This window comes from Schistocerca cancellata, chromosome 3, assembly GCF_023864275.1.
Source record: "Schistocerca cancellata isolate TAMUIC-IGC-003103 chromosome 3, iqSchCanc2.1, whole genome shotgun sequence".
Lineage (NCBI taxonomy): Eukaryota > Metazoa > Arthropoda > Insecta > Orthoptera > Acrididae > Schistocerca > Schistocerca cancellata.
The window spans coordinates 121,031,087-121,103,175 of NC_064628.1; the positions used below are offsets into that span (position 1 = coordinate 121,031,087).

Genomic DNA, 72,089 nt, shown 5'->3' on the forward strand with positions numbered 1-72,089 from the left:
TTAGGTAAAATAGTCATATCCGGTTATTTTTTACACGCTCTCTAGATAGATTGATAGTTGAAGAGTTGTTTCGATAGATGCAAAGAATAGTGAAAGAGTAGGCAGCAGTGCAGAAAACTAAAAGAGAAATAGCACCACTACAGCTCGAGGCCCTGTGCACGCTACGGCACATATTCACTTAGCGTAGTGAATCCCCTGAGGACTTTAATAGCTGCACTTAATTTCCAGTTTGTGACTTAGTGGCAAATTTGGCGGAAGTGCGTACGCAAATTGATCTAACCATGCACATGGATGAATGTAATTCTTAGAATTGCGGAAGATCTTAAATTTCCGAACAGTCAAAAAGTGTTTATAGTCAAAGTTTTCGCCTCGTGGCGACAAAGACCTACCGCGTCTGTCCCAGTCCGAATGTCGATTATTGTCAAGTTCGCGCGCCTGGCGCTCTCTTGTTGCTTCTCGTAAATGAAATAAATTACTATCTTCAAAACCCGCTGCTATCGGTGATTCCAAATTTCTTCTACCGTCCTTTCCTACGATTTTGCTTTCAATTTGTTTGACTTGCTTTCCTAGTGCCTCAGACTCCCCTTTAACGCGTTCATTAAATTTTCCTTGATTTTCAACATGTTTATTTATGCTCTGGTACTCTTCGGTTTCTGAAAATGGCAATGGAGCTGTGTCATCTGAATCTCTGTCCCCATTTAAACTAAGACTTGTCAGTTTATCTGAGATCTCCTCAACTCTTTCCGATAAATCACCTATTTGTTCTTTCTGTTTATTTACGTCTTCCGTAAGTGCCGCGACTCGGGTTTCAGTAATAACACATTTGGTAGTTAACTGTTCATATTGTTGTGTTAGGTTATTTAATCTGTCATTTGGTACGGATTCCTCGATTCTCTCAATTATTTCTTCCTTATCGTGCGCACGTTGTAAATTTAATTCTGAAAATTTTTGTACTATCACACGATCCTTTTCTTCCTGTTCTCTGTCCTGTTCCTCTTGTCCGATTTCTGTTGAAATTAAACTATTATTGTGAGCCTTCAAAATCGGTTGTACTTCTTCTCTAATTTCTTTCTTTGATTCATCTTTCATGTTTTTGAAACATGTCCCTGTTCGTGAGCCTAACTGTGTTTCCATTGTTCCCATATCAGTTTCTAATTCAGATCGTAACTGTGATCCCACTGTTTTTAATTCAGATCTTAACTGTGATCCCACTGTTTTTAATTCGGTTTTAATTGTTCCTAGTTGTGACTCTAACCGTGTTGCCACTATTTTTAATTCAGATCCTAAATTTAATATTGCACTCATCAACCGCTGCATATCTTCTGTCGTTAATCTCGTATTCTGAAAATTTTTTGATTGTGAAAAATTTTGAAATGATTCCGGACTGTCTTTCCGACTTATTAAATTGTTTTCAACTCCATTATTCATCATACTGTTGTCCTGTGTTGGCGAGTTCGCCATGTCAACAATTTCGTTGTTCTCACTATTCATCATTTTTGCCTTTTTCATCGATCGCGTAATCATTTACAAAACATACAAAACTCGTCACTATATGAAAATTACACACAATGACACTTTATCACCAACAATATCAATCACACGAAACGCTTCCTTCAAACACGATTAACGAACAATAGAAGAATGACAATTACCAATCTAGACATGCAAAATAGACTACAATTACTAAACTACAAATTACTACTACAATACTACTGTCTACTATTTTTACAATCAGAAGATTCCAAGGGACGATCCTGGCAGGGTCGCCACGTGCATGGGGGCTAAATTAAAATTAAATATGAATGCAAATATTTTTAGTAGCTGTTAGTCCGATTACGCAAGTCTCGTAAACGGCTGGCCCTGACTAGTAATTGTTACGCTATCTGACTGCTTGAAACAACAACAAAGAATGGAATGAAAATTTCAGTTAATACAATTAATTAATTAAGTCCCCAGCAACTATAAAACCTACGAAGCCAACAAGGCACAAGTGTAGCTGTTCTGTGTGTGGAAGTGTGACTCAACGTACACATCTGGCACGGTTCTTCTTCAACAAGACAAGAATTTTTAAATACCAATTATATTGACGTGATAAAAGAAAATTAGAAATACTATAATTGTGCAAGAAAACCAAAATTACACTCTAATACAAGAACACAAGCCAGATGCTTTGTTGACTGAACCTGTAATGATGCATTATTTGAGACACACAAATAATAAAAGAACATAGCGTTTTATTACCTTCATATATATTGACGAAATGCACTCTGATCATTACAATATCTCCATTAGAATAACATCTGCTATCTCTCCCATCAAATAACTGCATAAAACATGGAACAAACACTCCCTACTACCACATATCCACTCCGACTTCACGACAAGCAGTGTCCACCACAACTTCTCTGCGAGAACTGCCTGCCGCTACTTCTTAATAATCACTGCCAGTGGAGGCGGCGGAACAATACTCTCTGGCGCGATTTCTGGCGCTGTGGCTCAGTGTAGCCACCTTTCAGTGTGTAGTTATTTCTTCTTGTCAGCAGAATGGAGTAGTGTTGTGCAGTTTCAAAACATCTGAATGTGAATGATTATGAGGCTCATATGAAGCGTTTCCTATTACAGTAAGATGGCTTTCGTTCTTTGATGACTAAAGGGGTATCGGGTGTGTTGCCGTGGCGAGTCAATGGTCGTAAGGTAATTCTTGTTGAGAAATTACAGTTGTAGTGTTTTATTCCCCTTAGGTGAGCATGATTCAGTGAGATTTTTTCAAATGTACTGCGATGTTAATGAAGCAACTTGGTGACTTGTAGGTGAAGGACTTGTGTATGAAGGGAGATTAATAGTGTTTGATTTTCAGAGTTGCCATCTTATAAGATATTTGGAAAGTGTAACTTGCCGTCACATTCTACTAGGTACGGTTGAAGACACCAGGGTGTGAAACCCCAGAAGATGTATATGGAAACAGCTTATAAACTCAAGCAGCTTGATATTTAATAGAGAATCAATGCGACTACCTCCAAGCTAAAATAACATGACGGTAGGTGAGGACCCCTGGGGACATGTGGTGAGTAAGTGTGTAATCATTATGAGTATCTTATGATAGCAGTAAGTTGGGTACTCATGGCCCTGGACAATGGATTTCTTTTGACAGTACGTTTTTATGTACTTATAGGACGAAGTGTTTATGTGTTGCTAATAGGATAGGATGATTTTTATTTTCATTTTTATGCCCACTGACCTTTTGCATTAGTCTGATGAATAGATGTTGAAACAGTTACCATTCCAGATGTGACTTGAATGAACCTTCTGTGTCTCATTAATCATAACTTTTATTATGCAATGTCCATAGAAAAGAAGTCTCGGAAATTTTTCACAGATCAGCAAACATGTTCTGCAAACCTTGGAGGAGCAGTCAATGAACAACGATATGGGTATTGGTGTTGAAAGGAATATTTTGTTTATATGTGGGAATTGTAGTCGGGCTATATGGTGATGGTGACTAGTACGAGATGTGTAGATTGTGTGTGAGAGCGTAGTTAGGAGCAGGTAGAGTTTTGTGTCTGTAGCTGGCAGCGGCGCCAAATCCTATCCAAATCCTGACCAAACCTTGTACAAGATCTACCCTGAATGATTGACAGCAGATGTAATGCTGGAACTATATTTTATAAAAAGGATTTTTTGTTTGTTTGAATATTGGTTATTTAATTTTCTTCATTGTTTTTTTATTAGTAATGTTAAGAAGGCCCTTTTTGTCAAGTTAATTTTGGGCACTATTCCATGTATTGATCAGGAGTGAGAAACTCCGAAGATTTTGTGGTAATCTGTACACATGATATTTTGTAACGATCCCTGTGAGCGCAGTTCTTAAGTGGGTGCAAGGCCGCCTAGGGAGCCTCCGCATCAGAAAGCACAGGGCTTGGTCCACCGGCAGGCGTTGCCGAACCCTGGTATCAACGGCGAAGCAGTGATGCGGCGAGCGGTCACAGCTGTTTCCCCGTCAGAGGGGAGGGGACGCTGGTCTTCCCCCAGGCGCAGGCTCACACCGGAGTCCGCAGGCGTGTCACCACGGCAGCGCCAGCTGATGGCCGGCGGTCCACCCCATGCGCTAGTCATCTGACAAGCGAAAGGGAAAGTATGACGCACACCAGGCGAGGCCGCCGATCCCTGAGCGCCGCTAGTCCAGACGGCTGCTGCGGTGAGGTAACGCCCACTGCCCGGAGGGACGCGGGTCCCACCACTGACGCATCAGCTGAGACGGTGCAAAGAGGTGATAAGCGGGTCTCAAGCCCGACACCCGCACGAGTTTACGTCGACCTCGATGCGACGCAGAAGAGCGCGTGTCTCCCCATTGACACGACAGGAGACGGGGGCGTGTGTCGGTAAAACACATTCCTCCACAACACACGGACGACGACCGCCAAGCCGCCTTCTCGATGATGAGGCAGGGCCCACAAGTGGCGATGTCCTGCAAATCTGCAACGCAGAACCATCCCACAGTATGGACGCAGAGGGTGGAAACGGGCACGAGGCAACGTCGCGGGGTGCTGTCTAGGATGAACAACCTGGGTTACAACGGACGTTACAATCAACGCCGCTGCGAACTCCCCAGTTCAGTGTTGTGGTCCCCTAGTAGCTTATCCTCCAAGTCGCCTTTAGAAGAGACGCCCACCCCAGCACCTAAAGAGAATACCCAGTGAAACAACCATGTGGCGAAACTGAAAAATGACAGCGTGTCAACGAGTTGATTTCTGGATGTGTTTTTGTACTCATGTCTTATTTTCCATAGGTGATTATTTACCAGCTGTCATACCACTGGGTTCATTAATGATTTTGTATCACTGTATTTGTTGTGAATATTGTATTTTGCACTTTCACTTGCATGTTTTTATATATGTCAGCACCAGATGATACTGCTTTGGTTCGTGATAATGATTTTGCATCATTGTATTTGTTTATATATTTATATATATTATGTACCTGTTCACCTATGTCTCTATGTTAACTTTTGATAGTTGGTTAAACCAATTTTAAAATAATATCCCATGGTTGTGGTCGTAATAGGTCAGATGACATGATGTTAGCGTAGTATATCACGCTTAATTTAATTTGTTCTGTTTGCTTTGCCGACCGCATGAGGTCACAATTATTGACTAAGGTCAGATAAAGCTCACTTGGATATAAGAGATTAATCAACTCCTTTGTGCTGCTGTTTACTGTTGCAATTGTTACTCGTTAGGGTATGTTTGTTTCGAAGACTGTTGGCGAATCTCCTAGCATGGCGAGAAAATTCGCGGCACAGTCTTCTCCGGGACGTTTGGGGTGATGAAAGGGTCCTGTAACCACCTTTCATTGCCAACTCTCGTAGTGGTCAAGTCGGCAAAGAGGTTTCCGCTACTTGGGAGAAATCCACCTGCGTTAGGTTGGTGGCGGAAATGGCATCCTGGGGTTTTCCGGTCCACGCGGAGCGTGGAAGAGGCTGGAGAAGCGGGAGGCAGTCTGCCGCCGGTACGGGAAGCGTACACAGCTGTGCTCCAGTCGAAGAAGGGTGAGTTGGACTGACCGCGTGGCGCGTTGTCACATAGAGAGGGGAGCTTTTAGCTTTTGGTCTCGAATTCCGTCTTATAAAGATTTACTTGCTGGGTTGCAGCAGGGAATGCAAGGCTTTTGTAGACTTTCAGTTTGATTCCCAATGCAGTCCTGACTTTGATCCGTGAGAGGAACGCGGCACAAAGGAGTTGCATATGTTGAAGTGCCCTCGGTTCAGTGTGAATGTTTATGTGCCTACAACTGTGTGTGTATGCTTCTAATCTTTTCCAGATCTTGGTAATTTTTGTGTATTTGTGAATTTTCTTTGTCTCATGTGATTAAAATTTGGCCACGGTCCATAGAAATTGTCTCCGCGGACCGAGTGGACACGCGAGTCTGTTATGAAACGTGTAGTATTTCACAAGCAATTGTACACAGTTAGCATGCAACAGCAGTCTATAGATGAACTACATCAATGTTTTAAGGAATAAATAATTTTGCCTTCAATCTTATCTTGTGTACCGATGTTACATCGCCGTTACCTTCGCCATTTACCTCGTAGTTTTCCTTGTTGGCCCACCTATAGCGTTTCCATGTGCACAGGTGTAGTGATTAGTGTCCCTTTTTTTATCTGAAACAAATGCTCTGGAATAGATCGTGTTTTCACGAATCTTGCTGCAGGCTGCACTTACGCATGGTGTTCACGCCCTTTTTACTTTACTCAATATTTGATTCACGGGAAGAATGCCTGGATCATATTAATAACTACATCCCATTCTTTATCAATGACTTGACAATGAATGTTCTTTTGTGAGTTTTTCTTATTAATAAATTAAGTAATTTTCCGACTCAGTGCTACTTCTTCTTTGTCGTGTGGCTAGAGTTGGTGGCGACCCTATCTTTTATATTGATTTCAGTGTCAAGTAGCATTTTCTTATTCAAAGTGCGCGTGGCTCTTTTAGCTATCAGGATACATTCAAAGGGCGCTTCATGCTTCTTGCACATAGCGTCCTTATATTCACGCTACTTATATTCATGCTACTTACATTCTTAAGGTATGCATTTTAGAGTCCATGTTTACTTGGCTTTTTTTTCGAATGATATATCCCTGAATATTGAGCATCACTTCTCAAAACCCCGTACATTATGGAGCATTAAACTGTTATATTGACAATAAGTAATTGAGATGATATAGAAAAGTAAAGAGATGCACAAAGTATAAATGATAATACGTAGGTTATTGAAATTCGTCAGGTTAACACACTAAGCCTCGCTATATCAGCAAGTGATGGATGTAGACGGATCGTCGGTTATTAGTGCTGAGTGAATCAAAATCACAAAAGAACATCAAATGCAACTGTCATGTACATTATGATGCTCAGTTGCCTTTTCGGAAGAAAAAAGAAAAAAACCGAACTGAACCCACCAGTCTGACGTTTTTCTATGGGGCCCTTGCGTTGGATCACGAGGGTACAGACTGATCATCATTATGCCAGTAATCTGTCCATACAATCATCCTTGGCTGTCTATTTTGTTGTGATTAATTGATTCCCAAATACAAAGAACTGATCGTGTCAAAAGTTTTAAGGATATGGAGATGCATTGTGTCCTGTGAAGGAATCCTGATTTCAAAATTAAATACCTTGAAAATTAAGATCGGCAGACGACTGCAACAAAAGATATGTTTATTGTGAAACGTGTAACAATTTTATGCGAAGTTTCGAAATAGTTCGAAAAAATGGTAATATATGGCGCTGCACGCTGTGCAGCACAAACAGTATCAGGGTTGCGGAATTAAACGGTTACTCTGCAAATAGTCTTTGCAGTCACATCACAGTCTTTTCGAAACGTCCACCACACACAGTATGGAGGTGGCGCAAACGAACAATGAAATTTGTCATCACATCCTGTAGTGCCTCAACGTAAATGGATTCAGTTGCCACACAGATCGCTGATTCAAGCTCGTCCTGTTTAGTGGGACGCGTAGACTGTGTCTTTCAATGTATTGCACAGAAATCAGTCACAAGGAATCGGACCTGGCAAATATGGAAATCAATCCATATCTGCGCAGGGAAATTTGTAATAATCCAACGCAATGATTTTATTCCCGAAGCAGTCTTCAAAAAAGCGAAACACCTGGAAGTGTTAGTAGTACTGGAAGTACGAGCCATGGCGCACAGTAAGGTGACTCGCGGATTATAGGTGTAGATGTAGATGCTAATGTTAAGTCTAGTGATGTACAATAGGTCAGAGGATCCTGTACCAATACTGTATAACTTTCAAATTATCCTTGATAGCTATGAGAGACATACACTATCTATACATGATGCTCACAAAAAGCAGGACTGACTTACCTCACTGCTGAATATGTGTGACTGCGCACTTGATGCACAAGTGACATATACGAGGTGCATTCAAGTTCTAAGTCCGATTTTTTTTCTAATTAACTACTCATCCGAAATCGATGAAACTGGCGTTACTTCTCGACGTAATCGCCCTGCAGACGTACACATTTTTCACAACGCTGACGCCATGATTCCATGGCAGCGGCGAAGGCTTCTTTAGGAGTCTGTTTTGACCACTGGAAAATCGCTGAGGCAATAGTAGCACGGCTGGTGAATGTGCGGCCACGGAGAGTGTCTTTCATTGTTGGAAAAAGCCAAAAGTCACTAGGAGCCAGGTCAGGTGAGTAGGGAGCATGAGGAATCACTTCAAAGTTGTTATCACGAAGAAACTGTTGCGTAACGTTACCTCGATGTGCGGGTGCGTTGTCTTGGTGAAACAGCACACGCGCAGCCCTTCCCGGACGTTTTTGTTGCAGTGCAGGAAGGAATTTGTTCTTTAAAACATTTTCGTAGGATGCACCTGTTACCGTAGTGCCCTTTGGAACGCAATGGGTAAGGATTACGCCCTCGCTGTCCCAGAACATGGACACCATCATTTTTTCAGCACTGGCGGTTACCCGAAACTTTTTTGGTGGCGATGAATCTGTGTGCTTCAACTGAGCTGGCTGGCGCTTTGTTTCTGGATTGAAAAATGGCATCCACGTCTCATCCATTGTCACAATCGACGAAAAGAAAGTCCCATTCATGCTGTCGTTGTGTGTCAACATTGCTTGGCAACATGCCACACGAGCAGCCATGTGGTCGTCCGTCAGCATTCGTGGCACCCACCTGGATGACACTTTTCGCATTTTCAGGTCGTCATGCAGGATTGTGTGCACAGGACCCACAGAAATGCCAACTATGGAGGCGATCTGTTCAACAGTCATTCGGCAATCCCTCAAAACAATTCTCTTCACTTTCTCAATCATGTCGTCAGACTGGTTTGTGCGAGCCCGAGGTTGTTTCGGTTTGTTGTCACACGATGTTCTGCCTTCATTAAACTGTCGCACCCACGAACGCACTTTCGACACATCCATAACTCCATCACCACATGTCTCCTTCAACTGTCGATGAATTTCAATTGGTTTCACACCACGCAAATTCTGAAAACAAATGATTGCACGCTGTTCAAGTAAGGAAAACGTCGCCATTTTAAGTATTTAAAACAGTTCTCATTCTCGCCGCTGGTGGTAAAATTCCATCTGCCGTACGGCGCTACCATCTCTGGGACATGTTGACAATGAACGCAGCCTCATTTTAGAACAATGCGCATATTTCTATCTCTTTCCAGTCCGGAGAAAAAGAATCGGAGGCCTTAGAACTTGAATGCACCTCGTAGCTGTGGGGGTACTGGTGGAGTGTGCCTTGTTGCCGCATTCCCGCCCTCCCCCTCCCATCGACGATGCCATTTTTGTTGCTATATTTCCCCTGCCCCCGCTACTATAATCGTAAGCCAATTACCCTGTGTATAAAATTGTAGGACATGTTGAAAATGGCTGGAAATTGAAAATAGCATAATTGTAGTAACTGTAAACTGAGGTGAATTTGAGAAGTCCAAGTTGGGAAATTGTCTACGTGTAAAATCCAAAATGGCTGAACTGAGACCAGCCACTATGACATCACAATCCAAGACAGGCATTGTCAAAAAATCCAAGACGGCGATCCAAGATGATGGACTTGGACGTACAGTGCAGTCCTATGACGTCAGAATCCAAGATGGCGATCCTTAATGGAGAACCTTACAATGTGCCTGCAGCCTGCGTGGTTGTCAGATTTCCTGGGTTTTCCCTAGCTCTATGATATCAGAGTCAAATACGGTGGACAAGAGGTACATGAATGCATTCTGTGTGGTTTCAGCTTGTTGCGTTTTACCTTTAGAAATCTTTCCTAAGTGTAAAATGGCAGGAAAGTAAGTAATGACAACTTACACAATCCATTGTTTGGACACATCGATACCTTCAGTAGCAGCAGCAGTGCATCCATCGTCAACATACTTGGGGCTGATATGTGATATGTTGTAGCTGACATCTCAAGATGCAACACAATGTATATATTTAAAGTGTCCAATAACTGTGATCCTGCATGGCTTGTATACCACAACATGTGCCATGGCTCAAAAAAAAAAAAAAAAAATCAGTTTCTATGTTTTTAAAATTCAGCACAAAAATTTTTTGTGTTGGATGAGTGGCAGCTAAACAAGCTGATATCGTTAATAACTGGCGGCCAGCTCTGTCAAAACAAAACAAAACAAAATGCATGGAGCTATATACACCATATTTGAGAACGAAATATGTTTATACTTATTTACAATTCATTTCATGACTGTTAACTTAATGGCAAATGTGGATGATAAAACAAGGCTTGTTGTGAAAGAAGTTTTCAAGAGCATTCTTGTATCCAGAATTCTGAGGCGATGACTATAGCAGCTGAAGGCTTCACGCCTGCCCCATGCATACTGGCCCAGCGTCCGTTAAATATTGCCAGCATCGCAGACTGGCCGAGGCTTGTGGTTCAGCGTGGCAGCCAATGTATTGTTATAGGTATGTGGCGCACCGAAACTGTGACTGCTACGTCACCTCAAGCTGTACTGCCTGAGTAAAATGAAACTTACGTAAGAACCTGTTTGAGTCTATGGTACGAATCAACTACTACTACTACTGCTACTACTACTTTTACTCCTGCATCTAGTTGGGAATCTATTTTTAATCTATGGTATGAATCAAGTGCTATTCGCTAACCCAATTCGCTACGGGACCTACTTCTTGAATTTATTGAATGGATGTACTACTACAACAACAACCACTTATATTCTACCAACAGCATAACACCAACCCCATCCCTTCATAACATGTTTTTTCGTACAAGCATCCTTATAATTGACTGTGATAACAGCTCAAATCGTGCTACAGTTGTTTGGGAGCACTCACGTTGATGTCTTAGCCAATAAATTCGTTTGATCTGAATACATTTGGGATGATACTGGTTGTCAGTACTGTATCCGTAATGTATGGGCATTGTGCGAAAATGCGTGGAAACCTGGAAGAATCTGCTGTAGCACTGTTTCGCTAGAATGTTCGATCTGCCGACTACCCTTAAGCCATGATGATGAGCTGCATCCCCCCTCTCCCCGCTGTGTTAAAGAGATATTAATGGTGCTAACTAGTTGCCTACCTAAATCTCTGCCCAAAGAACCATGCTGATTACACTGTTTACAATGGAATTAATAAAAAGCTAATTTTTGGCCAGCATTTAATCAATACGTGGAGGGAAATTACAAACTTTCATTAAATATGAAAAGGGCTGACTAACTATAAAATGAAATGCGGACTAAAATAAACACTGGAGTTTATTAACAATAACTGATTTTCTTTAAACATGGTCAAATAATTCAGTGAAAAACTTACTCCAGATGTAACAAACAATAAAAAAATTAAACTGGAATGACCCGTTGCCGACAAAGTTTAAGAAACGGAAGGACGTGAAAATAAGTTCAGCTCCCTAACACATTAAAAGTTAACTGACCAGAATCCACGACTCGACAACAATGATTGTTTATCATGCCCGGAGTAGAAGTGAAGTTTTTGTGCAGCTGTGTCTGCCCGAATGCCCAAGTTGAATCTAACCATGAAATTATGGAGGCTTCTTAAATTCATTGTTACCCTATACTGCCGGTGCTGCCCGTAAATCTCACTGTCATTGAAGCGTGAATATGCTGGTTGCTGGTGATATCAATGGCTAGCTAAGTGCGCCTATATGCGCATAGCTGCTGAATCGTCCTTAGACGCGGTCTGTACCAGAGGTTTGCTGGGCAAAGGTTCCACCTGAGGCCTTCTGACTAAAATATGTCCTTACTGACAAGGGAATGGTTCAATCTGATGTGTAGAAATCTTTCGTAAATTTTTCACACGTAGATAATACACGGAAAGAAATGCACTGTCAAAATTTTACCTGCTAAGGCGCTTTGCAAGTAATTAAAAAAAATCTTTAACTTACTCATTTTTGTAGCTTATAATCGCGGTTTGTACACCGAATAAACAGACAAAGCCGAGACAACAAGACGTTGCGCCGCACAGCGCGAAGTCTAAAGTGCACAGCGACGAATTTTAAGCACTTAAACCAAACCATAAATGTCCGAACTCATTAATTTTTGAATAACTAGCAATTCATATCGACAGCCAAACTGTTGCAAATTAATTGTTACAGAAGTGACTAGCAAAGGAAAGAAAATCAAGGCCGCGTATGCATTACGTTACAGGCAACTTTCATCAACCGGAACTTTAATTTTTTGACTTTAAATATGTTATAACAACCGCTGTAGCACAGCTCTTAAGATAATTTTTGAATAGTGTGGGTTTTGCTAACAATGTAACAGTTCCTTGTTTATTTTACATGTATATGTAGAGTTGAATGTAACAGTTCCTTGTTTATTCCCTGTAGTTGTCACAAAAATGCAAAGTGTCTGTTTGATACAGAAAACGAACATATTCCTCACACCATGTGCATTTGATAGAACAAAAATTAATGCATTAAGGCACTTCACAATAATAATTAGTTTTATTTAGAAAGAACTGAAATAGGGTAAGAAATGGTCGTGCCCGTTTTTCTGCAGATCGTGTTGTGCACTGGGCAAACTTGATCAAATTTGTAAAATGTGGTAACTTAAACTGTCAATGCAGAAATGATTGAAGTTTAACAATGTGTGATCCACTGATAAACCTCAGCTGACATAGAGCTAACGAAAATAATATTGCCCAACAATTTTCTGAAAAATGCTTTAGACTGTTCAAAAACATTTTTATCGAGTTCTTAAAGAGGAAAGGTGAGAGGTTAGGGAACTGGGTGGGCTTTTAAGTTAGAGGGTCTCAGGAAACTACGGAAAGGGCGTCAGTCCAAACGGATGCAGGGCAAACATAGGACGAGGACAGGCCTAGTAACAATCGATATTGTAATTGTGATTTGTTGTAGCTGTGTTAGGAACGAACCAGCGCTCCAAGCCCTAATAGAAAGCATTGAAGCTCGAATCATTATACTGCATTTAATCTACGTTTTCTGAACACAGTCAAGTTCTTCGTAAAAATTTTGGCTGAACTTATCTCCGACTTTAGCCAACTTCCAGTATCCATTACAATCTCAGTACTCCTCTTTTGGATCTTTTACACAAGTTAATTTCCACACGAAATTACTGATGTCGATGCAACATACACTCCTGGAAATTGAAATAAGAACACCGTGAATTCATTGTCCCAGGAAGGGGAAACTTTATTGACACATTCCTGTGGTCAGATACATCACATGATCACACTGACAGAACCACAGGCACATAGACACAGGCAACAGAGCATGCACAATGTCGGCACTAGTACAGTGTATATCCACCTTTCGCAGCAATGCAGGCTGCTATTCTCCCATGGAGACGATCGTAGAGATGCTGGATGTAGTCCTGTGGAACGGCTTGCCATGCCATTTCCACCTGGCGCCTCAGTTGGACCAGCGTTCGTGCTGGACGTGCAGACCGCGTGAGACGACGCTTCATCCAGTCCCAAACATGCTCAATGGGGGACAGATCCGGAGATCTTGCTGGCCAGGGTAGTTGACTTACACCTTCTAGAGCACGTTGGGTGGCACGGGATACATGCGGACGTGCATTGTTCTGTTGGAACAGTAAGTCCCTTGCCGGTCTAGGAATGGTAGAACGATGGGTTCGATGACGGTTTGGATGTACTGTGCACTATTCAGTGTCCCCTCGACGATCACCAGTGGTGTACGGCCAGTGTAGGAGATCGCTTCCCCACACCATGATGCCGGGTGTTGGCGCTGTGTGCCTCGGTCGTATGCAGTCCTGATTGTGGCGCTCACCTGCACGGCGCCAAACACGCATACGACCATCATTGGCACCAAGGCAGAAGCAACTCTCATCGCTGAAGACGACACGTCTCCATTCGTCCCTCCATTCACGCCTGTCGCGACACCACTGGAGGCGGGCTGCACGATGTTGGGGCGTGAGCGGAAGACGGCCTAACGGTGTGCGGGACCGTAGCCCAGCTTCATGGAGACGGTTGCGAATGGTCCTCGCCGATACCCCAGGAGCAACAGTGTCCCTAATTTGCTGGGAAGTGGCGGTGCGGTCCCCTACGGCACTGCGTAGGATCCTACGGTCTTGGCGTGCATCCGTGCGTCGCTGCGGTCCGGTCCCAGGTCGACGGGCACGTGCACCTTCCGCCGACCACTGGCGACAACATCGATGTACTGTGGAGACCTCACGCCCCACGTGTTGAGCAATTCGGCGGTACGTCCACCCGGCCTCCCGCATGCCCACTATACGCCCTCGCTCAAAGTCCGTCAACTGCACATACGGTTCACGTCCACGCTGTCGCGGCATGCTACCAGTGTTAAAGACTGCGATGGAGCTCCGTATGCCACGGAAAACTGGCTGACACTGACGGCGGCGGTGCACAAATGCTGCGCAGCTAGCGCCATTCGACGGCCAACACCGCGGTTCCTGGTGTGTCCGCTGTGCCGTGCGTGTGATCATTGCTTGTACAGCCCTCTCGCAGTGTCCGGAGCAAGTATGGTGGGTCTGACACACCGGTATCAATGTGTTCTTTTTTCCATTTCCAGGAGTGTAGATTGATCTACTGTATGTACGCATTGTAAACTAAGGCGACAAAAGTTCTTGGGTACCTCCTAATATCGTGTCGGACCTCCGTTTACTCGACGTGATGCAGCAACTCGACGTGATGTGGACTCAACAAGCCGCCGGAAATCCCCTCGAGAAATACTGAGTCATACTGTCTCTATAGCCGTCCATAATTGCGAAATCGTTGCTGCTGCACGAACTGATCTCTCATGTATGTGCTATAAACGTTCGATGGGATTCATAACGGCCGATCTGGGTGGCCAAATCCTTCGCTCGAATTCTCCAGAATGTTCTTCAAACCAATCGAGATCAGTTGCGGCCGGTGTGTCATGGCGCACTGTCATCGATAAAAATTCCTTCGTCTTTTGGGAACATAAAGTCAATAAACGATTGCAAATGCTCTCCAAGTAGCCGTACATAAAATTTACAGTCAATGATCTGTTCAGCTGGACCAGAAGACCTAGCCCATTCCATGTAAACACAACCTATACCGTAATGGAGCCTCCACCAGTTTCTGCAGTGTCTTGTTGACGATTTGGATCCTCGGCTTCGTGGGATCTGCACCGTTCTCAAACTCTAGCATCAGCTTTTACCTGCTGAAATCGGGGCTCATGAGACCAGGCAACGGTTTTCCAGTCGTCTAGGTTTTTGTCCGTACCCGCCCCCAATGGTCCCATCGATTATCCTTGCAATGTTCAGGCCCATTACGGTCCGTTAGGGCTTTGCGTCACCAGCAGGGCTACCAAAGCGCTTTGCAAACAATTTCGATGGGATCATTGGGGGAGGGTACACAGAAAACAGGTTCGGAATCTAGTAGTTGCAGTAGCACGAAGCAATTCGCGTCCATAATGTACAAAAGGCTTCTTTAAAAGCTGTCAATGAAAACGATTATACTTCCATTTTCGTATTCGTAGTACGTGACTGCAAAAGTTTTGTAGAAGACCGACTGTAATCGCTGTATGACGATTAAAACCCCATATACCGTACCATGCAGCCTGCTTTTAGCAAATAAAAACGAATATACCTCGACCCAGAATTGTATCATCGCCCTTCTGCGTGCAAACCCAAAACACTATCCACTACGCCAACTGCACAACACTACCAGACTGGCTGACAGAGGTAGTTACCGTATATGTGATCACAGTGCTCCCAGATTGCCAACATTTAACGTCCATTTACTGCCGAAATAAGAGCAGGGCGAAGTTTTGTGACAGACATTTTTGTATTGCTAGTATGTGAGAAATCGCTCTGCGAAGTCCGAGTGCGCGTATTTTTCTTCGTCCTCTATGTACATATCTCTACCCCATGACTGTCGTTTCCTCACTGTAGAGTTTATGTCCATTTCCTCTACTTTTGTTTTGGATAGTTGTTTTTCTTCGTTTCGGTTGAGCCCCAGCCTGATGTTTGCATACCTTCATTCCAAATCTTTCTGCCTCGCTTTTCATTTTGCGAACCAAGCGTTTTCCGAACACTGTGTGGTCATTGTATGCACGGAGATGGTTTTAGATGAACACGTCTATGTGTCAGAAGCAGTTTCTTTTTCATTTCATTTCAAATCGCATCTACATAGCATACAAGCCATCATATGAGGCACATAGAGGGTGCCTCGTAGCACTTATAGTCATTTTCTTTCCTATTCCACTCTTAAATACAGTGATGGGAGTACAACTATGTGCATCCGTATGAACTCTCATTTCTGCTGTCTGTGTAGTCATCACAAGACATGTACATTTGTGGCAGTAAATCTGACATGTTTCCGCATTTCAGTTCAAACGATGAAATGCCCTGACCCGTGGTCTTAGTTCTCCTCCTTCCTAGCACGGTCGTTGTCTGACGCTGTTGCGTCGTTAGAGCCTGTGTAAAACATATCAAAACATCGAGTAACGATGTAAGAACTCCGATTTCTCTTGTTTTTGAGGTCCTTACGTGGGAAACTCGTATATGTTCATGGCTGAAAATCGTTCTGCAGTCACAAATGTAAGTTCTCTATGTTTTTCAATATTTTTTTCAGGAAAAGAACTCCTGCAAGCCTCTTAATTGTTTTGGTGTCTTCCTTTTGTCTGAGTGACTCGCTCAAAATCCATTGCTTTATATTTTCTGCTGTAAAATATGCTGTCTTGGGCCTTACGTTGTGTCATTTTACACCTTTTTCTTTTCCTTTCTTTTTTTTGTGAACATTTGAAGCCACGTACCTAAAGAAACCTACCAAGAGCCTGTGTCACGAAGATTCAACGATGTATTGTGGGTAAAAGGTAAGTATGGCAAAAATTTGTGTCATCAGCCGGCCAAGAGGGCTACTAGACGTTAGTTACGTCATCATCTGCAGGCAGCACAGAGAAGCGTGTGGCCCTATGGCACTACAGCTTGAGGTGACGTGGCGGTCGCTGTCTCAGCGCCTCAGCAGGCCGCTGTGACTGAGCAATTCTAGGCGCTTCAGTCCGGAACCGTGCTGCTGCTACGGTCGCAGGTTCGAATCCTGCCTCGGGCATGGATCTGTGTGATGTCCTTAGGTTAGTTAGGTTTAACTAGTTCTAGGTCCAGGTTACTGATGACCTCAGATGTTAAGTCCCATAGTGCTTAGAGCCATTTGAACCATTTGTCTCAGCACACTGGATGTCTATAACAGCACATTGACTGACACACTGGGCCACTAGCCTCAATCAATCTGCAATGCTGGTGGTATCTAGCGGTCGCTGGACCTGTAGGCGTGAGGCAGGTGTGGAGCCTTGAGCTGCCATAGTATTCGTCTCAAAATGCTGGATATAAGAATCCTCTTGCAAACTTCTTTCATAATATGCATTGTTTTCAAATGTTCAAATGTCTCTAAGCACTATGAGACTTAACATCTGAGGTCATCAGTCCCCTAGAGTTAGAACGACTTAAACCTAACTACATCACACACATCCACGCCCAAGGCAGGATTCGAACCTGCGACCGTAGCAGCAGCGCGATTCCAGACTGAAGCACCTAGAACCTCTCGACCACAACCGTCGGCATGCATTGTTTTCCCGTCATCCTCATTTACCAGTACTTTGTTGACGGTCGTGACTTGATTGTAAATAGGTATAAGCGTGTTTTGCTCTTAAACGTGGTGTATATATAACTGTAAGCATTTTTGATGGCCGGGCCAGCGGTTATTGCTGAGCTCAGTTTGTTTAGCTGTCACTAATCCCACATAACAACTTCTTTGCGATGAATTTTAAAGACATGGAGACAGAACTTTTTTTCTTGTCTCGTAAGCCATCGCACAAGTTTCAGCATACTAGCTGTGCGGCATCTCAGTTATTGGATGCTTTAAATATATACACTGCGTTGGGCTTTGGGATGTTAGGTTCAACATATGACCCCCCAAATATGTTGACAACGTATCCATTGCTACTGCACTGCTGAAGATGTCGATGTGTTGCGGGATAGTTCAAAATGGTTCAAATGGCTCTGAGCACCTTGGGCCTTAACATCTGAGGTCATCAGTCCCCTAGAACTTAGAACTAATTAATCCTAACTAACCTAAGGACATCACACACATCCGTGCCCGAGGCAGGATTCGAACCTGCGATCGTAGCGGTCGCGCGGTTACAGACTGTAGCGCCTAGAACCGCTCGGCCACTCCGGCCGGCACGGGATGGACTGAGTCAGATACCATAACTAATGTTGAATTTCCCGCTATTTTGCAGTTAGGTTAGGTTTCTAAATTTATGAGTAGAAGACAAGAAACTGACAACCATGAAGCGTGCGTTATATACGTCCAGTCCACCATATTGGATTCTGACATCATAGGGCTAGGAAAAACTCAGGAAATCTGACAATGACGCAAGTTGCGCCCACATTGTAAGGTTCTCCATCTTGGATTATGGTGTCATAGGACTGTGTCTTTATTCTCCAGGGCTGGCATCTTCGATGTTTTGAATTTATCACGGATTCGAAAAATGTCCATCTTTGATTCTGACATCGTAGAGGCCGGCGTCTTGGATTTTATACTTAGGTCAAATTGATCATGTGCAGATGCTTGTTTATTATCCAGATCGATAATGTCCTCCCTGTTACTTCTAAAAAGGCGGCATACATGTCTGTTGAAATGTTCTCTGGGTCCGTACAAGTTATAATTTGTAAGTAGCGGTCATCAGGTGATTGTGCTGACCATGGGTGACCACTACTAGACACAGATCAATGTTATGTGTCTTCGATAAGCATGTGGGTATTCTAATGACAGTTTAAATTTGAAAATACCCTTGAAAGTATGTTGACAGACTGAACAGTGTGCACAAGCCGTATTGTCCCGTTAATGACTGGATACACAGCGTAATCTACTTAAATGTACAGTGAATGCAAATTTACTGTTGCGTTCATTAAAAAGGAGGCTGTCTGTGGTAGTGAATTCCTGTGGTCCAGTTACTACAGCGAAACAAGTTCCCTATATATAAAAAAAAGGATCTGTGCTGTCATGAAGGAGCTGAAAAGCTTTGTTTGAGCTGTTTGCATAAGCAACTTATAGTTTTGTTTCCATGAATGAAGGAAAAATTACGAAAACTTTAATGACTCATCACAAAAGTAGGGCATTATGTTACTAAATGAACGCTGCAGCAAACGTGAGGAGAACTGGAAGGGAAAGAACTCCCTTGAGGTCTGCTCTATACAAAAGGCCTGGCATGCAAAAGTGGCGAACAATCAGGTATGTGCTTCTCAGAGCTTGTCACTCAAGAGAGCCTTTGCAGTTAACACGTGTATGTGTTCTTTGGACTGCTGGTGAATTGGGTACTGTTCTATTCATGGTTGAGATTCGTTTACTTTTCAAAGGAATAGCAGACGTTGTTTTTGATGTGGCACAAAGATACAAACTATTACCTTGTGTAAATCTGTTACAGATGCTCGATGACGCTCAAGATAGATCGGGGCAGGTGTTTAAGCTCTTCTGCGCGTATTAAAGTTTTCCTGTTGCGCATACTTGTAAAAATTACTCCAAATGCTTCAACCTGTTTAGGGCCCTGCGCTTTGTGTAGTTCTGTTGGCGATCTATTGTTATGTGATCTTTTTGCACTCTTCTCTACTCTTGTAACATTTCATTTAGAGGCATTAGTCCACATTCCGTTCATTCCGTGCTTACATCTGTATTTCGTTTAGCGTTTGTCTTTTTGTGTCGTTCTACGTGTCTGAGTTATGTCATTACCGCTCTCTGCGTACCCATTTTTGTGTGTTACCACGACTGACTTCTATGCATTAAAGCTGAGAATAACGATGTTTTATCAAATTTTAGCAGTGTTTCTCTCCTACATCTACATGATTACTCTACAATTCAGAATTAAGCACCTGGCAGAGGGTTCATCGAACTACTTTTAAGCAATTTCTCTACTGTATCACTAAAGATGAGCGCACGGAAAAAAACGAAAAACGAATTCTTCAAACTTTCCGTGCGACCTCTGATTTCCCTTATTTTATTATGATGACCATTTCTCCCTCTGTAGAAGAGCGCCACAAAAATATTATCGCATTCAGAGGAGAAAGGTGGTGATTGAAATGTCATTAGAAGACCCTACTGCAACGAAGGGCGCCTTTGTTTTAACGATTGCCAACCCGAATTGGGTTTCTGAAAAAGAGAAATTTGTTAACATCGAGTATAGATTTAAGTGTCAGGAAGTCGTTTCTGAAAGTATTTGTATGGAGTGTAGCCATGTATGGAAGTGATACATGGACGATAAATAGTTAGGACAAGAAGAGAATAGAAGCTTTCGAAATGTGGTGCTACAGAAGAATGTTGAAGATTAGGTGGGTAGATCACGTAACTAATGAGAAGGTGTTAAATAGGATTGGGGAGAAGAGAAGTTTGTGGCACAACTTGACTAGAAGAAGGGATCGGTTGGTAGGACATGTCCTGAGGCATCAAGGGATCACAAATTTAGCATTGGAGGGCAGTGTGGAGGGTAAAAATCGTAGAGGGAGACCAAGAGATGAATACATTAAACAGATTCAGAAGGATGTAGGTTGCAGTAGGTACTGGGAGATGAAGGAGCTTGCACAGGATAGATTAGCATAGAGAGCTGCATCAAACCAGTCTCAGGACTGAAGACCACAACAACAACAACAACCCAATTCGTGTATCGTATCCGTGGTACTCTCTCCCCAGTTTCGTCATAATACAAAACGAGCTGCAGACATCACACCGCGCAGCAAATGCTGCAGAAGAGGACGCACAGGCGTAGTATAGGGAGTCTCTTTAATAAACCTCTTGCATTTTCTAAGTGTTCTTCCAGTAAATCGTAGTCTTTGGTTCGCTTTCCCCACAACATTATTGATGTCACCATTCCAAGTTATCCGTAATTGTAATCCCTAAGTATTTAGTTGAATTCACAGCCTTTAGATTTGTGGGTGACTTCTAACATTCGTCATTATTTAGAGTCAGTTTCAAGTTTCCGTACCGTTCGGATATATTGTCTAAATCATTTATCAATTGGTTTTGATCATTTGATGACTTTACAAGTCGGTAAATAACAGCATCATCTGCCAACAATCTAGGAGGGCTGCTCATGTAGTCTCCTACACGGTAAATCGTTTATACACATCAGGAACAGCAGAGGGTCTATAACACTTTCTTCGGGAAAGCAAGATATTATTTGTGTTTTACTCAACGACTTTTCATCAGTTAATACGAGCTGTGACCTTTCTGACAAGAAATGACGATTCCAGTCGCACTGCTCGGATGATACTCCATGGGCAATCAATTTGATTCGGAGTCGCTTGTAAGGAACGGTGTAAAAAGCTTTCTGGAAAGCTAAAAATGTGGATCAATTTGAAATCCCCTGTCAATAGCACTCATTGCTTCTTGAGAATAAAGAACTGTTCCACAAGAATTATATTTTCTGAATCCGAGTTGGCTATTTGTTAATAAATCGTTTTCTTCGACTTATTTCATACTGCTCGAAAACAGTATATGTTCCGAAATCCTACTGCAAATCGAAGTTAGTGATATGGGTACGTAATTTATGTGTTGCTCCTGTTTCCTCTCTTGAGTATTGGTGCTATTCTAGCAACTTTCTAGTCTTGAGGTACGGAACTTTCGACGAGCGAGCGGTTGTTTATCGCTAAGTATGGAGCAACTATATTACATACTCTGAACGGAACTTAACTGGTATACGATCTAGATCGGAGACCTTGCCTTGATTAAGTCATATAAGCTGCTTCGTTATATCGAGAATATATACATCTGAGGCAGTTGTTCTTGGTTCGAATTGTGGAATATTTACTTCGTCGGATTTCAAAAAGAGGTTCGTTGTGGAAACTGTTAGGAGCAACTCGCATTGAAGTTCATGTTAAGTTTCGAGCTTCTGTGAAACTTCGCCAATCCTGGGGATTTTTCTTCCTTTTAAATCTCGCATGCTTTTTTCGTTGCTTCTGAAATAGTGTTCCGACCTGTATTGTATACCATGGAAATCAATGCCCTCTCTTATTAATTTATTTGGTATACATCTCTCACTTTCCGTCGATACTATTTCTTTGAATTTAAACCAGTTCTGGTCCACGTTTACGCAGTTGCACTGGAAGGAGTGGAGACTGTCTCTTAGGAAAGCGCCAAGCGAACATTTATCCACTTTTTAAAACAGATGTGTTTTGCGTTTATATTTGCTGGACTTAGATGTTACGGTATTTAGTCTTGCTACAACGACCTTGGGGTCACTAACCCTTGTATCCGTCATGATGCTCCTTACCTGCTCAGGATTATTTGTTGCTAAGAAGTCAAATATGTTTTCGCAACAATTTACAAATCGAGTGAGGTCGTGAACTAAATATTCTAAATAATTTCTGTATGATTTCGGACAAAGTTTCATGTCTAGTACCGATTTTAAACTATTTTCCTCTACATATCGATGGTAGACAGAAGTCGTCACCATCTGTAATTGGACGAGTGGTGTATTTATTTGATATGAGACTAAAGTTCTCATTGAACTGTTCAGCAACTGCATCATCAGAGTCGGGGCTCGATAAACGGAAGCAGTTAATAATTTATTCCGGTTGTCAAGTATAACCGCTACCCGTACTAACTCACAGGAACTATCTACTTCAGTTTCACTACAAGGTAAACTACTTCTGACAGCAATAAACGCTCCACCACCAGCTGTGTTTAATCTGTCCTTTCTGAACACGGTTAGGTTCTCTGTAAAAATTTCGGCTGAACTTACCTCCAAAGTTAACCAGCTTTCAGTACCTGTAACAAATTGAGATTCAGCGCTTTCTATTAGCATTTCATGCTCAGGTTCTTTCCCAACACAGCTACGACAGTTTACAGTTACAATATCGGCTGTTGCAGGGTCTCTCCTCGTCCTGTCTATATTCTGCACCCTTTTAGACACCTTTCCTCTTTAAGAGTCGTCTGTTAGTGACACTAGTTAGGGTAAATTCCTCTATCTTGTGCTAACTATCACTATTCACGTGATATATTGCATCCTAAGTATTTAAAATGTTTCTTGATCTACAGTACCTGACAAAAGAAGTGAAGCATTCAGAAGAAATGGTCGATGTCAGTTTAACTTTGTGCTCTTACACTCCATAGATGGGTTGTTAGTGTTCAGAGCTGCAATTTTCTATGACAGGTAGAACAGCCACCAGAGTGCATGAGAGTTGTTCGTGTATAGTGTTTTTGCCAGGCCTGGTAGGACATATAAGGGGCGTGAACTGCGTCAGTGTTGAGTGCTCACTGTCAAGGACACGGGAATTCCGCGTACGCTTTGAGACAGCGTTTCCATCGCCTAACAGAGTTTCAAAGGGACCTGCTTGTGCCTCTCCATTTGACCGACTGGTCGAATCGTGCAATATCGAGATCTATGGGGCATTCGTAGGTGACAGTGTCCCAGTGCAGGACTACCCGCCAGGTTAGCCGAGAGCACTAATGCGCTGGTTCCTGGACTCGGATCCGCCCGGCGGCTTAACGACGGAGGCCGGTGTGCCGGCCAGCGTGGATGTGGTTTTTAGGCGGTTTTCCACATCCCACTAGGTGAATACCGGGCTGGTCCCCACGTCCCGCCTCAGTTACGTGGCTCACAGACATCTGAACACATTCGCACGTTTCCATGGATTACACTAGACGCAGACAGTTGGGGTACACTAATTCCATCCCAGGGGGTATGGGTTGGCGGCAGGAAGGTCATCCAGCCACCCCTTAAGTTAACCTTGCCAAATCCGATTAACCATGCCGACCCTGCGTCATTGCTCGAAAAAGGCACAAGCAATAGAAGTGTCCCAGAGCTGGACTGCATGGGAATGTGCGGGCATGAAAACTCGTCGTCAAGGTTCTGGTCGACCACATCTGACCACCACAGGAGAAGGTCGCCATGTTGTGCACCAAGCACATCGCAGCCCTTCCACATTCGAGAAAAAGTAATAGACTTCCTACAACGTTCTGTGTGATTCTGCACCTTTGGTCACAGACTAATAACAGCCCACACGTAGGCTGCCATTAATACCACAACACAGGCGGCTGCATTATGAGGGTGCTATGACCAGGAAGCAGGACTGCTGATGAATGGCGTCGAATTGTGTTCGGCGTTGGATTGCGGGTTTGCACTACACAGGTCGGATATGATTTTATGTCACGGCTCTTAGTGATGGAGGCAAGTAACAGCGCAGCGATATCTCACGAGAATCTTGCGACCTCACACGTTATATCTTAGGCAACAGCACTGTGGTGCCATATTTCAACAGGACAATCCTCGACCACACATGGCAGTTATCTCTATGAACTGTCTGCGTGATGTTGAGGTAGTCCCTTGGACAGCAGAGGAGCAGTTACAATAGTTGTGTGCCAGTTTGGCTTAGGAGAGGAAACAACGGCCTTTGACACGCTTGCCAACCAAATCAGTCCATGCATGCAGGCTAGACGGATGTAACTTCATACTGAAGTGAGCGCATCTTGCCAACTGCCTCATAATTTTGACTCGATTTTGTAATCACTGAAATAACATTATATACCTTCTCAACTCGTGTGGTTTCATTTCGTCTCCCCCTCCCCTTGTGGGTGCTTCACTTTTTTGTCAGACAGTGGATTACGAGCAGCCGCGTGTAACGGAAGGAAGATGGTAGTTTGTCCGTCAAGCTTTTAGGTGGTTATACCGTGCGGAAACGTATAGGCAGAAACGAGGTAAAGTAGCCATTTTACTGCGAAGTGCACATTATTATTAAACATCCTGTCAGGTGAAAGCTCTATCGCGGACAAAACCTCAAAATCACTTCCTTGCCTTTCGAGGGCAATGCTCTCACTGACTCCTCATAGCCTGCCAATACCGGCCATTGTGGGGGGAGGGGAAGGTTTAGAGACACCGGCGTTTGCGGCTGACTGCCTAGCGGATTGTGCAGCTGCCAACGTACAATTGGCATAAGGACTATGAAGACAAGATGAGAGAAATTAGGGCTCGTATGGAAGCATATAGACAGTCGTTTTTCCATCGCTCCACCTGCGAGTGGAGCAGAAAAGGGAATGACAGGTAGTGATACAAGGTACCCTCTGCCATGCAGCGTATGGTGGCTGGCGCAGTATTTATGTAAGAATTTATGTAAGAATATATATATTTCCTTTAGTCCATGGCTAAGCAATTCTTCGTCAGATGATGTTTTTCAGGAATCCTAGTCTAGTAGCATATCAAGGAGAAAATCTGAAAAACTTTAAAAGTAGCAGAAACACTGAGAGATTAATCTGCAACGGTATAGGCAGCGGATCTGTGATTAGATTAGTACTTGTTCCATAGATCATGAATACGACACTTCGTAATGATGTGGAACGTGTCAGGTTAATAAAAGGTGTCTATACAAGATATTACATTAGACAAAATATTACATGACACTCAATATTTTAAATTGTTTTTTTGTGGGGGTTGGGAAATTACCCACTTACTATATCCAAAAATTCATCTAATGAGTAGAAGAAGTTGCCATGAAGAAATTCTTTTAATTTCCTTTTAAATGCTATATGGCTATCTGTCAGACTTTTGATGCTATTAGGTAAGTGACCAAAGACTTTTGTGGCAGGATAATTTACCCCCTTCTGAGACAAAGTTAGATTTAACCTTGAGTGGTGAAGATCATCCTTTCTCCTAGTGTTGTAGCCATGTGCACTGCTATTGCTTTTGAATTCGTTCGGATTGTTAATAATAAATTTCATACGTGAATATATATATATATATATATATATATATATATATATATATATATATATATATATATTTATTTATTGTGAGGCTACAGTGAAGATTTCTAGCTCTTTAAATAAGTGTCTGCAGGATGATCTTGGATGAGCTCCAGCAATTATTCTGATTACACGCTTTTGTGCAATGAACACTCTTTTACTCAAAGATGAGTTACCCCAGAATATGATGCCATACGAAAGCAGAGAATGAAAGTAGGCGTGGTAAGCTAATTTACTCAGATGTATATCGCCAAAATTTGCAATGACCCTAATAGCATAAGTAGCTGAACTCAAACGTTTCAGTAGATCCTCAGTGTGTTTTTTCCAGTTCAACCCCTCATCAATGCATGCACCTAGAAATTTTGAATATTCTACCTTAGCTACCGATTTCTGGTCGAAGTCTATATTTATTAATGGTGTCATTCCATTTACTGTGTGGAACTGAATATACTGTGTTTTGTCAAAGTTTAATGAGAGCCCATTTGCAGAGAACCACTTAATGATTTTCTGAAAAACATCATTTACAATGTCATCAGTTAATTCTTGTCTGTCAGGTGTGATAACTATACTTGTATCATCGGCAAAAAGTACCAGCTTTGTATCTTCGTAGAATGGCAAGTCATTAATATATATTAAGAATAGCAGAGGACCGAAGATCGAACCTTACGGCACCTCATTCTTGATTGTTCCCCAGTTTGAGAAATCACCAGTTTTTTTGAATATTATGTGAACTGCTTATTTCAACTTCTGCACTCTTCCAGTTAGGTATGATTTAAACCATTTGAGCACTGTCCCATTCATACCACAGTACTTGAGCTTGTCTAGAAGTATTCCATGATTTACACAATCACAAGCCTTTGATAGATCACAAAAAATCCCAAAGAGTGACTTCCGGTTACTAAGAGCATTTAATATTTCATTAGTGAAAGTATATATAGCATTTTCCGTTGAAAACCCCTTCTGGAAACCAAACTGACATTTTGTTAAAACTTTATTTTTACAAAGGTGTGAAGCTACTCTACAATACATTACTTTTTCAAGAATTTTGGATAAGGCAGTCAGAAGAGAGATTGGGCGGCAGATGTTGACATCAGACGTATCCCCTTTTTTATGCAGTGGTTTAACAATGGCATACTTCAGTCTATCTGGGAACATACCCTGCTTCAGAGAGCTATTACATATGTGGCTAAGAATCCCACTTATTTCTTGGGAACAAGCTTTTATTATCCTGCTGGAAATGTCATCAACTCCATGTGAGCTTTTATTCTTGAGAGAGTTTATTATCTTCCTAATTTCAGAAGGAGAGGTGGGTGGAATTTCAATTGTATCAAATGGTGTTGGTAAGGCCTCTTCCATTAACTGCCTTGCTTCTTCTAATGAACATTTAGATCCTATTTTCTCTACAACATTTAAAAATGATTATTCAAAATGTTTTCGACTTCCGGCTTGTTGTTTATCAAGTTTCCATTCGCTTTGATGGTGATGCCGTCATCCTGTACTCTTGGTTGTCCTGTCTCCCTTGTAATAATATTCCAAGGAATCTACTTCAGCGCACAGTTTTTAACAGTCACGTAGACTAATATCACCTAACAAGAAATTTTTTGCAGTTAGCGTACGCCGAAGCTGAATACTTACCCAATTATTTTAAAATTTGAAGTTTGTAGCATAGACACAGACGTAGAGTTTCTACAGCTCTCATGGAAGTACGACTGCGGAAATAGGTTTCTGGTAATTAGAAAAGATATCACTTTTGTCACACTAGCCCTTCGCTTCTTTGTGTTAATGGGGACGAATTTTCTCTCGAGCCATTTAGCACACTGGCAATATTTATTATGCTTACTCCTCGAATCTCCCCTAACAGAAAGTCGGAGACGTTCCCTATCTCGCATTACCTGCTTCTGGCCAGTTGAATGAACGAATATTTTAAACCTCAAGCAGTGTGTTGAACACAAATTTCCATCTCTCCAGTAATAAATAATAGTTTCAGAATGTGAATAAATAGGATCCTCACTCTATAATGATATGTTGAAATTTGTTTTCACAGACTTTATTAACCAAAGCAGTTCTCTTGGCTCGATGACATACTAATTAAAGAACTAGGAACTCATGGGTTACAGGTGCTATCCCAAACTTCGTTTGCATAAGGTTCGACTATTGTAGCAAATTGATCGAAACGGTTACGACAGGAAAAAACATACAGATATACCTTTGGATACGTGTACCATTATCTGTTCACACATCTTTTAAGACTGGACAATTTTTATTCAAAGTTTTTGTTGTGTACTGTTTCGTCAATATAGTGTTCCCAAAGGAACATCTCAGCTTGCTGTCGACGTCGCATAACAGAACAGTGTATAATGTAGACAGGATGAATTCTTTGAATATTTGACAGTCAGCTTCTCTTCGCAAAAATGGGACGCTGTTACCATTGCAAATGAAACGAGAGAGCTGTTCACTGTTTTCTGTGTGATAACAGTTCACTTACGTTCTCAGACGGTATTGTGAAATATTGTTCTCGATTAGTTTTGTATGAAGCAACTGCAGCAGCAGTGACCTCCTCGCTCTGAAATTAACAGGACACTCAGAACTTTTTGTGGCTTTAGAACAGGTTTATTCACGAATGACGAATATATTAAATAACATATAATTTTACAATGATAATTTTCTTGATGTTTTAAGTGCTATATGTATTATGAATAATGATAAATGGCATAAATGAATGTCATGATGTATAGGCTCATCAACAAATGAAAGATGATTGGAAGAACAAAGAAAATGACGGAGAAAAGTACAGGGAAGATGAGGATGTAGAAAGTGACTAAAGGAAAAAATATGGTCATTAGTTCAACAAATCAAAATATCGAGCACCTGAAACGTTTGTAATGTCTCTATAAACCTTTAAAGCCATTCTGCTTTAACAGTGTCTTTGTTCTCATGTCGACTGGCAGTGACAATTTTACACAGAGTTCTATCGTTCTTATAATCCGTGCAAGATATAAATTTAGGAAACAAAGTAAGCTCAATACAATATGTATCTTCCTACAAAATAACAAGATAGTTATTTTCACAGATTTTTTTATTAAATTTGTTCCTTTAAAATCACCCGAATACAAAGATGTTGATTGGACAAGGTTTTCAGTAGTCGAGTGTTGACAGGTACATTTTCCATGAAGTCCTCATCTGAGGGGAAAAAGGAAATATTTGCACCTGCTGGAAATACATTTAGTTTATGCTCATATTTAATATGGAACATTTCTTACGATGCAGAGACTGCATCTAGCTTGAACTGAGGAGAATGAGCGCGAATAGTGGTCTGTGCTCCTTCGATGAGTTTCTGCGTGAATGACGTATTTAAGCGGCTTCTCCCTCCTCTTCCTCCTCAGCGCTGGCGGTAAGCATGGTGATCAGCTTCTGGGTGTTGATGAAGCCCTTCTCGTCGATCTCCATCTGCTCGTAGGCGTCGTCGACCTCATCCGCGCTGAACTTGTCTCCGAAGGTCATCAGGAGTTGTCTCAGCCTGTGGAGCAACCAACAGTAATCATGTGTGTGTCTCGGTAAGCGAAATCGGCTTATAAAAGCGTCAATCAATGGGAAAGAATAGCTGCTTGGAACATGTTAGCAGCTACAAGAAATAATAGCTTTCTAACGTGTTAACTGCACAATATCGGTCCTTATTAGTTAGCAACAGAAGCAGATACTCGAAAAATGGAAATGAAGGAACAGCGTGTTGAATGGAAAGATAATTGTTGTATTTAGACGATATTAAATGCCCATTGCTAAAGATTTTGTTCCTTTGTCAAAGACAAGAAAAGTGTGGAGCAAGTTCTTATTTACTGTCATAATTGACGACACAAAGTCTGTTTGAACACCACTTTCAGAAACTCGTTGTAAGGCACTCGTTTTTTGGTGACAGTTAATTTTTTTTTAAGTGGAAGAATGGTTGCTTCACTTTCATCAGATGTTAACGAAATGCAAGTAGCTGGCTATTCGTGAAAGTATTAAATGATAAAGAAATAATAGTGTACAATTCCTTAAGGTCACTGTGATTAACGTATGCGAAAGAATAAGTGAATACTGTACGTTAACAGAAGCTATACGACTCTACGTACATTTCATTAATTATTTCAGAACACAGAAAGAACTTTTTACTACAAACTTGACTTCGTAAGTCAGTTAAAAAACTATTTATAATGGCACACAATTTGTTTGACCTCGACTGGAAAGTATTGGAATAGGCCTATAGATAAGGAAATGGGAGAAACAGAAAGCACAGGAGCCTCTGTTAAAACATAAAATATTTTAAAAGTGGTATCATTTTTTTCAGTTTTAAGCTGATAGTTATCAATTCTTCTCTCGTACGAGAAAATGAACCTCCAGTTTATTTAATAGAAAAAAAGTGCTATTTCACGCGGATCTCGGAAGTACATTCACTGACAAAAACGTTAAGCCCCTGGAGGGAATGTTCTGAGGTAGACGCAGAATCGTACGCGTGCGTACCCTCAGCGTGCATGCAAAACATTAGAGTTGCACCGCTGTCAAGGCCAGAATGCCCACTAGAGTTCCTTAGTCCCTCCACCATATGGTCGTGTTATCAGACCTTAAAGCGTATAGCATGATCAGCCGTCGTGTGAGCTACGAGTACGCCAGATACTGGAAATTGAAATAGGAACACCGTGAATTCATTGTCCCAGGAAGGGGAAACTTTATTGACACATTCCTGGGGTCAGATACATCACATGATCACACTGACAGAACCACAGGCACATAGACACAGGCAACAGAGCATGCACAATGTCGGCACTAGTACAGTGTATATCCACCTTTCGCAGCAATGCAGGCTGCTATTCTCCCATGGAGACGATCGTAGAGATGCTGGATGTAGTCCTGTGGAACGGCTTGCCATGCCATTTCCACCTGGCGCCTCAGTTGGACCAGCGTTCGTGCTGGACGTGCAGACCGCGTGAGACGACGCTTCATCCAGTCCCAAACATGCTCAATGGGGGACAGATCCGGAGATCTTGCTGGCCAGGGTAGTTGACTTACACCTTCTAGAGCACGTTGGGTGGCACGGGATACATGCGGACGTGCATTGTCCTGTTGGAACAGCAAGTTCCCTTGCCGGTCTAGGAATGGTAGAACGATGGGTTCGATGACGGTTTGGATGTACCGTGCACTATTCAGTGTCCCCTCGACGATCACCAGTGGTGTACGGCCAGTGTAGGAGATCGCTCCCCACACCATGATGCCGGGTGTTGGCCCTGTGTGCCTCGGTCGTATGCAGTCCTGATTGTGGCGCTCACCTGCACGGCGCCAAACACGCATACGACCATCATTGGCACCAAGGCAGAAGCGACTCTCATCGCTGAAGACGACACGTCTCCATTCGTCCCTCCATTCACGCCTGTCGCGACACCACTGGAGGCGGGCTGCACGATGTTGGGGCGTGAGCGGAAGACGGCCTAACGGTGTGCGGGATCGTAGCCCAGCTTCATGGAGACGGTTGCGAATGGTCCTCGCCGATACCCCAGGAGCAACAGTGTCCCTAATTTGCTGGGAAGTGGCGGTGCGGTCCCCTACGGCACTACGTAGGATCCTACGGTCTTGGCGTGCATCCGTGCGTCGCTGTGGTCCGGTCCCAGGTCGACGGGCACGTGCACCTTCCGCCAACCACCGGCGACAACATCGATGTACTGTGGAGACCTCACGCCCCACGTGTTGAGCAATTCGGCGGTACGTCCACCCGGCCTCCCGCATGCCCACTATACGCCCTCGCTCAAAGTCCGTCAACTGCACATACGGTTCACGCCCACGCTGTCGCGGCATGCTACCAGTGTTAAAGACTGCGATGGAGCTCCGTATGCCACGGCAAACTGGCTGACACTGACGGCGGCGGTGCACAAAAGCTGCGCAGCTAGCGCCATTCGACGGCCAACACCGCGGTTCTAGTGTGTCCGCTGTGCCGTGCGTGTGATCATTGCTTGTACAGCCCTCTCGCAGTGTCCGCAGCAAGTATGGTGGGTCTGACACACCGGTGTCAATGTGTTCTTTTTTCCATTTCCAGGAGTATAGTTAGTTATCATTGTGCAGAGCCACGAAGAATTTGGGTGAGATAACGTCACTAGCACAGTGTTAGAAAGGGGCGAACTGTGGGACTGAATCTGGCCTGCCGATCGAAGGATGCGATGCACCTGCATGTGGAAAGTCTGGACGTGACACTGCTTGGTCCACTATTGAACTGTATGGTTTGTTACGAAAACTAAATTCCTCGTCACAGTTTTGGTCGGTCATGACTGACGACACCAGGGAGGGGGGAATCGTATCGTGTGCCAAGCGCATCGTAATTCCTTCACATCTGCGCCTGCTGTCCGCGTAGAAGTAAAGGACTTACAACACCCCATCTTACCCCGCAACATTGCTTGGAGACCAGCAGAAGCTGGGCTACTGAATCGCCGTCTCATTGGTAGACTGCAGTTAACACCATCAGTTGGACTGCCGTCGGGTGGCTGCACATTATTTTCATCGATGGATCTGAAACCTCGTCTCACCATTGTCTGCGCCTATGGTGACACTGAGCCGAGACGACACATTCTGCTGATGTTGTGGACAGACTACCTTTGTTATTGCCAGTGTTGTGATGTGAGGAACCATCGGGTATGATTCCAGGTGTCCTCTGATAGTGATTCAGGCAAAACTGATGGCATAGCCAAACGTTACCGAAGTCCTGCATCCTCATATGTAGACACTATCCTTGTGCCATCTTTAAAACATGACAACTTTCGTCCCACATAATGTTGAGTGCTGACGTGCTTCTTTGGCCAGGACAATCCCTCGATGTGTACCCCGCTCGACCCCTCCCCTCCGTCACCACTACAAACCATGATGTCAACTCCATCCCGGTACCAGTATCCAAAACGCAGAATTGCTCATTACAACTGCGGGTCTAATTACCTCAGGAGAGGATACAATAACAGTATGACACCCTTCCTAAGAGGATCAGTGCACGTATTCATGACAGATTGCAACATTCTACTGACAAGAGGCCAGCAGTGTACTCGTACTCCAGATTTTGTTGTTCATTGAACTTTATTCTGTAATCAATAAAATAAAATCACATAGCTTCTCAACGTGAGAAGTTTATTTTAACTTCCTTCTAGGTGTTTAACGTTTTTTGTCAGTGAGACTATGTGTTCCAAGTTTTGTCGGTGATACAGTTTTCAGAATAAAATTAATCCTCGGCTTTTGAGTAAGGATAACAGGAGGATTTCCTTGGTTGTGAGAAATTATGGAACTGGTTGTGCTCTCCCAAATATTCCCAGCTGGGAACACCTTCACTCCACTTCAAGATGGCTGGGTTTTCGATGAAAATAACCGAGCTCTTCTATCAGCAGGCCAATAAATCCGGGAATAAAATTTTTCAAAACATGTGAGGCATCAGTACAAATGCGTAAACGAAACCTTACGTTTACATCCGTCCACAGATAAAACATAATCAGGAACCATACGTTAAGAAAAATGCTGTGTGTATAGGGGTAAAGTCGTGCAACACGAAATACACAACATGTAAAACTTTACAACTATTCACTGAAAATAATTATTTGTTCCAGTTGAATATCAGGTTATGGTTCCATGAGTTCAGCATCTTATTATCAGACTTAGATCGTACAATAGTCATCATATTTCGCACTATTCTTTCCCATTACGCTACGAGTGTTAAATGTAAGAGTGAAACTTACTTTTCACTGTCAATCTTGCCGTCGATGTCAAAGGTCTTGAAGGCGGCGATAACAACTTCATCATCATCGGAGCCTGAAATAACGAAAGACAAATATTAACAAACAGTTGAGCTAACCGTTCTTGATAAATTTTTAATTCCACGAATATTTTGCCAGTCTGAGATTGATCATTCTCTGTTTGAAGCCCTGCAAACCCCTGTGCTTCAAAAGATTCAACATCTACGAGACTTATACCAGCCTTCATGCTGAACGGAGAGCTATTTTGTTATCCTAAAGGTGCCAATTTGGTCTGTGAGTGTTTTGTGCTGTGACACCACACACTGTCAAAGGTTGTTAGTCTGTACGGAGAATTGCACGCACACAACAGAATATCTAAATATATCAGTCTATACTAGCAACGACTTTAGGCAAGATTACTCCCGTTGAAGAAACCAAAGCTAGTATTTTGTAGCTGTTCAGTGGCGCAGAATGCACGCCGTGTTTCCTTTCCTTTATTTAATTAAATAAGTTGTCTAACTGCTGTACAATGGAGTTATTTATGTGAAGTAAGTAGCTTCAAGTGGATTGTCAAAGCTCGTTAGGAACATCTTGAAATTGGCTGACCAACTGTTATACAGAAAACGAGTTTTCATAGAAACTATTTAGTGCAGGCCTCCAGAGAGAGGTGGATGGATTAAAAACAAGTCTGCAACTAAACCGTGTCCTAGAACTAAACATTATGCAGCTCACAATACGAAAATTATTTGGAAACAGTTGAAACATGTCTCATAAGTTGCAGATATGTCACACCGTGGAATGCTAACAAAGAGCTAACAGGTATCTTTCTTTTTCGTCTTTTCTAAACTAAAATAATACATTTAGAAGTAAATGTTTGTTCTGAAATCAGAAAACAGCTCACGCTGTTCACTATGTACCAAAAGTGGAATAGTAACACCAGAATAGCTGAGAATCATAAAACCTCCCGCCGTGGGTGAGTCTGACTTATACTCTAAACTCCGCAGAGGTGAATAAAAATTACTTCTACTCTCTTGTTAACGATTTAACGCATCAGTCAGATGAGATGGAACGAATGTTAACTCGCCAACAAACAGGCGGTCTCCCGCTTTACCATTTCCTGGAGACCATGTGACAGCGTTTCGCATTCATATGTTATTTGTGTACCTCAAACGGACAAAGATGGCCGGGAAATAGCCATATTCAAATAATCACTCGAAGATTCGTATTAAGAGATTTCGGAAACAACGGTAAACTTATACCTGTACCGTGGGGCAGAGATCTGAAACCCTCTCCTCCACGAGACGTGTACCTTAACCACTGTGCCATCTCGTTCGGCTTTACTTAAATAATAGAAAAAGAAAGATACACTGAATATTTACAACAAATTATTCCAGAGGAGCCGCATAATTCAAACTTTGATTAGGTAGAATCCCTTAAAAGACTTGCACCAACAGCTGCTTTTCTAGGTATTTGAATTTGTTGTGTCAGATAACGACTTCACGGGAGTTTAATGTGGCATGTTGGGAAGTTTTGCAGCATCGTGACACTGTATCAAAGCCAAATGCAATGGGTGAAAATGATGGGTTGTTATTGGTTCCTTATCTGAAAACAATCCTGGAGAATGCTGCGTTTCAGAACAAATGTGTCACTATTGGGCTAACATAACGAATCTCAAAGAAGGTTGTCAGGGGAGTTGTTTCTGGCACCGTGCTTGAAAATAATCCTGGAGAACGCTGCGTTTCAGAAATACTGTGTTACTATTAGGCTAGCGTAAGGAGTCTCAGAATAGGTTGTCAGCGGGAAAAGCCGCGTACCTCCCGACATCCTTGCGGCGAAGAGGGACAGGAGCTGGGTGAAGTTGATGGGGCCGGGCGCCTCGTTCACCATCTCGTCGAGCTCCTTGTCGGAGGCGAGACGGCCCAAGCTGTCAAACGTGGCCCGCAGGTCGTTCTTGCTGATGATGCCGTCCTTGTCTTGGTCCATCAGCTGGAATGCCTGCGAAATAGAGCGAAAGCGTCCCATTAGCAGTAAAGCTTATAGTCTAACAGATGACTGCTGCACTCTGGAAACATGTGCTGATTTAAAAGACACACCGTATTTTCTGTACAGAACCATTTCCCCTCACTAGTTTTCCTGATTTTTTTCGTACACTAGGAGTTTCAGGATAAGACAGGCATACGATAGGAGCCGATATTATGAACTTCTAGGCGTATAAAACAACATGCAAATATACAGTACACATGTTTTGTCCTCAGTGGTTTCCTACACACAGCTATTTGAAACTATCAAGAAAGGAGGGAATGCTGCACGTTGTAGAATACTGATATGTCGTTATCTGACGTGATTTTTATTGACAATTTTTCTTTACTACTCATGCTGCTATGTGCGCGTAAGCACTAAAAACACGACGGAGGAATGTCTGCCTTGTTCAGACACCTTGTTCTGTACTTCGTCGTTTAACAAACCGTACAAACAATTATCTATTGCGAAAGGATTCAGTGAGGATCGGATCCAAACAACCAAAATGGCAAATGTCATGTATTTCAAATACACTCCTGGAAATGGAAAAAAGAACACATTGACACCGGTGTGTCAGACCCACCATACTTGCTCCGGACACTGCGAGAGGGCTGTACAAGCAATGATCACACGCACGGCACAGCGGACACACCAGGAACCGCGGTGTTCGCCGTCGAATGGCGCTAGCTGCGCAGCATTTGTGCACCGCCGCCGTCAGTGTCAGCCAGTTTGCCGTGGCATACGGAGCTCCATCGCAGTCTTTAACACTGGTAGCATGCCGCGACAGCGTGGACGTGAACCGTATGTGCAGTTGACGGACTTTGAGCGAGGGCGTATAGTGGGCATGCGGGAGGCCGGGTGGACGTACCGCCGAATTGCTCAACACGTGGGGCGTGAGGTCTCTACAGTACATCGATGTTGTCGCCAGTGGTCGGCGGAAGGTGCACGTGCCCGTCGACCTGGGACCGGACCGCAGCGGCGCACGGATGCACGCCAAGACCGTAGGATCCTACGCAGTTCCGTAGGGGACCGCACCGCCACTTCCCAGCAAATTAGGGACACTGTTGCTCCTGGGGTATCGGCGAGGACCATTCGCAACCGTCTCCATGAAGCTGGGCTACGGTCCCGCACACCGTTAGGTCGTCTTCCGCTCACGCCCCAACATCGTGCAGCCCACCTCCAGTGGTGTCGCGACAGGCGTGAATGGAGGGACGAATGGAGACGTGTCGTCTTCAGCGATGAGAGTCGCTTCTGCCTTGGTGCCAATGATGGTCGTATGCGTGTTTGGCGCCGTGCAGGTGAGCGCCACAATCAGGACTGCATACGACCGAGGCACACAGGGCCAACACCCGGCATCATGGTGTGGGGAGCGATCTCCTACACTGGCCGTACACCACTGGTGATCGTCGAGGGGACACTGAATAGTGCACGGTACATCCAAACCGTCATCGAACCCATCGTTCTACCATTCCTAGACCGGCAAGGGAACTTGCTGTTCCAACAGGACAATGCACGTCCGCATGTATCCCGTGCCACCCAACGTGCTCTAGAAGGTGTAAGTCAACTACCCTGGCCAGCAAGATCTCCGGATCTGTCCCCCATTGAGCATGTTTGGGACTGGATGAAGCGTCGTCTCACGCGGTCTGCACGTCCAGCACGAACGCTGGTCCAACTGAGGCGCCAGGTGGAAATGGCATGGCAAGCCGTTCCACAGGACTACATCCAGCATCTCTACGATCGTCTCCATGGGAGAATAGCAGCCTGCATTGCTGCGAAAGGTGGATATACACTGTACTAGTGCCGACATTGTGCATGCTCTGTTGCCTGTGTCTATGTGCCTGTGGTTCTGTCAGTGTGATCATGTGATGTATCTGAGCCCAGGAATGTGTCAATAAAGTTTCCCCTTCCTGGGACAATGAATTCACGGTGTTCTTATTTCTATTTCCAGGAGTGTATAAATACCTGCGAAGCCACTGGGAACAAAGCTTATGTTTATCTGATTTTTTTTATATGCAGAACAGTCGATACTGTTCCACATAGCGTACTTGCGTTTCCTTTATATTGATAGGTAATAGGGTTTTCCACAAACATGGCTATGTAGGCTATGAAGCCGTTTGTATTGTTTATGGTACGGTGAGCTGGGCGACGAGGGGCTGTCGCGAGTATTTTCCGTAACAGTGAAAGATGTAGGACCATACGGCGCAGACAGATTCTCCTGGGTTATTACCGGAAACATTCAGTTTGGATTACTCTTCAATGTGGTTGTGTCAATCTGCTGGGATGGCTCATACCCCTCAGTGACCATCTCTGGTTTTATTTGAACACCTAGATCCATACGATCACCAGACATAACAGTAAATAGAGGTAGCAAAAATGTTAGTGCTGTGGGTATCAGAAAGTATTTCTTGTAACATGAGCCTCGTTCGATTGAAGAAGAAATATTTTTATTATTTGATCCGTGGTCTCTTGAGAACTCTGGGACTGTACTGAAACGTAACAACGAGGAAAAGACTGCAACTTGTTCAACTTTCGTTGAATGAAAGCATTCCTTTTTATCCAATTTTACATCTCTTCCCATTTTAAAAAATGAAGAACTATAACAGAATACATAGCCATACCTGTATTCAAATCTTGACCTCCGTTAAACCCGATTAGAAGTCTTAGTTAACAAAGTTTCAAAAGTTTACGTATCTGCAACGTTGTACTCTATCTATATTATGGAGTAAAAATAGCGTTCATAAAGCCATTTGGTATGATGTTTTAGAGAAAGAAAAATGATAATTATAGCACTCCGCTCAATTTAAATAATGTTTATGGATACTACAAAGCAATTTTATCTACTAGTTATAAGAAATGTGCAGAACAGTATAGAAATGGATGCCGCCATCTGAGGATCGGCCCGGAGCAGTTTACGGATTACGTCCATCCGAGAAAATTGTGAATGATCGGATTATTTTTTACAGTGCTATTAAAATATGTAAAACTGAAAAGGGAAAACGTGTGGCTAACCTGTAATTATGAGTAAAAGACTGAGACGAGTTCTTCATCAATAAGAAAAAGTCTGTAGGTGTGTATTACTTAATGTGTAGTGGACGGCTTTGACAAGTCTGCCGCAATCACTAAGTACCGAGTACAGGGTAAAGAACTTCATATGAAAGAAAGTAAGCTACTGGCGTATACTTCCACGAATTTATGTGTACCAGGAAGCACAGAGATGCATTTTGAATCTACTTGGAGAACAGTTAGCTGAAGGCACATTTTTTCTCCCTTGTTTCAGATTCCTCCTTCTGGGCGGCAACGGAATGTAAAAGTGTATACTTAGTGATCAGTTTTTCGTCGAATGAGCGATACGTTTCCACGCACATAGTATCGGGCATAAGTCTATCCTTAGATGGCGATATGTATTTGTTTGCCATTCTGCATATTTCTTCTGTATTGTGTATAAATAAAGGTGCTTCATAATATATATAAACCTGATTTAAAAGAATTGGAGGGCTGTAATATCGGAGGGAAGGAAAGGTGTTCTTTTTTTCTAAAATATCAGAGTAAATTACTTCTGCAAGTCATGTTGATCCCATGTCACAGACAAGGCAAAATATTGCAGACGATTGAACGTATTCTGCCTACCGTTATAGTCATATTAGCTAAAGCTTGAATTGGTGGTGATGGTGGATTAAAAATATAAGTTTAAAGAAAAATTATCAAAACAGTAGGTTAGGTGATATTCAGTCGCAATTACCATTTCCATTCTTGATAGTTTCAAAAAGCCATTAGGAAGAAAGTTTCTATTTACATGTTGTTTTCTATTCCAAATAGTCCTGAACCACCTTGTATACAAAAATATCCTGCGAGCTAGTGACAGAAATGTTTCCTTACATAAGTCGGTACTGTGTCTTTTAAATTGGCATATATCACTCTGTAAAGTGCTACCTCAATCTAAGGCGCACAATTTGCTCGTTCTAGCTACGTATAAGGGGAAAAGTGCGAAGGTGTGCTGACCTCCTTGAATTCGGCGACCTGCTTCTGGGAGAACATGGAGAAGACATTGCTGCCGGTCCTCTTGGCCTTCTTGGAGCCGCGCGAGCTGCGGTCGGGGGCGGCGGCGGCGGCGGGGGCGGCGGCGGGGGCGGGGGCTTCTGCTGGCGCCTCCTCCTTGACAGACTTCTTCTTCTTCTTCTTTTCCTTGTCCGCCTGTAACACGCCACCAACGTCAACAAAAAATGACTCTGAGCGCTATGGGACTTAACTTCTGAGGTCATCAGTCCCCTAGAACTTAGAACTACTTAAACCTAACTAACCTAAGGACATCACACACATCCATGCCCGAGGCAGGATTCGAACCTGCGACCGTAGCGGTCGCGCGGTTCCAGACTGTAGCACCTAGAAACGCTCGGCCACTCCGGCCGCCCCAACGTCAACAACTTCCTACTTTTATCATTCACTTGGCTCTAAACAAAGCCGCAATCTGTGTCAGAGCAATGAAAGGGAAATTCCACATCAGACCCTATGCAAAACAGCCTAGAGGCACAAGATGAGTTCGTATCTACAATCACGGTACATGCTGGTTCGCGAAACTAGACTTGCCAAGGTAAAGGAAGAAGAGACGAAGACAGGTTGGAAGTAAAGCTTTTATCGAGAATGCGGTCATTAGACAGAATTCACAAGGTCGACTAGACAAGAAGATGAAAGCGACAACGGTCGTCCTGAAGCGACCGTTGCGGCAGATAATTCACGGCAACCACGGAAAATCTAAACCAGGACGATTGAAACAAGATTTGAAACCTGCCGCCCCTATAAAATAACGAGTTTGTTTCTTAGTCACAGCGCTGCCTCATTCAATGATAACTTCCCTAGCGCCCTCCATCGGAAGATTTACACAGAAAACTGGTCTCCCTATAATTTCCTCCCCACAACAAACCGATATGAAAGAGAAGCTCGACACTACGACTGGTCTATAGGAACCACGCTATAAATCCGAATAACTTCGGGAACCATTTCGCAAGAACATTTGAACTGCAAATTTGTATGTGTATCTCGCATAAACGAATGCGTCACAATGTCTGTTGTACAGGGGAATGAAGACTGAATATTCAATGTCTTTTAGGTAAAGGGCACAGAAAATTTATTTATATTTGCCTGTTGACGGGTCTAGTACTATTAGCAAACTTGAACTGGCTCCAGGGTTCATCATAACATTTTCTGCAAGCATGCATATTTTACTCCTCAAACCAGGAGGACAAATATAAGAAACTACTAAACCATTAACTCTATGGATAGAACAAAGGTCACGTACAGAAGTGGACAGACTTCGACTCACTTTGAGAGCCCCTGTTCGTCTTCAGTATAAATTAAACGAGGAGGAGATTTCAAGTAACTATAGTCTTGTAAAAGCACTTTGGATAATGGAACCTATTTATGGAGTAGAGTTAAATATGTTTTGATTTGAGTACAATAACTCGAGGTTCTTACCGAATGAAATTTAGTACGAGAACTCAACTGTTATTTCGAAAGAAGTCCTCGTGGGTGCGGCTTTACCGGCAGTCGAATCCAGAACTCCTCAGTATGAAAGGGAACAGAAAGACCAGCGTATCCCGAGTAATATCTCAGTTATCAGGAATGCAACATAGCATCAGATTTTAGGTTCATCCTGAAAAGGATGTTTCATATTCAGTTACAGTTTATCACCAACTTGCTTCATTACTTGGACTGGACGGTCATCTTGTTTCCTGCCATTTGCGAGATAAGAAAAGTGTAGAGCACTCTTCATAGGCACTAGCTTACCGCCAACGTACATGTTTTGATCAGAGATGTGACACGGGACGAACTCATTTTATTTATTCCTGTCCTGTACCAGTCAAAAATTACCATAAAACCAAGTGAAAAGAAAAATAGAATACCACACAGCAGTTCTTACCCAGACATTTCCTCCTAAATCAATGGAAACACGCAATGCGAAGTCTGCGATGGTAAGCAGGTGTGAAGCATAAAATCGGTTAACACTATCTTTACCATTCACTCAGTATCGAATTACTCTATTACATACACAACCCATGTAAACAAAGAGCTTAGAACGAACGCCATTGTTAATAATGCACATAATGCAAGAACTAGTGAATTAGACCAAGAACCTGCCCGAACTCCACTGTATATCTCTACGTAGAGACAGGGACGTCATCTAATTTACAGGTGTCACCCCTTGTTGTTACCACTCCTGAAATGATAAAGTCCGCAGCACGTTCCGACTGGGACTTCGCTCTCCTCGTAGAGGGCTGTTCCGACCAGAATTCCAACACTTGGGAACTGTCAGAATCAACTGATGGAAGCCTTCAGGACTCCCTCACGTCCCTGCACGAGGCAGTTAATGACATTCCATTCTCAAACGGAGTTTTTTTTTTCATATCACACATAACTACCGAAGCCCGCAGGCTATGATTTCCATACTGTGTTCCGTGAAACCTCAATGTTCGTTAAAACAGCTTCAGATGTACCAAACCCAAGATTTCATTTAAAAACTATTTCAATAAATATAAATGAAGCAATAAACATCGACCTGTCTGGTACAGTGCACCGAGATCCTCGCAAGTTCGCAACGGAGCTACTACGACACTAAACAAATATGATGCACGTTGGCAACGATAATTAGAAGAGTAGGAAATTGCGACTGAGCTCCAAAGCATAACTGATTATTTCAGTGGTCTGTTACCAAAAGTTCGGAGGACGGCTGCGCTAGACTATGGAGACTATTAACGTATTAGTTTCTGCACAAAGGGTTCTGCGAATTTTCGTCCTACTTATTGTTGTCACTTGCTGTCTACGTAACTACCAACACTGGTGGAGTGCGGACCACAGGTTTGCTGAAAATAGCAGCAAAGCCACGAGTTGTACTCATTTTCCAGGACAACAGGGTCGGGCCACTAGCCAAGTGTCTAAGAATACTGGAACGGTAGCTGTCCAATGGAGTCAATACTTGTATACCACTCTTTCAATGGGGCGCCGAAGTGGTTACGTGGCACGTGATGGACGTGTACAGTTTACCTTGTTCGCATACGTGTCAAAATCTGCGCCAGCAGTGCATATTTTTACGGCCGCTTATTTTCAGACCCTCTCCCGAGTTCCTCCCCTCCTTTCCCCCTCCTTCACACCCCACCGCTCCTTCCCCCACCCCCAATTCCCCGTCATCGCCCCACCAACCCGACTTTGGACTCATGCCGCCCTCAACCCGCTCAGGAAACGCGAGAGGGCGTCGTTAAAAATAGACAGCGCCCGCGGACGCAGTGACGCGAACACTCTTAAATTTACTCAGCCCGGCGGCGGTGGCTTCCAGTTACGAACCCGTGGATACCTCCAGAAATGGCTATGGCCGCATCAGGGTGTAGTATCGTGCTCCGAATATGAAATGACATCAGGGGAAACGATCCAAAAGAAGCGAAAGCACGAAAATAATCTGTGGCCACTAGCCTGTTAAACAGTCGTGAAAACCGCTACGAATGGAGCCAGCGGCGACCTTTAATGTTGCAGCATGTCTGGGATACGAAGCAAACGCTCGGGTAGCGTTTCAGAGGCGAGTGTTGAAACGAAAAGTAGCTTGCGATCACTAACCCCAGCGTTGGTGATCAGTTCCTGTCCTCTGTGACAATTGAAACCGGATTCGGTATAGACGTAGCTTGGTTTTTCGCAGTTAACGGGAAATAACACGTGGTGACACGAAAGGAACGCGTGTCACCAACATTTCTCTTGTTCGTAGGCAACAGTCCGAGAATTGTTATACGTCACTTAGATTTCTTTTACCTCTGGCAACGTTAGGGTGAAAAGTGGTGAGTTGCACCATAGTTCGGAATCCCCCTGTAATTAATTGGGTAATTCAGTCAAAAGTCGGACGAAGGCAACGGCGTGCCACCTCCACAACAGCCATGCCTAGTAACGCACTGCGGTGTTCAAAGCAACCTTCGGGTTGATGACTGATTTACTTTAGGTAGGCTAATGTTCTTCGACAGTGTATGTAGGCTGATTGATTGTACTTACTGTCGTAAAGGAACTAATTTTCATGAGGTTTATCGCCCGGATTTTCTGGCGGAAACGAACGAAACAATATTTATGAAATTTGGAAAGAAAGGTTTCTGCCCCACCGTAGTACAAGGGTTCTGAGGTATCATATCCACGTTTTGTGTGGTAGGTGGCATAGGGCCTCACACTGGTTTCTGAGACGTCATATTCACGTTCAAATGGTTCAAATGGCTCTGAGCACTATGGGACTCAACATCTTAGGTCATAAGTCCCCTAGAACTTAGAACTACTTAAACCTAACTAACCTAAGGACATCACACACACCCATGCCCGAGGCAGGATTCGAACCTGCGACCGTAGCAGTCCCGCGGTTCCGGACTGCAGCGCCAGAACCGCTAGACCACCGCGGCCGGCTATTTTCGTTCTGTGTGGTGTGTGGCTATGGCAGCCGTTCAAGGTTTTGTACTTTTACTGACATTCTTATCTGCAAAACAATAAGAATAGAAGCTCGTTACACTACACTGTTGTCGACTGTCAGAGGGCACAAGATGGATACAATGCTTAATGTATTCTGGTTTCTCATTCTCAGGGTAAATAAAACAGCAATTTTTTTAGAATCTGACATTTATAAATAAGGCAATCTTCTAGCCACGTGACTGTTACTGACATTTATTCGGGAGATCAGAAATATATGTTTTAAGTATAGAGCTGAACCTATGCTTGTACTTGCGTCTTATACTACGACGTGCAGTTACTAGCCCCAATGTGTTTTTGAAATTACCTAACGAGCTTCTCGCAGTATGTCAATCATCCCAGTTATCTACGTTAGCTTTCGTATCTGTGCGTAAACAGTAACTTTCTTTTTAGGTTGGCAGATTTATTTTTTATTTTGGTGAAGTCCATCTGGCTTCTTACTCGTCTTTTGGGATATTGCAATTTTTAGAGAAGCTGGTGTCCACATCGATATAAGTGAGGATTCGGATCGTGGTCTGATCATCCTGCGTAAAGCTTTCGAAAGTCTCTGGAGGCGAATAACGCTGTGATTCCGTTTCCTTCCAGTCTCCATCAAAGCTACGTGTTCCTTCTCTTTTCCTACTACAAGTCAGTGAATAACTGTGGGAAATATGTTACTCCTTTCTAAGAATTCAAGGAATACTTAGCAGTTCTTGTGGAAAGTCGTTAATTTCGTATTTTTCCGAAAATTATGATTTGTAAAAGTAGAACTCCAACAATATAATATACATTGTTGTGTTTCTATCGGAAGGCACCATTGATCCAGCCTGTCTGAATATTTATTCATTGTGGTATTTTTGAATAAATAATCAAACACGCTAATATGACGGCTTACAGTAAGCACGAGACATGTTTTGGGAAAATTCAGAAGCGGATAGAATCAGACGTTCAGGTTGCAATGTTCCGATGACAGCGAACGATTGACTCCCTCTCTCCTTCAGCAACAAAACCGGAATAGACGTTGTGTAGATATGAAATGAAAGATTTTCACTTGGTGGAAGATGTTTAGTCGTGAGTCAACCAACATACACCCCAAGTATGCTCAAAACTTTCGCTTTTCATAGACGATAAAAACTAGTATTATTTCATTAACATTCGTAGATGCAACAAATCTGCGACTCATCTCTTCGCAACAACCGAGCCACATTGCGTGTTTGTCTAGCTTCATACGTACACAACACTAATGACATTTTAGCAAATGTGTTGACCGTGCGTTATATGGTAACCACGTCGTATGCACCCTCACTGGATACTGGTTACCAGTCGCGATCACAACTATAAAAGACGCTCCGCCACGTCATTATTATGCAGAAAAGTATTCACCTTTGGCATCAAGCTTTATTAAAAATTTAGCGAAATATAACAGATACGCAGTACGTATCGTAAGGTCAAAAGGGATAACAGTACACTACATCTGCAGACACATGTTGCAGAGACGAGCTCAGAAGAGCTAGACGTTCAATGTCCTGGATCATTCAGATGTCATCTTCTGTTAAGCTCCACTATATAGCTTTGCTAGAGGCGCATCTAATAAACATAACAATATATGAACATTACGTTATGGGAAATAGAGCGGAAGAAAGCGGAACAATATAAAGGCGTCTATGTCTTCATTGCCGAGTTGTTTCTCAAGTGGCATTACAGAATTACACGTCTGAAATCATTGGCCTGCACTTATCAACCTCGTATCCTATATTAGTCGTACTTCATTCTGTGTAAGATCGATATTCTCAATAAGGAAAATAATACACATTTAAACTCAGTCATTTTGTACTGTCGTCAAAACAGCAATAAATGATTTGTTGTGATCCTGTGTTCTTATTCAAGGTAGTTTCTTCGTGGCACATGCCTTTGCCTCGCGGGGTAGCCGAACAGTCTAGGGCGTCTTGTCACGGTCCACGCGGCTAACCCCGTCGGAGATTCGAGTCCTTCCTCGGGCATGGGTGTGCGTGTCGTCCTTAGGGTAAATTAGTTTAAGTTAGATTAAGTAGTGTGTAAGCTTAGGGACCGATGACCTCTGCAGTTTGGTCCCATAAGACCTTACCACAAATTTCCAAATTTCCAATTGCATATGCCTTGCAGTATGCTCTCAGCGTCATCACACAGTCATACAATCAGATAATGACAGTTTATTCGCTGACATTGTGACTCAAAGTGACAAACTTGCTCAGTAAATGCGAGTAAAGAGGGTGGATCTTTCTTTCGGAACAGCATTCTTTCGTCGCCTCATTCTACCTTTATTTACAACTCACCGTCAGTCATAATGAGTAGACTTGGCCACTGAGGTTTCCCTTCACAGATGCGAATGTCAAGCTCACTGTCGGTCCCTTCTGACACTGTTGTAAAAATTCAAGTAAGTTGTAGCATCGTTAAGAGCTTCCTTTCGCAGAAGGCGGTACACTTCTGAACACACTGGATTCGTAAACGTGAGAATCGGAGTTCCAATCCCCGTGCAGCCGTCTGGATTCAGTGTTATTTTGAATTCACGAAATCAGTTTAGGTGCATTCTGATACTATTCGTTTAAGAAGACCTCAGTCAGTCTCCTCCACAATCCGTCTCACACTAAGAGAGTGCATCTTTTGCAGTGCCCTGTATGCAGCAGTGTAGTTATTTTGAAAACTTTCCTTTCTGCTGCAAGTTCGCAGCCGACTAAACAGTAAACGTAACGAAAAGAATCATTATGTTACGCCATGTACACTACATTTATTCTACGAGCACCTATTCGAGACAGGGTTCCTCAGATTTTGACCAATACTCCTCTCTGATAAATAAATGTAAGCCCTGCGTAGTTTTCTGATTTACTTCACATTGACCATACTCAGAAATGGTTGTGATTTATTCGTGCCGTTTGATTTCTGCGGCTACCAGTAAAATAGTGCTATGTTGCCTAACCAAAACATTAAAATCGCGAACTCTTCTAGCGGTCGTCGAGAAATTGGTCTTTTGAACACCCACTGCTAATATACACGTAATCGCCTTTGGAAGTTTGGTGATCTAAGGAGAAGCACATTCGCAATGAGCCATAGTAGAAGCAAGTGCCACTCTGCTGGACACAGATCAAAAAGAAAGAAAGAAAAAAAAAATAAACTGTCACACGCTGTCAGCTGTAACTAAGTGCGGAGAACGGAAATAATGTGCCGGACACTTGTCGTAGCTGCACACGCGTCCGTTTCGCGAGATCCACCTGCCACACTTTAACTTAGCTGCGCGCCGAGAGGACTCGGCCGGCCGACGCGCACACTTACCATTGTGTGTTGAGCCGAAGAAGAAAGGCCTTCCTAGAGGTGTTGTCTGCCGGAGAAGGCTCAGGCCACTGTCTTCCGAAAGTCTTTTCACTTGTCTCGGCACCTCGCCCCCCTCCCCGCGCGCTACCCGTCGGCCCGTGCGCGCGCCTGGGGGCGTACCTCTCCTTATTTAGAGCTGGCGTCGGAAATAGTCAGCGCCGGAGCCCCCAGCGGCCGATCGCGATCGGGCCGGCTCTTCGGGCGCTCGAAGGCGCCCCACCCTGGCGCCCCTCATTGTTCTCCGTCGCCTTCCTTGTCCTTATCTGCAATGCCGGGGGTGACACGGCTGCCCGGTCAGTCTCTGTGACAACTCCGCCCCGTTGACCTGTCCCGGCAGTGTGCTATTGTAATCGCGGCTCCCTCCGCGCGACCTACTTTTCACCGCGTGTCGCATCGTCGCTCTGTAAACGGTGCTGCGAAAACTACACTCTGGGACATTCCATCAGCGGCACTGTCGACGATCTTCCGGAAATCGTATAGAGTGGCTACGAAACAAGACGACTGAAATTTAGAAAAAATGGTTCAAATGGCTCTGAGCACTATGGGACTTAACATATGAGGTCATCAGTCCCCTAGAACGTAGAGCTACTTAAACCTATCTAACCTAAGGACATCACACACATCCATGCCCGAGGCAGGATTCGAACCTGCGACCGTAGCGGCCGCGCGGTTCCAGACTGTAGCGCCTTTAACCGCTTGGCCACCACGGCCGGCTGAAATTTACACATTGATACAATTACACTACTGGCCGTTAAAATTGCTACACCAAGACGAAATGCAGATGATAAACGGACAAATATATTATACTAGAACTGACACGTGATTACATTTTCACGCAATTTGGGTGCATAGATCCTGAGACATCAGTACCCAGAACAACCACCTCTGGCCGTAATAACGGCCTTGATACACCTGGGCATTGAGTCAAACAGAGCTTGGATGGCGTGTACAGGTACAGCTACCCATGCAGATTCAACACGATACAACAGTTCATTAAGAGTAGTGACGCATATTGTGACGAGCCAGTTGCTCGGCCACCATTGACCAGACGTTTTCAATTGGTGAGAGATCTGGAGAATGCGCTGGCCAGGGCAGCAGTCGAACATTTTCTGTATCCGGAAAGACCCGTACAGGACCTACAACTTGCGGTCGTGCATTATCCTGCTGAAATGTAGGGTTTCGCAGGGATCGAATGAAGGGTAGAGCCACGGGTCGTAACACATCTGAAATGTAGCGTCCACTGTTCAAAGTGCCGTCAATGCGAACAAGAGGTGACCGAGACGTGTAACCAATGGCACCCCTTACCATCACGCCGCGTGATACGCCAGTATGGCGATGACGAATACACGCTTGCAATGTGCGTTCACCGCGATGTCGCCAAACGCGGATGCGACCATCATGATGCTCTAAACAGAACCTAGATTCATCCGAAAAAATTACGTTTTGCCATTCGTGCACCCAGGTTCGTCGTTGAGTATACCATCGCAGGCGCTCCTGTCTGTGATGCAGCGTCAAGGGTAACCTCAGCCATGGTTTCCGAGCTGATAGTCCATGCTGCTGCAAACGTCGTCGAGCTGTTCGTTCAGATGGTCGTTGTCTTACAAACGTCCCCATCTCTTGACTCAGGGATCGAGACGTGGCTGCACGATCCGTTACAACCGAGCGGATAAGATGCCTTTCATCTCGACTGCTACTCATACGAGGCCGTTGGGATCCAGCACGGCGTTCCGTATTACCCTCCTGAACCCACCGATTCCATATTCTGCTAACAGTCATTGGATATCGATCAACGCGAGCAGCAATGTCGCGATACGATAAACCGCAATCGCGATAGGCTACAATCCGACCTTTATCAAAGTCGGAAACGTGATGGTACGCATTTCTCCTCCTTACAGGAGGCATCACAACAACGTTTCACCAGGCAACGCCGGTCAACTGCTGTTTGTGTATGAGAAATCGGTTGGAAACTTTCCTCATGTCAGCACGTTGTAGGTGTCGCCACCGGCGCCAACGTTGTGTGAATGCTCTGAAAAGCTAATCATTTGCATATCACAGCATCTTCTTCCTGTCGGTTAAATTTCGCATCTGTAGCACGTCATCTTCGTGGTGTAGCAATTTTAATGGCCAGTAGTGTAAATTATTGTCAAAAGCTCGTGTTTTACAACACTACACAGACCTGCCTGAAAGGCCCTCTTAATCTTAAGGCATCAAAGGCGAATAGTTGATGATAAATGAATGTGAGGTAAAGCAGTCACCAATGTGAAGGTTGTTTTGAAAACCGTGGTGCTCTACCAGGCGCTATCTTACTAGAGACAGGCCCTTGCCTTCTGTCGACGCTTGAGCTTACTTATACAGCATTTATAGAGGGACCTAAAAATTAATGTGTAACTCAGCATTTTCATGGTGAAAAACCATTCCAGACTCGGAAGAAATGATAAATGGTAAAAGTTCCGAGGCTTTTGGATTTTTAGTCTTACACTTTACCACTAAGCCACTGAATAACGCAGGTATCTTCTAAAGTGGATTCACTGTAAAAGATCGCACTTCGCCAGCCTTCGTGGCCGTGGGACAGCATCGCTGTCAAATAAAACAGAGGTCGTCGGATGGAATAACTGGTCGGGCGTGAAAGTGGGTTTTAAAATTTCTATTACAACATATGGCCTCGATATCCAATCATAAATTAATATTTATGATGGGGTGAACTTAATGCAACGTGCAGAATACTGTGGAACCACAGCGATCGTATATACAAATTTAATAAAAAAAACAGTTCAAATCCCAATAACTTATTTACTTTTGATTCAAAAAGTGGTTCAAATGGCTCTTAGCACTACGGGACTTAACTACTGAGGTCATCAGTCCCCTAGAACTTAGAACTACTTAAACCTAACTAACTTAAGGACATCACACACATCCATGCCCGAGGGAGGATTCGAACCTGCGACCGTGGCGGTCACGCGGTTCCAAACTGACGCGCTTAGACCCGCACGGCCACACCGGCCGGCTTTTGATTCTGGTAACTGCTCCCAGTCTACAGGGTGTCCTGGAAATGTCACGACAAACTTCGAGGAGCTGTAGAGGGTGTCTTGAGGAACAAATCGAGGATAGGAACCCTTGTCCGAAAACGTCATCCAACGACGCTACAGACTGTCGAAGTTTTAGGCGTTGGTGCTTGCCATTAAGCCACCCCTTCGGCAGCAAACGTGACTGCAGTGTATTTTTCTCCTGTATACCGAGAAACAAATTTTAGAGGGTTCCAGGAGAAAAGCAAACTGCGGGCGGAAACTCGTGACCGAAACCGTCATCCACCAAGGCAACAGTCATCACATTCATAGGGAACACGGATTTTTTACTCAGCAACCAGCTCCATCTTCTCCACTGGCGATCGTGGCAATCACTCGTCGTCACTGAATAACAAACAACATCGAGAGACGTTCCGCCCACGGTCCGTCGGCGTGCGTTTGCTGCCGAAGAGTTGGCCTAGTGGCAGGTGCTGGCGCCTGTAACTTCAACGCTCTGTAGCGTCGTTAGATGACAATTTGTTCCTTAAGACATCCTCTACAACCCCTCGAAGTTTATCTCAACATTTCTGGGACACCTTGTATAAAACCATCTTCAGACCAGAGACTCCAGATGACGCTAGAAAGGAGAAATAGTATGTGGAATTTCTGTGACTACACCACGAATGAGGCTGGCCAACTTTTTTTTTTTTTTTTTTTTTTTTTTTTTTTTTTTTTTTTTTTTTTTTTTTTGGAGTTAGTATTCCCGCAAGCGCCCTTATACTGAGGTAACAAAAGTCTTGGAATGGCGATATGCACATATACAGATGGCGGTAGTACCGCATACATGAGGTATAAAAGGACAGTGAATCTGCTTTTCGACATGGTTATGGCCACACGACGGGAATTAACAGATTTTGAATGTGAAATGATAGTTGGAGCTAGCCGTATGGGATATTGCATTTCAGGAATCGTTAGGGAATTCAGTATTCCGAGATTCAGAGTGTCAAGAGTGCCGAGAATACCAAATTTCAGGCATTACCTCTCACCACGGTCAACACAGTGGCCGACGGCCTTCACTTAACGATCGAAGAGGAGGGAGAATCTAGTGTTTAGGGTCCGTCGACAGCGAAGTCATTACTGTCAACGATCGTGAGCAGCGCCGTTTCCGTAAAGTTGTCAGTACTAATAGACAGGTAACACTGCGTGAAACAACTGCAGAAATCAATGTGGGACGTACGACGAACGTGTCCATTAGGACAGTGCGGCGAATTTTGGCGTTAATGGGCTATGTCAGTAGACGATCGATGCGAGTGCCTTTGCTAATAGCACGACATCGCCTGCAGCGCCTCCCAGGGAGTCATGACTACATCGGTTGGACACTGGACGACTGAAAAACCGTCGCCTTGTCGCATGAGTCCCGATTTCAGTTGGTAAGAGCTAATGGTAAGGTTAGAATATCGCGCAAACCCAACGAAGCCATTGACCCAAATTGTCAACAAGGCACTGTGCAAGCTGGTAGCGGTTCCACAATTTTGTGGACTGGTCCCTCTGGTCCAACCGAAACGATTATTGACCGTAAATGGTTACGTTCGGCTTCTTGGAGACCATCTGAAGCCTTTCAAGGACTTCATGTTCCGAAATAACGATGGACTTTTTATGGATGACAATGCCCCATGTCACTGGGTCACAACTGCCCACAGTCCGCCCCTGGTAGCTGAGTGGTGCCGGCACGATAGCTCAGCGTGTTCGGTCAGAGGGTTAGCTGCCCTCTGTAATAAAAAAAACTGAGTTAATAGACCAACAACGAACTTAAAAGGGTGTCTTACGACGTCTGCCCCGATCAGATTCAACGAACAAAACAGCCGGCACGGTAGCTCAGCGTGTTCGATCAGAGGGTTAGCTGCCCTCTGTAATAAAAAAAACTAAGTTAATAGACCAACAACGAACTTAAAAGGGTGTCTTACGACGTCCGCCCCGATCAGATTCAACGAACAAAAACAGCCGGCACGGTAGCTCAGCGTGTTCGGTCAGAGGGTTAGCTGCCCTCTGTAATAAAAAAAACTGAGTTAATAGACCAACAACGAACTTAAAAGGGTGTCTTACGACGTCCGCCCCGATCAGATTCAACGAACAAAACTGCCGGCACGGTAGCTCAGCGTGTTCGGTCAGAGGGTTAGCTGCCCTCTGTAATAAAAAAAACTAAGTTAATAGACCAACAACGAACTTAAAAGGGTGTCTTACGACGTCCGCCCCGATCAGATTCAACGAACAAAACAGCCGGCACGGTAGCTCAGCGTGTTCGGTCAGAGGGTTAGCTGCCCTCTGTAATAAAAAAAACTAAGTTAATAGACCAACAAGGAACTTAAAAGGGTGTCTTACGACGTCCGCCCCGATCAGATTCAACGAACAAAACAGCCGGCACGGTAGCTCAGCGTGTTCGGTCAGAGGGTTAGCTGCCCTCTGTAATAAAAAAAACTAAGTTAATAGACCAACAACGAACTTAAAAGGGTGTCTTACGACGTCCGCCCCGATCAGATTCAACGAACAAAACAGCCGGCACGGTAGCTCAGCGTGTTCGGTCAGAGGGTTAGCTGCCCTCTGTAATAAAAAAAACTAAGTTAATAGACCAACAATGAACTTAAAAGGGTGTCTTACGACGTCCGCCCCGATCAGATTCAACGAACAAAAACAGCTGGCACGGTAGCTCAGCGTGTTCGGTCAGAGGGTTAGCTGCCCTCTGTAATAAAAAAAACTGAGTTAATAGACCAACAACGAACTTAAAAGGGTGTCTTACGACGTCCGCCCCGATCAGATTCAACGAACAAAAACAGCCGGCACGGTAGCTCAGCGTGTTCGGTCAGAGGGTTAGCTGCCCTCTGTAATAAAAAAAACTGAGTTAATAGACCAACAACGAACTTAAAAGGGTGTCTTACGACGTCTGCCCCGATCAGATTCAACGAACAAAACAGCCGGCACGGTAGCTCAGCGTGTTCGGTCAGAGGGTTAGCTGCCCTCTGTAATAAAAAAAACTAAGTTAATAGACCAACAACGAACTTAAAAGGGTGTTTTACGACGTCCCCCCGATCAGATTCAACGAACAAAAACAGCCGGCACGGTAGCTCAGCGTGTTCGGTCAGAGGGTTAGCTGCCCTCTGTAATAAAAAAAACTGAGTTAATAGACCAACAACGAACTTGAAAGGGTGTCTTACGACGTCCGCCCCGATCAGATTCAACGAACAAAACAGCCGGCACGGTAGCTCAGCGTGTTCGGTCAGAGGGTTAGCTGCCCTCTGTAATAAAAAAAACTAAGTTAATAGACCAACAACGAACTTAAAAGGGTGTCTTACGACGTCCTCCCCGATCAGATTCAACGAACAAAAACAGCCGGCACGGTAGCTCAGCGTGTTCGGTCAGAGGGTTAGCTGCCCTCTGTAATAAAAAAAACTGAGTTAATAGACCAACAACGAACTTAAAAAGGTGTCTTACGACGTCCGCCCCGATCAGATTCAACGAACAAAAACAGCCGGCACGGTAGCTCAGCGTGTTCGGTCAGAGGGTTAGCTGCCCTCTGTAATAAAAAAACTGAGTTAATAGACCAACGACGAACTTAAAAGGGTGTCTTACGACGTCTGCCCCGATCAGATACAACGAACAAAAACAGCCGGCACGGTAGCTCAGCGTGTTCGGTCAGAGGGTTAGCTGCCCTCTGTAATAAAAAAAACTAAGTTAATAGACCAACAACGAACTTAAAAGGATGTCTTACGACGTCCGCCCCGATCAGATTCAATGAACAAAAACAGCCGGCACGGTAGTTCAGCGTGTTCGGTCAGAGGGTTAGCTGCCCTCTGTAATAAAAAAAACTGAGTTAATAGACCAACAACGAACTTAAAAGGATGTCTTACGACGTCCGCCCCGATCAGATTCTACGAACAAAAACAGTCGGCACGGTAGCTCAGCGTGTTCGGTCAGAGGGTTAGCTGCCCTCTGTAATAAAAAAAACTGAGTTAATAAACCAACAACGAACTTAAAAGGATGTCTTACGATGTCCGCCCCGATCAGATTCAACGAACAAAAACAGCCGGCACGGTAGCTCAGCGTGTTCGGCCAGAGGGTTAGCTGCCCACTGTAATAAAAAAAACTGAGTTAATAGACCAACAACGAACTTAAAAGGATGTCTTACGACGTCCGCCCCGATCAGATTCAACGAACAAAAACAGCCGGCACGGTAGCTCAGCGTGTTCGGTCAGAGGGTTAGCTGCCCTCTGTAATAAAAAAAACTGAGTTAATAGACCAACAACGAACTTAAAAGGATGTCTTACGACGTCCACCCCGATCAGATTCAACGAACAAAAACAGCCGGCACGGTAGCTCAGCGTGTTCGGCCAGAGGGTTAGCTGCCCTCTGTAATAAAAAAAACTGAGTTAATAGACCAACAACGAACTTAAAAGGATGTTTTACGACGTCCGCCCCGATCAGATTCAACGAACAAAAACAGCCGGCACGGTAGCTCAGCGTGTTCGGTCAGAGGGTTAGCTGCCCTCTGTAATAAAAAAAACTGAGTTAATAGACCAACAACGAACTTAAAAGGGTGTCTTACGACGTCCGCCCCGATCAGATTCAACGAACAAAAACAGCCGGCACGGTAGCTCAGCGTGTTCGCTCAGAGGGTTAGCTGCCCTCTGTAATAAAAAAAACTGAGTTAATAGACCAACAACGAACTTAAAAGGGTGTCTTACGACGTCCGCCCCGATCAGATTCAACGAACAAAAACAGCCGGCACGGTAGCTCAGCGTGTTCGGTCAGAGGGTTAGCTGCCCTCTGTAATAAAAAAAACTGAGTTAATAGACCAACAACGAACTTAAAAGGGTGTCTTACGACGTCCGCCCCGATCAGATTCAACGAACAAAAACAGCCGGCACGGTAGCTCAGCGTGTTCGGTCAGAGGGTTAGCTGCCCTCTGTAATAAAAAAAACTGAGTTAATAGACCAACAACGAACTTAAAAGGATGTCTTACGACGTCCGCCCCGATCAGATTCAACGAACAAAAACAGCCGGCACGGTAGCTCAGCGTGTTCGGTCAGAGGGTTAGCTGCCCTCTGTAATAAAAAAAACTGAGTTAATAGACCAACAACGAACTTAAAAGGATGTCTTACGACGTCCGCCCAGATCAGATTCAACGAACAAAAACAGCCGGCACGGTAGCTCAGCGTGTTTGCTCAGAGGGTTAGCTGCCCTCTGTAATAAAAAAAACTGAGTTAATAGACCAACAACGAACTTTAAAGGATGTCTTGCGACGTCCGCCCCGATCAGATTCAACGAACAAAAACAGCCGGCACGGTAGCTCAGCGTGTTCGGTCAGAGGGTTAGCTGCCCTCTGTAATAAAAAAAACTGAGTTAATAGACCAACAACGAACTTAAAAGGATGTCTTACGACGTCCGCCCCGATCAGATTCAACGAACAAAAACAGCCGGCACGGTAGCTCAGCGTGTTCGGTCAGAGGGTTAGCTGCCCTCTGTAATAAAAAAAACTGAGTTAATAGACCAACAACGAACTTAAAAGGATGTCTTACGACGTCCGCCCCGATCAGATTCAACGAACAAAAACAGCCGGCACGGTAGCTCAGCGTGTTCGGTCAGAGGGTTAGCTGCCCTCTGTAATAAAAAAACTGAGTTAATAGACCAACAACGAACTTAAAAGGGTGTCTTACGACGTCCGCCCCGATCAGATTCAACGAACAAAAACAGCCGGCACGGTAGCTCAGCGTGTTCGGTCAGAGGGTTAGCTGCCCTCTGTAATAAAAAAAACTGAGTTAATAGACCAACAACGAACTTAAAAGGATGTCTTACGACGTCCGCCCCGATCAGATTCAACGAACAAAAACAGCCGGCACAGTAGCTCAGCGTGTTCGGTCAGAGGGTCAGCTGCCCTCTGTAATAAAAAAAACTGAGTTAATAGACCAACAACGAACTTAAAAGGATGTCTTACGACGTCCGCCCCGATCAGATTCAACGAACAAAAACAGCCGGCACGGTAGCTCAGCGTGTTCGGTCAGAGGGTTAGCTGCCCTCTGTAATAAAAAAAACTGAGTTAATAGACCAACAACGAACTTAAAAGGATGTCTTACGACGTCCGTCCCGATCAGATTCTACGAACAAAAACAGTCGGCACGGTAGCTCAGCGTGTTCGGTTAGAGGGTTAGCTGCCCTCTGTAATAAAAAAAACTGAGTTAATAGACCAACAACGAACTTAAAAGGATGTCTTACGACGTCCGCCCCGATCAGATTCAACGAACAAAAACAGCCGGCACGGTAGCTCAGCGTGTTCGGTCAGAGGGTTAGCTGCCCTCTGTAATAAAAAAAACTGAGTTAATAGACCAACAACGAACTTAAAAGGATGTTTTACGACGTCCGCCCCGATCAGATTCAACGAACAAAACAGCCGGCACGGTAGCTCAGCGTGTTCGGTCAGAGGGTTAGCTGCCCTCTGTAATAAAAAAAACTAAGTTAATAGACCAACAACGAACTTAAAAGGGTGTCTTACGACGTCCGCCCCGATCAGATTCAACGAACAAAAACAGCCGGCACGGTAGCTCAGCGTGTTCGGTCAGAGGGTTAGCTGCCCTCTGTAATAAAAAAAACTGAGTTAATAGACCAACAACGAACTTAAAAGGGTGTCTTACGACGTCCGCCCCGATCAGATTCAACGAACAAAACTGCCGGCACGGTAGCTCAGCGTGTTCGGTCAGAGGGTTAGCTGCCCTCTGTAATAAAAAAAACTAAGTTAATAGACCAACAACGAACTTAAAAGGGTGTCTTACGACGTCCGCCCCGATCAGATTCAACGAACAAAACAGCCGGCACGGTAGCTCAGCGTGTTCGGTCAGAGGGTTAGCTGCCCTCTGTAATAAAAAAAACTGAGTTAATAGACCAACAACGAACTTAAAAGGGTGTCTTACGACGTCCGCCCCGATCAGATTCAACGAACAAAAACAGCCGGCACGGTAGCTCAGCGTGTTCGGTCAGAGGGTTAGCTGCCCTCTGTAATAAAAAAAACTGAGTTAATAGACCAACAACGAACTTAAAAGGGTGTCTTACGACGTCTGCCCCGATCAGATTCAACGAACAAAACAGCCGGCACGGTAGCTCAGCGTGTTCGGTCAGAGGGTTAGCTGCCCTCTGTAATAAAAAAAACTAAGTTAATAGACCAACAACGAACTTAAAAGGGTGTTTTACGACGTCCCCCCGATCAGATTCAACGAACAAAAACAGCCGGCACGGTAGCTCAGCGTGTTCGGTCAGAGGGTTAGCTGCCCTCAGTAATAAAAAAAACTGAGTTAATAGACCAACAACGAACTTAAAAAGGTGTCTTACGACGTCCGCCCCGATCAGATTCAACGAACAAAAACAGCCGGCACGGTAGCTCAGCGTGTTCGGTCAGAGGGTTAGCTGCCCTCTGTAATAAAAAAACTGAGTTAATAGACCAACGACGAACTTAAAAGGGTGTCTTACGACGTCTGCCCCGATCAGATACAACGAACAAAAACAGCCGGCACGGTAGCTCAGCGTGTTCGGTCAGAGGGTTAGCTGCCCTCTGTAATAAAAAAAACTAAGTTAATAGACCAACAACGAACTTAAAAGGATGTCTTACGACGTCCGCCCCGATCAGATTCAATGAACAAAAACAGCCGGCACGGTAGTTCAGCGTGTTCGGTCAGAGGGTTAGCTGCCCTCTGTAATAAAAAAAACTGAGTTAATAGACCAACAACGAACTTAAAAGGATGTCTTGCGACGTCCGCCCCGATCAGATTCAACGAACAAAAACAGCCGGCACGGTAGCTCAGCGTGTTCGGTCAGAGGGTTAGCTGCCCTCTGTAATAAAAAAACTGAGTTAATAGACCAACGACGAACTTAAAAGGGTGTCTTACGACGTCTGCCCCGATCAGATACAACGAACAAAAACAGCCGGCACGGTAGCTCAGCGTGTTCGGTCAGAGGGTTAGCTGCCCTCTGTAATAAAAAAAACTAAGTTAATAGACCAACAACGAACTTAAAAGGATGTCTTACGACGTCCGCCCCGATCAGATTCAATGAACAAAAACAGCCGGCACGGTAGTTCAGCGTGTTCGGTCAGAGGGTTAGCTGCCCTCTGTAATAAAAAAAACTGAGTTAATAGACCAACAACGAACTTAAAAGGATGTCTTACGACGTCCGCCCCGATCAGATTCAATGAACAAAAACAGCCGGCACGGTAGTTCAGCGTGTTCGGTCAGAGGGTTAGCTGCCCTCTGTAATAAAAAAAACTGAGTTAATAGACCAACAACGAACTTAAAAGGATGTCTTACGACGTCCGCCCCGATCAGATTCAACGAACAAAAACAGCCGGCACGGTAGCTCAGCGTGTTCGGTCAGAGGGTTAGCTGCCCTCTGTAATAAAAAAAACTGAGTTAATAGACCAACAACGAACTTAAAAGGATGTCTTACGACGTCCGCCCCGATCAGATTCAACGAACAAAAACAGCCGGCACGGTAGCTCAGCGTGTTCGGTCAGAGGGTTAGCTGCCCTCTGTAATAAAAAAACTGAGTTAATAGACCAACAACGAACTTAAAAGGGTGTCTTACGACGTCCGCCCCGATCAGATTCAACGAACAAAAACAGCCGGCACGGTAGCTCAGCGTGTTCGGTCAGAGGGTTAGCTGCCCTCTGTAATAAAAAAAACTGAGTTAATATACCAACAACGAACTTAAAAGGATGTCTTACGACGTCCGCCCCGATCAGATTCAACGAACAAAAACAGCCGGCACAGTAGCTCAGCGTGTTCGGTCAGAGGGTTAGCTGCGGTCTGTAATAAAAAAAACTGAGTTAATAGACCAACAACGAACTTAAAAGGATGTCTTACGACGTCCGCCCCGATCAGATTCAACGAACAAAAACAGCCGGCACGGTAGCTCAGCGTGTTCGGTCAGAGGGTTAGCTGCCCTCTGTAATAAAAAAAACTGAGTTAATAGACCAACAACGAACTTAAAAGGATGTCTTACGACGTCCGCCCCGATCAGATTCAACGAACAAAAACAGCCGGCACGGTAGCTCAGCGTGTTCGGCCAGAGGGTTAGCTGCCCACTGTAATAAAAAAAACTGAGTTAATAGACCAACAACGAACTTAAAAGGATGTCTTACGACGTCCGCCCCGATCAGATTCAACGAACAAAAACAGCCGGCACGGTAGCTCAGCGTGTTCGGTCAGAGGGTTAGCTGCCCTCTGTAATAAAAAAAACTGAGTTAATAGACCAACAACGAACTTAAAAGGATGTCTTACGACGTCCACCCCGATCAGATTCAACGAACAAAAACAGCCGGCACGGTAGCTCAGCGTGTTCGGCCAGAGGGTTAGCTGCCCTCTGTAATAAAAAAAACTGAGTTAATAGACCAACAACGAACTTAAAAGGATGTTTTACGACGTCCGCCCCGATCAGATTCAACGAACAAAAACAGCCGGCACGGTAGCTCAGCGTGTTCGGTCAGAGGGTTAGCTGCCCTCTGTAATAAAAAAAACTGAGTTAATAGACCAACAACGAACTTAAAAGGGTGTCTTACGACGTCCGCCCCGATCAGATTCAACGAACAAAAACAGCCGGCACGGTAGCTCAGCGTGTTCGCTCAGAGGGTTAGCTGCCCTCTGTAATAAAAAAAACTGAGTTAATAGACCAACAACGAACTTAAAAGGGTGTCTTACGACGTCCGCCCCGATCAGATTCAACGAACAAAAACAGCCGGCACGGTAGCTCAGCGTGTTCGGTCAGAGGGTTAGCTGCCCTCTGTAATAAAAAAAACTGAGTTAATAGACCAACAACGAACTTAAAAGGGTGTCTTACGACGTCCGCCCTGATCAGATTCAACGAACAAAAACAGCCGGCACAGTAGCTCAGCGTGTTCGGTCAGAGGGTTAGCTGCCCTCTGTAATAAAAAAAACTGAGTTAATAGACCAACAACGAACTTAATAGGGTGTCTTACGACGTCCGCCCCGATCAGATTCAACGAACAAAAACAGGCGGCACGGTAGCTCAGCGTGTTCGGTCAGAGGGTTAGCTGCCCTCTGTAATAAAAAAACTGAGTTAATAGACCAACAACGAACTTAAAAGGGTGTCTTACGACGTCCGCCCCGATCAGATTCAACGAACAAAAACAGCCGGCACGGTAGCTCAGCGTGTTCGGTCAGAGGGTTAGCTGCCCTCTGTAATAAAAAAAACTGAGTTAATAGACCAACAACGAACTTAAAAGGATGTCTTACGACGTCCGCCCCGATCAGATTCAACAAACAAAAACAGCCGGTACAGTAGCTCAGCGTGTTCGGTCAGAGGGTTAGCTGCCCTCTGTAATAAAAAAAACTGAGTTAATAGACCAACAACGAACTTAAAAGGATGTCTTACGACGTCCGCCCCGATCAGATTCAACGAACAAAAACAGCCGGCACGGTAGCTCAGCGTGTTCGGCCAGAGGGTTAGCTGCCCTCTGTAATAAAAAAAACTGAGTTAATAGACCAACAACGAACTTAAAAGGATGTCTTACGACGTCCGCCCCGATCAGATTCAACGAACAAAAACAGCCGGCACGGTAGCTCAGCGTGTTCGGCCAGAGGGTTAGCTGCCCTCTGTAATAAAAAAAACTGAGTTAATAGACCAACAACGAACTTAAAAGGGTGTCTTACGACGTCCGCCCCGATCAGATTCAACGAACAAAAACAGCCGGCACGGTAGCTCAGCGTGTTCGGCCAGAGGGTTAGCTGCACTCTGTAATAAAAAAACTGAGTTAATAGACCAACAACGAACTTAAAAGGGTGTCTTACGACGTCCGCCCCGATCAGATTCAACGAACAAAAACAGCCGGCATGGTAGCTCAGCGTGTTCGGTCAGAGGGTTAGCTGCCCTCTGTAATAAAAAAAACTGAGTTAATAGACCAACAACGAACTTAAAAGGATGTCTTACGACGTCCGCCCCGATCAGATTCAACGAACAAAAACAGCCGGCACGGTAGCTCTGCGTGTTCGGTCAGAGGGTTAGCTGCCCTCTGTAATAAAAAAAACTGAGTTAATAGACCAACAACGAACTTAAAAGGATGTCTTACGACGTCCGCCCCGATCAGATTCTACGAACAAAAACAGTCGGCACGGTAGCTCAGCGTGTTCGGTCAGAGGGTTAGCTGCCCTCTGTAATAAAAAAAACTGAGTTAATAGACCAACAACGAACTTAAAAGGATGTCTTACGATGTCCGACCCGATCAGATTCAACGAACAAAAACAGCCGGCACGGTAGCTCAGCGTGTTCGGCCAGAGGGTTAGCTGCCCTCTGTAATAAAAAAAACTGAGTTAATAGACCAACAACGAACTTAAAAGGATGTCTTACGACGTCCGCCCCGATCAGATTCAACGACAAAAACAGCCGGCACGGTAGCTCAGCGTGTTCGTCCAGAGGGTTAGCTGCCCTCTGTAATAAAAAAAACTGAGTTAATAGAACAACAACGAACTTAAAAGGATGTCTTACGACGTCCGCCCCGATCAGATTCAACGAACAAAAACAGCCGGCACGGTAGCTCAGCGTGTTCGGTCAGAGGGTTAGCTGCCCTCTGTAATAAAAAAAACTGAGTTAATAGACCAACAACGAACTTAAAAGGATGTCTTACGACGTCCGCCCCGATCAGATTCAACGAACAAAAACAGCCGGCACGGTAGCTCAGCGTGTTCGGTCAGAGGGTTAGCTGCCCTCTGTAATAAAAAAAACTGAGTTAATAGACCAACAACGAACTTAAAAGGGTGTCTTACGACGTCCGCCCCGATCAGATTCAACGAACAAAAACAGCCGGCACGGTAGCTCAGCGTGTTCGGTCAGAGGGTTAGCTGCCCTCTGTAATAAAAAAACTGAGTTAATAGACCAACAACGAACTTAAAAGGGTGTCTTACGACGTCCGCCCCGATCAGATTCAACGAACAAAAACAGCCGGCACGGTAGCTCAGCGTGTTCGGTCAGAGGAATAGCTGCCCTCAGTAATAAAAAAAACTGAGTTAATAGACCAACAACGAACTTAAAAGGATGTCTTACGACGTCCGCCCCGATCAGATTCAACGAACAAAAACAGCCGGCACGGTAGCTCAGCGTGTTCGGTCAGAGGGTTAGCTGCCCTCTGTAATAAAAAAAACTGAGTTAATAGACCAACAACGAACTTAAAAGGATGTCTTACGACGTCCGCCCCGATCAGATTCAACGAACAAAAACAGCCGGCACGGTAGCTCAGCGTGTTCGGTCAGAGGGTTAGCTGCCCTCTGTAATAAAAAAAACTGAGTTAATAGACCAACAACGAACTTAAAAGGGTGTCTTACGACGTCCGCCCCGATCAGATTCAACGAACAAAAACAGCCGGCACGGTAGCTCAGCGTGTTCGGTCAGAGGGTTATCTGCCCTCAGTAATAAAAAAAACTGAGTTAATAGACCAACAACGAACTTAAAAGGGTGTCTTACGACGTCCGCCCCGATCAGATTCAACGAACAAAAACAGCCGGCACGGTAGCTCAGCGTGTTCGGTCAGAGGGTTAGCTGCCCTCTGTAATAAAAAAAACTGAGTTAATAGACCAACAACGAACTTAAAAGGATGTCTTACGACGTCCGCCCCGATCAGATTCAACGAACAAAAACAGCCGGCACGGTAGCTCAGCGTGTTCGGTCAGAGGGTTAGCTGCCCTCTGTAATAAAAAAAACTGAGTTAATAGACCAACAATGAACTTAAAAGGGTGTCTTACGACGTCCGCCCCGATCAGATTCAACGAACAAAAACAGCCGGCACGGTAGCTCAGCGTGTTCGGTCAGAGGGTTAGCTGCCCTCTGTAATAAAAAAACTGAGTTAATAGACCAACAACGAACTTAAAAGGGTGTCTTACGACGTCCGCCCCGATCAGATTCAACGAACAAAAACAGCCGGCACGGTAGCTCAGCGTGTTCGGTCAGAGGGTTAGCTGCCCTCAGTAATAAAAAAAACTGAGTTAATAGACCAACAACGAACTTAAAAGGATGTCTTACGACGTCCGCCCCGATCAGATTCAACGAACAAAAACAGCCGGCACAGTAGCTCAGCGTGTTCGGTCAGAGGGTTAGCTGCCCTCTGTAATAAAAAAAACTGAGTTAATAGACCAACAACGAACTTAATAGGGTGTCTTACGACATCCGCCCCGATCAGATTCAACGAACAAAAACAGCCGGCACGGTAGCTCAGCGTATTCGGTCAGAGGGTTAGCTGCCCTCTGTAATAAAAAAACTGAGTTAATAGACCAACAACGAACTTAAAAGGGTGTCTTACGACGTCCGCCCCGATCAGATTCAACGAACAAAAACAGCCGGCACGGTAGCTCAGCGTGTTCGGTCAGAGGGTTAGCTGCCCTCTGTAATAAAAAAAACTGAGTTAATAGACCAACAACGAACTTAAAAGGATGTCTTACGACGTCCGCCCCGATCAGATTCAACGAACAAAAACAGCCGCCACGGTAGCTCAGCGTGTTCGGTCAGAGGGTTAGCTGCCCTCTGTAATAAAAAAAACTGAGTTAATAGACCAACAACGAACTTAAAAGGATGTCTTACGACGTCCGCCCCGATCAGATTCAACGAACAAAAACAGCCGCCACGGTAGCTCAGCGTGTTCGGTCAGAGGGTTAGCTGCCCTCTGTAATAAAAAAAACTGAGTTAATAGACCAACAACGAACTTAAAAGGATGTCTTACGACGTCCGCCCCGATCAGATTCAACGAACAAAAACAGCCGGCACGGTAGCTCAGCGTGTTCGGTCAGAGGGTTAGCTGCCCTCTGTAATAAAAAAAACTGAGTTAATAGACCAACAACGAACTTAAAAGGATGTCTTACGACGTCCGCCCCGATCAGATTCAACGAACAAAAACAGCCGGCACGGTAGCTCAGCGTGTTCGGTCAGAGGGTTAGCTGCCCTCTGTAATAAAAAAAACTGAGTTAATAGACCAACAACGAACTTAAAAGGATGTCTTACGACGTCCGCCCCGATCAGATTCAACGAACAAAAACAGCCGGCACGGTAGCTCAGCGTGTTCGGCCAGAGGGTTAGCTGCCCTCTGTAATAAAAAAAACTGAGTTAATAGACCAACAACGAACTTAAAAGGATGTCTTACGACGTCCGCCCCGATCAGATTCAACGAACAAAAACAGCCGGCACGGTAGCTCAGCGTGTTCGGTCAGAGGGTTAGCTGCCCTCTGTAATAAAAAAAACTGAGTTAATAGACCAACAACGAACTTAAAAGGATGTCTTACGACGTCCGCCCCGATCAGATTCAACGAACAAAAACAGCCGGCACGGTAGCTCAGCGTGTTCGGCCAGAGGGTTAGCTGCACTCTGTAATAAATAAAACTGAGTTAATAGACCAACAACGAACTTAAAAGGGTGTCTTACGACGTCCGCCCCGATCAGATTCAACGAACAAAAACAGCCGGCACGGTAGCTCAGCGTGTTCGGTCAGAGGGTTAGCTGCCCTCTGTAATAAAAAAAACTGAGTTAATAGACCAACAACGAACTTAAAAGGGTGTCTTACGACGTCCGCCCCGATCAGATTCAACGAACAAAAACAGCCGGCACGGTAGCTCAGCGTGTTCGGTCAGAGGGTTAGCTGCCCTCTGTAATAAAAAAACTGAGTTAATAGACCAACAACGAACTTAAAAGGGTGTCTTACGACGTCCGCCCCGATCAGATTCAACGAACAAAAACAGCCGGCACGGTAGCTCAGCGTGTTCGGTCAGAGGGTTAGCTGCCCTCTGTAATAAAAAAAACTGAGTTAATAGACCAACAACGAACTTAAAAGGATGTCTTACGACGTCCGCCCCGATCAGATTCAACGAACAAAAACAGCCGCCACGGTAGCTCAGCGTGTTCGGTCAGAGGGTTAGCTGCCCTCTGTAATAAAAAAAACTGAGTTAATAGACCAACAACGAACTTAAAAGGATGTCTTACGACGTCCGCCCCGATCAGATTCAACGAACAAAAACAGCCGCCACGGTAGCTCAGCGTGTTCGGTCAGAGGGTTAGCTGCCCTCTGTAATAAAAAAAACTGAGTTAATAGACCAACAACGAACTTAAAAGGATGTCTTACGACGTCCGCCCCGATCTGATTCAACGAACAAAATCAGCCGGCATGGTAGCTCAGCGTGTTCGGTCAGAGGGTTAGCTGCCCTCTGTAATAAAAAAACTGAGTTAATAGACCAACAACGAACTTAAAAGGGTGTCTTACGACGTCCGCCCCGATCAGATTCAACGAACAAAATCAGCCGGCACGGTAGCTCAGCGTGTTCGGTCAGAGGGTTAGCTGCCCTCTGTAATAAAAAAACTGAGTTAATAGACCAACAACGAACTTAAAAGGGTGTCTTACGACGTCCGCCCTGATCAGATTCAACGAACAAAAACAGCCGGCACGGTAGCTCAGCGTGTTCGGTCAGAGGGTTAGCTGCCCTCTGTAATAAAAAAAACTGAGTTAATAGACCAACAACGAACTTAAAAGGATGTCTTACGACGTCCGCCCCGATCAGATTCTACGAACAAAAACAGTCGGCACGGTAGCTCAGCGTGTTCGGTCAGAGGGTTAGCTGCCCTCTGTAATAAAAAAAACTGAGTTAATAGACCAACAACGAACTTAAAAGGATGTCTTACGACGTCCGCCCCGATCAGATTCAACGAACAAAAACAGCCGGCACAGTAGCTCAGCGTGTTCGGTCAGAGGGTTAGCTGCCCTCTGTAATAAAAAAAACTGAGTTAATAGACCAACAACGAACTTAAAAGGATGTCTTACGACGTCCGCCCCGATCAGATTCAACGAACAAAAACAGCCGGCACGGTAGCTCAGCGTGTTCGGTCAGAGGGTTAGCTGCCCTCTGTAATAAAAAAAACTGAGTTAATAGACCAACAACGAACTTAAAAGGATGTCTTACGACGTCCGCCCCGATCAGATGCAACGAACAAAAACAGCCGGCACGGTAGCTCAGCGTGTTCGGTCAGAGGGTTAGCTGCCCTCTGTAATAAAAAAAACTGAGTTAATAGACCAACAACGAACTTAAAAGGATGTCTTACGACGTCCGCCCCGATCAGATTCAACGAACAAAAACAGCCGGCACGGTAGCTCAGCGTGTTTGGTCAGAGGGTTAGCTGCCCTCTGTAATAAAAAAAACTGAGTTAATAGACCAACAACGAACTTAAAAGGATGTCTTACGACGTCAGCCCCGATCAGATTCAACGAACAAAAACAGCCGGCACGGTAGCTCAGCGTGTTCGGTCAGAGAGCAGGTTGGCCTCTGTAATGAAAAAACTGAGTGGAAGGATCAACCACCGAACTTGAGCAGGATGTCTTGCGACGTCCGCAACTACCAAACACAACGATCAACAACGAACAAAATGAAAAAAAAAGTGGTCAGCGTGACAGACTGTCAATCCTAAGGGACCAGGTTCGATTCCAGGCTGGGTCGGAGATTTTTTCCGCTCAGGGACTGGGCGTTGTGTTGCCCTAATCATCATCATTTCATCCCCATCGAAGCGCAAGTCACCGAAGGGGCGTCAAATCGAAAGACTTGCACCTGGCGAACGGTCTACCCGACGAGAGGCCCTAGTCACACGATAATTGCTCGCTGTTGGTTTGAAGAACATTTTGGACAGTTCGAGTGAAAGATCTGGTCGCTCAACTCACCAGACATGAATTGCATCGTACATTTGTGGGGACATAATCGAAAGGCCAGTTCGTGCACAAAATCCTGTACCGGCAACACTTTCACAATAATGGACGGCTACAGAGGCAGCATGACTCAATATTTCCTCAGGAGACTCCAACAACTTGTTGAATCCATGCCACGATGAGTTGCTTCGCTATGCCGTGCGAAAGGAGGTCTGACACGATGTCACAACAAGGTATCCCATGACTTTTGTCACCTCAGTGTACATACACTCCTGGAAATTGAAATAAGAACACCGTGAATTCATTGTCCCAGGAAGGGAAACTTTATTGACACATTCCTGGGGTCAGATACATCACATGATCACACTGACAGAACCACAGGCACATAGACACAGGCAACACAGCATGCACAATGTCGGCACTAGTACAGTGTATATCCACCTTTCGCAGCAATGCAGGCTGCTATTCTCCCATGGAGACGATCGTAGAGATGCTGGATGTAGTCCTGTGGAACGGCTTGCATGCCATTTCCACCTGGCGCCTCAGTTGGACCAGCGTTCGTGCTGGACGTGCAGACCGCGTGAGACGACGCTTCATCCAGTCCCAAACATGCTCAATGGGGGACAGATCCGGAGATCTTGCTGGCCAGGGTAGTTGACTTACACCTTCTAGAGCACGGTGGGTGGCACGGGATACATGCGGACGTGCATTGTCCTGTTGGAACAGCAAGTTCCCATGCCGGTCTAGGAATGGTAGAACGATGGGTTCGATGACGGTTTGGATGTACCGTGCACTATTCAGTGTCCCCTCGACGATCACCAGTGGTGTACGGCCAGTGTAGGAGATCGCTCCCCACACCATGATGCCGGGTGTTGGCCCTGTGTGCCTCGGTCGTATGCAGTCCTGATTGTGGCGCTCACCTGCACGGCGCCAAACACGCATACGACCATCATTGGCACCAAGGCAGAAGCGACTCTCATCGCTGAAGACGACACGTCTCCATTCGTCCCTCCATTCACGCCTGTCGCGACACCACTGGAGGCGGGCAGCACGATGTCCACTGGACCTGACGGGATACCAATTCGATTCTACACAGAGTACGCGAAATAACTTGCCCCCCTTCTAACAGCCGTGTACCGCAAGTCTCTAGAGGAACAGAAGGTTCCAAATGATTGGAAAAGAGCACAGGTAGTCCCAGTCTTCAAGAAGGGTCGTCGAGCAGATGCGCAAAACTATAGACCTATCTCTCTGACGTCGATCTGTTGTAGAATTTTAGAACATGTCTTTTGTTCGAGTATCATGTCGTTTTTGGAAACTCAGAATCTACTATGTAGGAATCAACATGGATTCCGGAAACAGCGATCGTGTGAAACCCAACTCGCATTATTTGTTCATGAAACCCAGAAAATATTAGATACAGGCTCCCAGGTAGATGCCATTTTCCTTGACTTCCGGAAGGCATTCGATACAGTTCCGCACTGTCGTCTGATAAACAAAGTAAGAGCCTACGGAATATCAGACCAGCTGTGTGGCTGGATTGAAGAGCTTTTAGCAAACAGGACACAGCATGTTGTTCTCAATGGAGAGACGTCTACAGACGTTAAAGTAACCTCTGGCGTGCCACAGGGGAGTGTTATGGGACCATTGCTTTTCACAATATATATAAATGACCTAGTAGATAGTGTCGGAAGTTCCATGCGGCTTTTCGCGGATGATGCTGTAGTATACAGAGAAGTTGCAGCATTAGAAAATTGTAGCGAAATGCAGGAAGATCTGCAGCGGATAGGCACTTGGTGCAGGGAGTGGCAACTGACCCTTAACATAGACAAATGTAATGTATTGCGAATACATAGAAAGAAGGATCCTTTATTGTATGATTATATGATAGCGGAACAAACACTGGTAGCAGTTACTTCTGTAAAATATCTGGGAGTATGCGTGCGGAACGATTTGAAGTGGAATGATCATATAAAATTAATTGTTGGTAAGGCGGGTACCAGGTTGAGATTCATTGGGAGAGTCCTTAGAAAATGTAGTCCATCAACAAAGGAGGTGGCTTACAAAACACTCGTTCGACCTATACTTGAGTATTGCTCATCAGTGTGGGATCCGTACCAGATCGGGTTGACGGAGGAGATAGAGAAGATCCAAAGAAGAGCGGCGCGTTTCGTCACAGGGTTATTTGGTAACCGTGATAGCGTTACGGAGATGTTTAACAAACTCAAGTGGCAGACTCTGCAAGAGAGGCGCTCTGCATCGCGGTGTAGCTTGCTCGCCAGGTTTCGAGAGGGTGCGTTTCTGGATGAGGTATCGAATATATTGCTTCCCCCTACTTATACCTCCCGAGGAGATCACGAATGTAAAATTAGAGAGATTAGAGCGCGCACAGAGGCTTTCAGACAGTCGTTCTTCCCGCGAACCATACGCGACTGGAACAGGAAAGGGAGATAATGACAGTGGCACGTAAAGTGCCCTCCGCCACACACCGTTGGGTGGCTTGCGGAGTATAAATGTAGATGTAGATGTAGATGTTGGGGCGTGAGCGGAAGACGGCCTAACGGTGTGCGGGACCGTAGCCCAGCTTCATGGAGACGGTTGCGAATGGTCCTCGCCAATACCGCAGGAGCAACAGTGTCCCTAATTTGCTGGGAAGTGGCGGTGCGGTCCCCTACGGCACTGCGTAGGATCCTACGGTCTTGGCGTGCATCCGTGCGTCGCTGCGGTCCGGTCCCAGGTCGACGGGCACGTGCACCTTCCGCCGACCACTGGCGACAACATCGATGTACTGTGGAGACCTCACGCCCCACGTGTTGAGCAATTCGGCGGTACGTCCACCCGGCCTCCCGCATGCCCACTATACGCCCTCGCTCAAAGTCCGTCAACTGCACATACGGTTCACGTCCACGCTGTCGCGGCATGCTACCAGTGTTAAAGACTGCGATGGAGCTCCGTATGCCACGGCAAACTGGCTGACACTGACGGCGGCGGTGCACAAATGCTGCGCAGCTTGCGCCATTCGACGGCCAACACCGCGGTTCCTGGTGTGTCCGCTGTGCCGTGCGTGTGATCATTGCTTGTACAGCCCTCTCGCAGTGTCCGGAACAAGTATGGTGGGTCTGACACACCGGTGTCAATGTGTTCTTTTTTCCATTTCCAGGAGTGTATGAACGCAGATGAGTTGGCGCGGCCACTCCCGTCGGAGTTTCGAGTCCTGCCTCGGGCATGGGTGTGTGTGTGTTGTTCTTAGATTAAGTTAGTATAAGTAGTGTGTAAGTCTAGGGACCGATGACCTCAGCAGTTTGGTCCCTTAGCAATTCACACACATTTGAACATTTTTTTGCAGACTATTTGGCATGGGTCTCGCGGAAGTGTAGTATGGAAAGCTATCACGGATGGTATCATATAACCAAAATTGCTGATTTGGTGTTTACTTGGCGGCGGCGACAGATTGAGCAAATCGGTTCTTACAGTGAGCTCAACTAATATGGACTTGGCTTTCGCATTGCACCGTGCTTTTGATTCCGGTCATTTGCGCTGGTCGCGTTTTGTGCTTTTCTCGACGCCAGTCTGTATTCTGTGTTCAGGCTCTCTGCTCCACCGTAGACTGAACCGCACATCGAGTTTTTCCTCTTGCAGGGTCCAGCTCCCTGGCCTCCTGTTACGGCATGACCGTAGACAACAGTGGAGACATTTGTGCCGACAGGATGATTTCACAGCCTCTTCACGCCTGTGAAGATACTAAAGTGTATCAATGTACAGGCAGACCGTTCAGTGTGACTGGCGTATCACTCGCAGCTATGTATTATAGCGTAATAATAGTGGTCCTAACAGACAGGGACCGGAGAGAAGTGTACGCCTTGTCAATGACAAGTGGTTTCAAATCGGACAGGAGTTGCTGCTGTTAATGAATGCAGACAGGTTACCCAGGGAGCACTGCGAAGAAAGTAGCATGCAATGGACATATCGAATAGGGAGCCTTGCAAGGCACAATAGCTCACAGCGGTACATAATGCTGCACGTCTTCAGTTGGAGAAGCGACACAAAAACTAGGTAACGAATGATCGAGTAAAACAGAAGTGACATTCAGCGTACCCCAAGGAAGCGTTATAAGCCCTCTGCTGCTTCTGATCTACATAAACGATTTAGGAGACACCTGAGTAGCCCTCCTAGATTGTTTGCAGATGATGCTGTCATTTAGCGTCTTGTAAAATCATCAGAAGGTCAAAACAAATTACGAAATGACTTAGATCCGATATCCGTGTGGTGCGAAAAGTAGCAGATGTCTCTCATTAAGAAAACGTGTCAGGTCATCCACGTGAGTACAAAAAGAAATCCCTTAAATTTGGGTTTCACGATAAATCACACAATTTTAAAGGCTGCCAAATCGATTAAATGCTTAGTAATTAGGAACAAAGTTAACTGGAACGATCACGTAGACAATATTGTGGGGAATGAAAACCAAAGAGTACGTTTTTTTGGCAGAACGCAAAGGAGATGCAGCAGGTCTACTGAAAAAAAAATGCCTACAATATTCTTGTTCGTCCTGTGCTCGAGTTCTGCTGTGCTGTATGGGATAGTCTGTGGCTGGTTGGCATTGTTGGAATATTCGCTATTGTAGTGTTGGGCAGTTGGATGTGAACAGCGCGTAGCGTTGCGCACTTGGAGGTGAGCCGCCAGCAGTGGTGGATGTGGGGAGAGTTATGGCAGAATTTTGAGAGCGGACGATCTGGACGTGTGTCCATCAGAAAGCGTAAATTTGTAATACTAGATATCATGAACTGATATATATATATATATATATATATATATATATATATATGATTACTTTTGAGCATTATTAAGGTAAATACATTTTTGTTCTCTATCAAAGTTTTTCATTTCCTAACTATGCGTATCAGTAGTTAGTGCCTTCAGTAGTTAGAATCTTTTATTTAGCTGGTAGTATTGGCGCTCGCTGTATTGCAGTAGCTCATTTTTGGTAAGCGATCCATGAAAGGTATAGGTTATTGTTAGTCAGGGCCATTCTTTTGTAGGGATTATTGAAAGTCAGACTGCGTTGCGCTAAAAATATTGTGTGTCAGTTTAGTGTTGATCAGAATAAGTAAGGAGCGAAA

At 44.6% G+C, this 72,089-nt stretch overlaps 1 protein-coding gene across 1 annotated transcript; it reads right to left on the bottom strand.

The window, feature by feature from the left end:
* Positions 1-28,769: 28,769 nt before the first annotated feature.
* Positions 28,770-47,370, bottom strand: LOC126177143 (myosin regulatory light chain 2). The gene is made up of 5 exons (XM_049924414.1): positions 47,224-47,370; positions 39,460-39,651; positions 35,256-35,436; positions 33,445-33,517; positions 28,770-29,228 (listed from the first exon to the last, which is right to left on the bottom strand). The coding sequence occupies exons 1-5, from the start codon at positions 47,224-47,226 to the stop codon at positions 29,063-29,065; spliced, it is 615 nt and encodes a 204-aa protein (XP_049780371.1). The 5' UTR covers positions 47,227-47,370; the 3' UTR covers positions 28,770-29,062.
* Positions 47,371-72,089: the final 24,719 nt, after the last annotated feature.

Excerpts from the sequence above, each read along its gene's own strand:
- LOC126177143 (XM_049924414.1), bottom strand. Across the intron at positions 35,437-39,459 it reads AGGTCGCCGAATTCAAGGAG|GCATTCCAGCTGATGGACCA; the intron begins GTCAGCACACCT and ends TCTATTTCGCAG. Across the intron at positions 33,518-35,255 it reads CGCCGCAAGGATGTCGGGAG|GCTCCGATGATGATGAAGTT; the intron begins GTACGCGGCTTT and ends TCGTTATTTCAG.